This window comes from Mobula birostris, chromosome 3 (genome assembly GCF_030028105.1).
Source record: "Mobula birostris isolate sMobBir1 chromosome 3, sMobBir1.hap1, whole genome shotgun sequence".
Lineage (NCBI taxonomy): Eukaryota > Metazoa > Chordata > Chondrichthyes > Myliobatiformes > Myliobatidae > Mobula > Mobula birostris.
Genome location: NC_092372.1, coordinates 23,944,472 through 24,016,560, shown reverse-complemented (window position 1 = coordinate 24,016,560; position 72,089 = coordinate 23,944,472).

The following is a 72,089-nucleotide window of genomic DNA, read 5'->3' as shown; positions in this document are numbered from 1 at the left end:
AAAGTCAAACTCTAAGTAAATTTATAATCAAAGTACATACATGTTAACATATATTACTTTGAGATTCATTTTCTTTCAGGCACATAAGGGGAAATAAAGAAATACAATAGAATTACTGAAAAAAAACTGTACATAAACAAAGACCGACAACCAACCAATGTGCAAATGAAAACTGATAGTGCAAATAAAAAAATATACTGAGAACATGAGTTGTAGGATCCTTGAAAATAAGTCTATAGGTTGTGGAATTAGTTCAGAGTTAAGGTAAGTGAAGTTATCCATGCCAGTTAAGGAACCTGATGGTTGTTGGATAATAAATGTTCCTAAGACTAACGGTGTGGAACTTACGGCTACTGTACCTCATGTACATCCTGCCTGATGGTAGTAGCAAGAAGAGAGCATGTCCTGGATAAAGGGGGCTCCCTCACAATCCAGTATAAGCTTCCTTCTCATTACGGCAATTGAGGATATACAGGAGTAACTTTATGTCGTCACATTGCCACAAAACAATAAATTTCTGCATCGTACTGTACTGTGCAAAAGTCTTAGGCACACATATATCTATGGTGCCTCAGACGATTTCACAGTACTGCAGTAATTTTATGGATTGCACTGTACTGCTGCAGCAAATTTCATGACATGCAATATGTGATTGATGATAAACCTGATTCTGACTTGGGTCTCTATCGTGGGCTGACAGTGGGAAAGAGGCATGGAGAGGGGAATCATGGTTGGGAAAAGGAGAAGGGAGAAGGGAAGAAGGGGGAAGCACCAGAGAGACATTCTGTACTGATCAATAAACCAATTATTTGGAATCAAATGACGTTGCCTGGTATCTCGGGGTGGATGTGGCTAGACTCGCGTCAGCCCCCACCCCTTGCACTCCTTCTCTGCCACTTGTCCCACAGCCCTCCCACAGCACTCCACTCTTGCCACTTCCAACTTCCTTTGCTCCCACCGTATCTATAAGCTCGGTCTCTGCTCCATGTTGTCGAATACAGTTTTGTGCAAAAGGCTGAGGCAGCCTAGCTGCTTGTACATGTGTATCAAATTCTTTTGCACGGTACTGTATAAATCAGTGATAATAAACCTGATTCTGATTTTGATGACTATTCTTTGTTCTCTATTAAATGCATCTCCAATTCTGATGGTACTGAGTTTGCTGACCACTAAGCTAAATTCAAATAAAGATCTTAAACCCTATATATAGATCTGATATTATGCTGGAGGTTATGCTGTAGCTACCTGCTGCTCAAAGACTGGACACTTCCCGGTTTATCCTCCATGGTGAGTTTATTCCCATTTACGATAAGAAGCTAAACAGAAAATATTGTTTGGTAGTTTATCTTACTCAAAACTGAGCCTTTGATCTTTAGAAGTACCAGCTGTTATGCTGGAAATTGAGCTTGGCAAGAATGGAAGGCCCCCTGACCCTGGACAGTGAATGCCCATCACACAATAATATTTAATAATCTTGTACCATCCATACGATAACTGTCTGCTTAATTAGCATCCCTCCATTACTCCCTACTCCACTGACAGGGTCTGCTTGTTTGAGGTGAACAGTATCTCTGCTGCTAATATACTGAGCATGACAAAAAGTACAGTGACTCAGATTCCAACTTTAAACTGAGGCAGACGTGTCCTGCTACAAAGAAGATAGCTGTCATTTTATTTTGAAAAAAACATATTTCTCAGGAGGCCACAAGCTCAAATGTTCATTTGACAATCTTCTGGTCAATTGAGCTTAAAGCATCATGGACAACTATTCACTGTGTTAGTAATGTTCTTCTGTTAGAGTCATGTGAGGACTTCCTTTTAGAGTTAGAGATACAGTACTGTGAAAAATTCTCAGGCACATATACATAGCTGGATTTGCACAGTGCTGTATTTGTTAACATGGAGTGGAGAGGGAGTTTGTAAATCTGGTAGAAGCAAAGGATGTTGGGAATGCCAAGGGTGGAGCACTGTGGGGGGCATGTGTAACAGGTGGCATAGGAGTGCTAGGGGTAGGGGCTGCTGTGGGTGCAGACATACCCAGCCCTGAGACACCGGGTAAAGTCATTTGATTCCAAACTATTAGGTTTATTGATCATTACAGAATGTCTCTCTAGTCCTTCCTGCTCCCATCACTCATAAGATTACTACAGTAATGTAAAAAAGTCTTCAGCACCCTTGCTATATATGTATATATATGTCCAAGACTTTTGCACAGTACGGTAGGGAATGAGAATCAGAATCAGTTTTATTATCAACATTCAAGATTGTTTAATGTCATTTGCAGTACACAAGTGTAAAGGAGAACAAAGTAATTGTTATCCTGGATCCAATGCAGTACAAAGAAAAACAAAATTAGATAAAGAACACAATAATAAAAAACACAATAAATAAAATACCATATATACCTAGATTGATTGTATGTACATAAATAAGAAGAAGAAGAAGAAGAACAAGAACAAGAAGCTGGAGGAGGAGGAGGAGGAGAAGAAGAAGAGGAAGAAGTAGTTTATCGATCCTGATTGGGAAATTATCTTGTTGCAGCAGCATTTAAAAACACATGTAGCAATAATAATAATATTAAATAATAATAATGTACAGAATAATAATATACACAATAATAATTTACCAATGCATAATAATGTGCAAAATAATAAAACAGAGACTATTGAACTATGATGTGTGTTCTGTTGCACAGAGATGAACTGTTGTCTCTGCTTATTGCGTTTGGTAGGAAAGATTTTCTGTAACTATCTTGTAAAAGCAAACCTGAATGAGCCTATTCAAATGGTGCTCTGCTGTTTATTCAGTAGATCATGGAGAGTATGTGCCTGATTGCCCATAATGGATAACAGCTTGTTTAGTGACCTCCTCTTCACTACTAACTCTAAGGAGTTCGGATTGTAGCCAAGGATAGATTCAGCCTTTTTGATGAGTTTATTTGTCTTTTAGCATCACCAGCACCGATGCTGCTCCCCCATTATAAAGCAGCAAAGAAGACTGCACTTGCTACAACAGACTGGTAAAAGACCTCCAACATCCTGCTGCACACATTAAAGGATCTCAGCTTCCTTAGAAAAGAGTCTGCTCGGCCCCTTCTTGTAAACAGCCTTGGTGTTGGTTTTCCAGTAATCTGTTGTTGAGGTGGCCAGCCAAGTATTTGTACTCCTCCACCACCGCAACTTCTTCTCCCAGAATGTATACAGGACTCGTCACAGTCCTCTTCCTCCTAAAATCAATCACCATCTCCCTGGTTTTGTCCACCTTCAGGAGCAGGTGATTCACTCCACAAACTTGTCCACCATTCCTTTGTACTCTGACTCCTGCCTATCTCAGATTCACCCAACCACCACAGAGTCATCAGAGAAGTTAACACTTCTCACATCACATGCCGGTGATAGTAAACCTGATTCTCATAACTTCTGCAAGCGAGTTGCACTGAAAATCTAAGGTCTACAGTGTGAAAAGAGATGGAGACAGAACAGTCCCTGAAGGCGCTCCAGTGCCACTCTCCAGCATCACAGACAGAGAACTACCCAGCTGTACAAACTGGGGTCTATCTGTCAGGGAGTCAGTAATCCAGGAGATAATAGATTTGTCTACACCCATCTTTTAGTCATAGTCATACTTTATTGACCCCGGGGGAAATTGGTTAAATTTGCAGCTTCTCACTCAGAAGAAGTGGCTCGATTGTATTGAAGTCAAAAAATGTGATTCTCACAATGTGACCAGCATTGTCCAGGTGGGAGAGAGCTCTCTGCACAGGTAGACGATGGCATCACCCACTCCCATGTGAAGTTGGTAGGCAAACTGTAGGGGGTCCAAAGAAGATCTCATCTGCAGTCCAACGTTAGACAGGACCAGCCTTCCAGCACCTTCATCACATGAGATGTAACGGCAACTGGTCTGTAGTCATTAAGTTCAAATGGAGTCACCTTCTTGGGTATAGAAAGCAAGCAGGAAACCTTCCATAGCATCAGTATCCTTTCCTGACTCAGACTCAGATTGTAAAGATGCTGCAAAATACCAGACAGCTGGCTCACATAGTCCTTCAGTACCTTGGGGCTGATACTATCTAGGCTGGTAACCTTGCCGTGAAGTAGTCTTTGTTTCTTAACCTGACCTGTAGTCACAGTCAAACGAGGGAGGGTGGTCATCCTCATGGAGGCAGGATACTTCAAAGCTGGGGGTTTGGAACTCACCAGAGGGGAGAGAGGGGTGGAGGGAGAAGGCTTCAGGGTCAGTAAGGGTGTGTGGTCTGGGCATGTGGAAGAGGGGACAGCAGGAGTTCCCATGCTGAACCTGTTGAAAAACAAGTTTAATTTGTTAGCCCTATCCAGGCAGCCCTTCCTTTCCTTAACCTTGAAGCCAGTGATCTGCTTCATGCCCGACCACACGTCCCTTTTGCTATTGTGATAGAGCTCGTACTCCAGTTTCCATTTGTAGGAATCTTTGAACTCCCTCAGCTTTACCCCCAATTTACTCTGTACTCATCTCAGTACTTGTCTGTCTCCAGACCCGAAGGCCTTCATCTCCTTATTCAAACATTCTTTCATGTTGCTGATGATCTAGAGCTTTTTAGGCAAGCTGTGTACAGTTCTGGCTGGCAAGATGGTGTTCTCACAGAATTTGATATCGTCTGTGATTCAGCTAGTCATTTTGTTAATATCCCCCCTGTGTGGCTCACATAACACGTCCCAGTCTGTCCTCTCAAAGTACCCCTGCAGTGCCTCATTAAAATCCTGAGACCACCTCCTTACAATCCTTGCTGACACAGGCTGCTGTTGGACAAGAGGCATGTACCTGGGTGCTAGCAGGACCAGGTTGTGACCAGTTCAGCCAAGGATTGTCACTAGTAACACTAGGCACAGGAATGTCAGCACATAAGGTGACTCTGACAGGAAATATTGAAGTAGTGGTGGTGAGGGGGGCATGGAAAGGTGAGTTAGTGAGTGGAGGTGTTGATCCGCCCTACTACTTAGGGAAAGTAACTGTTTTTGAGTCTGGTAGACACTAATGTATGCCATAAATTTTGTTGTTTTGTGACAACAGTACAGTGCAATACATAAAAGTATTGTAATTTACAATAAATAAAGCAAAAGAGGAATAGTGTGATAGTGTTGATGGGTTCATGATAGCAGATGGGAAGAAGCTTTTCCTAAAACATTGAATATGGGTCTTCTCCCTGTTTATAGTAATGAAAATAATTTTTAAAATGACAAGGTTCATGAGGGTCCTTAATGATGGATACCACCTTCTTGATCCACCACCTTTTGAAACCATAGAAACCATAGAAACTACAGCACAGAAACAGGCCTTTTGGCCCTTCTTGGCTGTGCCAAACCATTTTCTGCCTAGTCCCACTGACCTGCACACGGACCATATCCCTCCATACACCTCCCATCCATGTATCTGTCCAATTTATTCTTAAATGTTAAAAAAGAACCCACATTTATCACCTCATCTGGCAGCTCATTCCACACTCCCACCACTCTCTGTGTGAAGAAGCCCCCACTAATGTTCCCTTTAAACTTTCCCCCCCCTCACCCTTAACCCATGTCCTCTGGTTTTTTCCTCCCCTTGCCTCAGTGGAAAAAGCCTGCTTGCATTCACTCCATCTATACCCATCATAATTTTATATACCTCTATCAAATCTCCCCTCATTCTTCTACGCTCCAGGGAATAAAGTCCTAACCTATTCAACCTTTCTCTGTAACTGAGTTTCTCAAGTCCTGGCAACATCTTTGTAAACCTTCTCTGCACTCTTTCAACCTTATTTATATCTTTCCTGTAATTTGGTGACCAAAACTGAACACAATACTCCAGATTCGGCCTCACCAATGCCTTATACAACCTCATCATAATATTCCAGCTCTTATACTCAATACCTTGGTTAATAAAGGCCAATGTACCAAAAGCTCTCTTTACGACCCTATCTACTTGTGACGGCACTTTTAGGGAATTTTGTATCTGTATTCCCAGATCCCTCTGTTCTACTGCACTCCTCAGTGCCTTACCATTAACCCTGTATGTTCTACCTTGGTTTGTCCTTCCAACGTGCAATACCTCACACTTGTCTGTATTAAACTCCATCTGCCATTTTTCAGCCCACTTTTCCAGCTGGTCCAAGTCCCTCTGCAGGCTCTGAAAACCTTCCTCACTGTCTACTACACCTCCAATCTTTGTATCATCAGCAAACTTGCTGATCCAATTTACCACATTATCATCCAGATCATTGATATAGATGACAAATAACAATGGACCCAGCACTGATCCCTGTGGCACACCACTAGTCACAGGCCTCCACTCAGAGAAGCAATTCTCTACCACCACTCTTTGGCTTCTTCCATTGAGCCAATGTCTAATCCAATTTACCACCTCTCCATCTATACCTAGCGACTGAATTTTTCTAACTAACCTCCCATGTGGGACCTTGTCAAAGGCCTTACTGAAATCCATGTAGACAATATCCACTGCCTTCCCTTCATCCACTTTCCTGGTAACCTCCTCGAAAAACTCCAATAGGTTGGTCGAACATGACCTACCACGCACAAAGCCATGTTGACTCTCCCTAATAAGCCCCTGTCTATCCAAATGCTTGTAGATTCTGTCTCTTAGTACTCCCTCCAATAACTTACCTACTACCGACGTTAAACTCACCGGCCTATAATTTCCCGGATTACTTTTCGATCCTTTTTTAAACAACGGAACAACATGAGCCACTCTCCAATCCTCCGGCACCTCACCCGTAGACAGCGACATTTTAAATATTTCTGCCAGGGCCCCCGCAATTTCAACACTAGTCTCCTTCAAGGTCCGAGGGAACACTCTGTCAGGTCTCAGGGGTTTATCCACTTTAATTTTCCTCAAGACAGCAAGATTTAGAACAAAAAGTATACGTTTAAACTTCCAGATATTAGCCTCTGCTGTTTAGGGTATCACAGTGAAGTTGGTATCATAGAGTCACGGAATCATACAATAGTAGCAGGTTCTTTAACTCACCCAGTCCATCTGGTATCTATCTGTACTAATCCCGACTACCAGCACTCGGTCTTCTGTATGTTGTTAATTCAAGTGTTGATTCAGATACTTCTTAAATTTTGTGAGCGTACTGGTCTCCACTGCTTTCTTGGACAATGCCTTCCAGATTACAACAACCGTCTGGTTGATAAAAACTCATATTTCCTTTAACTCTGTCACTCTCAACCTGCACACCTAAGCATCCCTAAGCAGTTATTCTAACCCACCTCTCCAAACCCCTCAACGCCAATATTTTATCATTTCCTGTCGGTCACCTTATGTACAGAAACTCTTGTGCAACGTGTAACTTTATGGACATACAATCAATCTATGTATTTAAGCTATTTTATGTATTTATATTTATTCCTTCTTTATTATTGTTTTTTTTATCTTATTGTTTTTTTTGTGCTGCAACAGAGCTGGATAACAATTATTTAATTCTCCTCTGCACTTGTGCACTGCAAATTAAACTAAATTATCTTGAATCTTGAATTTGGGTATTCATGGTTCATCATGAAGGGATTTATTTTTGCAGTGCTTAGGTTCTGTTGACAATTTCTACCTAGAAACTGGCAAAGAATTTTATGATCTAGAACCAAACTTCACAGATTTTCACATTGTAACAGGCTCAGACTTCAAAAATAATATGGAAAACTGAAATATGCTTTTTGATTTTGTGTTTTCTGTTCTGTGTTTTTATTCATATTTTTGTTGCAGTTTGCAGAATCTTTTTTCGCATAGAGGAGTGGGTAGTTTGATATTTTCCTTTGAATGAGTTGGTTCCATGGTTTTTCTGTGTTTCGTGCCTGTCTGTGGGGAAGATAAATTTCATACTTTGATAATAAATGTACTTTGAATATTTGAGAATTATTTGAGACAAATCCTATTAGCTTATTTAGAATCCATTTCACTTTTTATCACTTTCATACTTTGCAATAAATTAGATTTTTTAAAATTGCACTCCCTTTTATAAAATTTGTGTATATTTTTTCTTGTGAATGCTACTTATATGATGCTACATGCTTGTGGTGCTTCTATAAGCTTTGCAATGCACTTTTGCAAACATGGATTTGTGCATATGACAATAAACTCAACTTTGATATTGTCATTAAACTACTAAAGTAAATGTTGATGAATATTCAAGTATGCAAAGAGACAAATGAAAATCCAAAATTTTTAAACTATGACAAAGTTATACAATTTATTGATTTATTTATTGAAATACAGCATAGAATAGCCCTTTCTGGCACTTAGAGCTGTGTCACCCAGCAACCTCTGATTTAACCCTAGAATAATCACGAGAAAATTGACAACGACCCTGACGAGAGGTCTTGGCCCGAAACGTCGACTGTACCTCTTCCTAGAGATGCTGCCTGGCCTGCTGCGTTCACCAGCAACTTTGATGTGTATTGCGTGAATTTCCAGCATCTGCAGAATTCCTCGTGTTAACGACCAATTAACTTACCAACCGGTACGCCCTTGGATTGTGGGTGGAAACTGAGGCACCTAGAGGAAACCTACATGATCACAGGTAGAGCATACACACTCCTTACAGACACTGGTTGAAATTGAAGGCTAGCTGCTGGTACTGTAAAGTGTTGTGCTAACAACTTCGCTACCGTGTTGCCCCATTAATGTTAAATAGGTTGTTGTTTATTGTTAAATTGTTTGACAATTGTTAAATATAAATTGTTAGAAGAAGTATTGATACTTGGAAAACTTAAAATTCATAAAGCATTTAAAAATTCGCAATTTACAAGTCCTCAGCAATTTTTATCATTGGAAAAGACTCATGAAATATTTCTTGTGCTATCTGAGCTGAAGGCTTCACAATTAAGTAGTGAGGAAAGTTCACCATTATTCTTCATAAGCACTTCAGTGTCACAGTATGGTCGAGAAAAGCAAGCAGGCAAGAAAGGAGTGATGATTCGTTCACTGCATGACTCTTGTGTTTGTGTGCATATAGTTATCATGTAAAATAACAACCATTGCACTGACAAATCTTGTAAATGCTGGCACAATGTGTTAGTCTGATCTGTTAAATTAAATTTCAAAAATTCGAAGTCACCAACTGGAGACGGTGGTGGAGGTGGACACAATAGGGTCTTTTAAGAGACTCCTGGATAAGTACATGGAACTTAGAAAAATCGAGGGCTATGGGTAACCCTAGGTAATTTCTAAAGTAAGTACATGTTCGGCACCCGTAGCCCTCTATTTGTCTAAGCTCCATGTACCTATTCAGGAGTCTCTTAAAAGACCCTATCGTATCCACCTCCATCACAGTCGCCGGCAGCCCATTCCACTCACTCACCTCTCTCCGTGTAAAAATCTTACCCCTGACATCCCCTCTGTACCTGCTTTCAGGCACCTTAAAACTGTGTCCTCTTGTTTTAGCCATTTCAGATCTGGGAAAAAGCCTCAGACTATCCACACGATCAATGCCTCTCATCATCTTATACACCTCTAATCAGGTCACCTCTCATCCTCCGTCACACCAAGGAGAAAAGGCCAAGTTCACTCAACTTATTCTCGTAAGGCATGCTCCCTAATCCAGGCAACATCCTTGTAAACCTCTTCTGCACCCTTTCTATAGTTTCCATATCTTTCCTGTAATGAGGTGACCAGAAATGAGTACAGTACTCCAAATACAGTCTGACCAGGGTCCTATACAGCTGTAACATTACCTCTTGGCTCTTGAATGCAATCCCACGGTTGATGAAGGCCTTCTTAACTACACAATCAACTTGTACAGTAGCTCTGAGTGTCCTATGGACTCAGACCCCAAGATCCCACTGATCCTCCACACTGCCAAGAGTCTTACCATTAATACTATATTCTGCCATCATGTTTGACATACCAAAATGAACCACCTCACACTTATCTGGGCTGAACTCCATCTGCCACTTCTCAATCCAGTTTTGCATCCTATCGATGTCTCACTGTAACCTCTGACAGCCCTCCACAATATCCACAACACCCCCAACCTTTGTGTAATCAGCAAATTTACTAATCCATCCCTCTACTTCCTCATCCAGGTCATTTATAAAAATCACGAAGAGAAGGGATCCCAGAACAGATCCTTGAGGCACACCACTGGTCACCAACCTCCATGAAAAATATGACCTGTCTACAATCACCCTTTGCCTTCTGTGGGCAAGCCAGTTCTGGATCCACAAAGCATGTCCCCTTGGATCCCATGCCTCCTTACTTTCGCAATAAGCCTTGCATGGGATATCTTATCAACTGCCTTGCTGAAATTCATATAACCTACATCTACTGCTCTATCTTCATCAATGTGTTTAGTCACATCCTCAAAAAATTCAATCAGGCTTGTAAGGCACAACCTGCCTTTGACAAAGCTATGCTGACTATTCCTTATCATATTATGCCTCTCCAAATATTCATAAATCCTGCCTCTCAGGATCTTCTCCATCAACTTACCAATAACTGAAGCAAGACTCACTGGTCTATAATTTACTGGGCTATCACTACTCCCTTTCTTGAATAAGGGAACAACATCTGCAACCCTCCTGTCCTCTGGAATCTCTCCTATCCCCATTGATGATGCAAAGATCATTGCCAGAGGCTCATCCTCACCTGGGGTATATCTCATCTGGTCCTGGTGAACTATCCAACTTGATGCCTTCCAAAAGCCCCAGCACCTCCTCTTTCTTAATGTCTATATGCTCAAGCTTTTCAGTCCACTGTAAGTCATCCCTACAATCACCAAGATCCTTTTCTAGAGTGAATACTGAAGCAAAGTATTCATTAAGTACCTCTTAAAAAACCTTTATAAAGCTAATCTTCAAAAATCTTTATCTTTAAAATAAAATGCAAAAACCCTTGGTTATGAAGGTTTGTGTTATTATAAAAATATATGACCAAATCTTTTGCAGATGTACTGTAGTTATGACTGCATAATAATCACTCCAGTGCTAAGTAATATCATTTACTAAATACAATCATAAACAGGACAGAAACTTAAAAAGTACAAATGCCTTTGAAAACAATGTACAGCCCTACAGTTATTACAGTTACTTGCTTTGTTGTTGGTCTTTTTAAAGAAAATTCACAACAGGAATTAACCACTCAACTTTAAGAACATTTTCTACCATTCAATTAGATCGTGCTTGGCCTTTAATTTTGGTATTCTCTATAATCTTTGACAACTTTCTTGATTAATAAATCTTACCATTAGAAAGTCAGGCAGAGATTTATTTCAGCACATTCAATCCAAGTTACAAAAGTTACATTTGGGTCCTCTTTAACAACACGCTGCAGGAACTCAGCAGGTCGGGCAGCATCCATGGAAACGATGACGAAGGGTTCCGGCCCGAAACGTCGACTGATCGTTTCCACAGATGCTGCCCGACCTGCTGAGTTCCTCCAGCGTGTTGTGAGTGTTGCTTTGATCCCAGCATCTGCAGATTATTTTGTGTTTGGGTCCTCCTTAATCCAGCTGTACTCTTTGGTGGTCTACCAGCTTATTGCTTTACATTTGATATTTATTTAAGTAAATATACCTTGTCAATATGATTTTAAGTCCCAGACAAATAATTATATTCAGCTTCTTTCACGTTGACAGCAACTCATAGATACTTCTAAGATTTTGCAGCAAAGCTGAGAGTGGCTGATCTGCAGGGACCTTGGAAAGCTGTGAATCAATTCACGTTTCTTCCCTAACCTGAGGTTTGGTCTGAACAACAACGGCATCAGGATCAGGATCAGGATCAGGCTTAATATCACCAGCGTGAGTGAGAAAATTTGTTAACTTTGTGGCTGCTGTACAATGCAATGCATGATAATATAGTAAAAAGTTATGAATTATAGAAAGTGTATATAAAAGCAATTAATTGTTAAATTAAAGAAGTGGTGTAAAAACAGAAATAAATAAGTAGTGAGGTAGTGTTCATGGGTTCAATGTCCATTCAGAAATCAGATGGCAGAGGGAAAGAACCTGCTCCAGAATCACTGAGTATCTGCCTTCAGGCTTCTGTACCTCCTTCCTGATGGTAACAATAAGAAGAGGGCATATCCTGTGTTTGGGGGGGGGTCCCTTAAATAATAGACACCACCTTTTTGAGACACTGCTCCTTGAAGGTGTTTTGGATACGACAGAGGCTAGTGCCCAAGATGGAGCTGACTAATTGTAGAACTCTCTGCAGCAGCTTACTTTGATCACGTGCAGTAGAACTACCCTCCCCCGCACCATTACCAGAGGGTGATGCAGCCACATAGTCATGGGTATAAAGAAAGTAGAGCAGTGGGCTAAGCACGCATCCCTGAGGTGCTCCAGTGTTGATTATCAGCGAGGAGGAGATGCTACTTCCAATCCACACAGACTGTGTTCTTCTGGTTGGAAAGTCAAGGATCCAGTTGCAGAGGGAGGTACAGAGCCCCAGGTTCTGTAGCTTTTCAATCAGGACTGTAGGAATACTGCTGTATTCAATAAACAGCATCCTGACATAGATACACTATTTGTGTTGTCCAGGTGATCCAAAGCCTTGTGGAGAGCCAATGAAATTGCATCTTCCATAGACCTATTGTGGTGATAGACAAATTGCAGTGGGTCAATGTCATCGCCGAAGCTTAAGTTGCTTCTACCCATGACCTACCTTTCAAAACACTTTATCACCGTAGATGTAAGTGCTACTGGACAGTAGTCATTGAAGCCTGATTTATACTTCGGCGTCAACGCGACGCCGTAAATACCTCGTCGCCGCAAACCCTACACAAAGTCAACACGGATCCCTACACCAGAGCCTGCATTGCTGCGACGCAACCTCTCCCAAAATGTAACCACACGTCGCAGCAACGCCGAACGCAACAGCTGTGATTGGTCCGCTTGGTAGCATCGCATGTCATCCTACGCTGCAATAGCTTCCCATTGGGCGACTGAAGGGCAGGAAAGGAACTCTGGCTGCAATGCTTTCCATAAAGCTTTACAGACCTCCGAAATTATGGAGGACACATTTCGCTTTTACGAAAAAAGACACTTGCTTCTCGTTTACCCCGAGAAAGACTACCATGACCATGAAGCGTGCGCAGGCAGATGTGTGCGTATGTGTGACACACGCAAATTGCAGAGCGATGCAGACACACCAACACACAAGTATAAATGCTCACAACGCCTGTCGGTCACTTGCGTAGATTACGGCGTCAAGTTAACGCAGAAGTATAAACCAGCCTTAAGGCAGCACACACTGCTCTTCGTGGGCACTGGTATAATTTTTGCTCTTTTGAAGCAGATGGGAACTTCTACCCATAGCAATGAGAGATTGAAAATGTCTCTGTATACCCCTGCCAGTTGGTTGGTACAAGTTTACAGAGCCTTACCAGGTACTCAATCGGAACATGCCGCCTTGCGAGGGAGAGTTCACCCTCCTGAAAAACAACATGACATCAGCCTCCAAGACAGAGATCCATGTCACCGTGTGCTACAGGGGTGCTCATAGCTGTGGTTTTATTCTCCTGTTCAAAGTGAGCATAAAAGGCATTGAGCTCATCTGAGAGTGAAGAGCCACTGCCTTTCTTGATGTCGGGTTTGGCTTTGTAGGAAGTAATGACCTGCAAACCCTACCAGAGTTTACACGAATCCTTTGACGCCTCCAACCTTGCTTGGAATTTTTCCTTAGCTTTTGAAATAGTCCTCCGCAAGTCATACCTAGTTTTCTTGGGTTGTCAGTTTTGAATACCACTGATCGAGCCCTCAGCAGATACAAATATTCTGGTTCATCCATGGCATTTGAATTGGGTCTGTACAGTAAGTTCTCATAGGCACACGTTCATCCACACAAGTTTTAATGAAGTCAGTGACAGCTGTAGTGCAGTCATTCAGACTCAAAGATGAATCTTTGAATCCAGTCCAGTCCACCAATTCAAAGCAGCCCTGTAAGCTCTCCTGTGCCATACCTTCTTGATCCTCACCACTACTGCTGCAGTCTTCAGTCTTTGCCTATACTCAGGGAGTAGACGTACAGCCAGGTGATCAGATTTTCCAAAGTGTTGGCATGGGATAGCACGGTAAGCACTCTTAATGGTGATGTAACTGTGGCTCTGTGTGCTGGTTCCTCTGGTACTACAAGAGGTTTGTTGGTAATAATTATTTAGAGACTTTTTCAAGCTGGCCTGGTTAAACTCCCTCAAAATGATGGGGAAGACATCAGGATTTGCTGTTCCATGCATGTTAATCACATCACACATTCTTCAGCTAACTAGATCATTTCATGCTTTTCTGTCAGGATTCTGAGAGTAGATATTAGCAAACCTCATCATTTCTGGCCTTATCACGGTCAAGAGGTTATTCATGGAATAGCCAAATATCCTTAGGCCTAGGAAACTACCCTGAGGAATTCAAGTTATGATGCCCCCTGTGTCTGAGATAATAGACCATCTTTAATGGCAAGCATCTTCCTTTCAGTGAGGTAGATGGATGATAGAAAAATGCAAGAAAGGGTCATATTGATCTTTGAGTAGGTTAAAAGATCAGCACAACATTGTAGGCCAAGATGTCTGTAATTGTTGTACTGCTCTATGTTCTATGTTGAACGTATGTCTCCAATCACTGGGCTATTTTCCCTTTTGTTTCATTGACTTCTATAGACCATCAGAACATCCTGATGCTGCATTCAAATGTTGCTCTGATGTTAATGCCTATTACACCTACCTCACTACTAGGAAGGTTCTGGAACGAAAAGCTCTAGCAAATCCTAACTAGGCATCCTGAATAAGAGAATGATAAGCAATTGCTACCTGACAGCTTTGCTAGTGAGAGCTTCCATCACTTTGCTGCTAATTCACTAGGCCGGCAAGGTAGGGGAGCAGTTCATGTAATGCTATTACAAATCAGCTGTACGATCAGCGTTCAGTTCTCACCACTGCCTGTAAAGAGTGTGAATTTCATCTGGCTGCCCCATTTACCACCCACGTTCCTTGTTCCTTGCTCATAGTCTGTTCGTCCCATTCCCATCAGGGAGAAGACCACATAACAGCTATGCCAGGACCATCAGATTCAAAACAGTTACTTTCCCATGCAGTGAGACTGATCAACAACCCCACCCATTAACAAAACTCTCCACAACCCCAAAATTATCACTTTATCATTTCTTGTCAGAGTCATCTTGTATACAGACACTACTGTACCTCATGTCTATTTATGTACATACAATCAATCTATTCATAGAAGCTATCTTAAGTATTTAGATTTATTTTGTGTGTATTTCTGTTATCATATTCTTTATCTTATTGCATTTTTATATGCTGCATCAGATCTGGAGTAACAGTTATTTCATTTTCTTTTACATTTATGTACTGGAAATGACGTTAAACAATCTTGAATCTTCAAGCTTGAAAAGTCATACAGTTAAGGTTTGTGAGTTGTGGGCATATTATGCTGTCACCTGAAGTATGGCAACACCTGCAGGCTACCCTGCACAACCCTTGCAGATTTGACTTGATGCAAATGATGCATTTCAATGTACATATGACAAATAAAGCTAACCTTTAAAAAATGATTGTTTGTGCATTATCCAACCAGATTTTATTTCTCCTGAGATTTGTGAACAGGATGTACCTGACAATTTTCAGAATCAGATTGACATTTATTTATCGAAACATTGAAACATGGAGTGAGATGCGCTGTTTGCATGTATAACCATCTCACCCAATGACATTCTGGCATTTAGATAGCATGCCCACAATGTTCAGCGGAACCACACACCAGCATCGATGACCTAATACAAAACAAGACAACAACAGCAAAACAAGCTCCTTTTCCGTACACTCCACTTACTCTCACACATAGGCGGGCCTCCAATCTCAGGGCAGGCCAGCTTTCCAGTCCTTGGTCCCAGATTCGTAGACTGACAGACATCGGACCTCCAACTTCAGACTTTGCTGCAGGACTTGCCATTGAGTGGTTCGTCTTTTAGGCCTAGACTGTCCATGGGTTTGACCTTCCAGACTTATGCAGACCCCTGATTCTGTTGGCCAGGGACCTCATGACTCCTTCAGGCCTCTGCCCCTGAACTCGCCAACTGGGACCCTTGACTTCAGGCTACTACTTCTGAACTAGTTGTGCTCTAGGCTTCAACCTTGGACTTTAGCCTCCATCTGGATATTGGCCCCAGGACTCGCCAATCATAGGTTTGATCTTTGGGCTTTTACTTCCAAAGTCACAAAGATTTCTGACCCTGGTGACCTGGGGAGGGTCACCTGCTCTTGTGACTCCTGCCTGTACCTGGGATTTGCTGCAATGTTCCCCATTGTCAAATAAATGCTGCTGCTCTAACATAGTCTGGCTCGGGGAGAAGATGGTTTTGGAAGACAGGTCTTCAGTGTTGCCTTGTCCTGTTTATCTTTGTTATATACTTTGTTCTAAGATATTTTCTATTAGGTGGAGTGAGTTAAAATGTCTGGAGACTAAATTGTAGGCATCTCAGGAAGTGGCAGAGCCTTAAAATCTATCTGGGATCTTTAGCTGGGCATGTCTGTCATTGCTTCAGTCTCATCTCTTGGATATGATGCTAAACTGAGGTTCTGTGTATTCGGAATGAAGTCCAGATGAAGGTTCTTGACCTGTAATGCTGACTGTTTTTTTCCTCTTCACAGGTGCTGCTTGACCTGCTGAATTCCTCCAGCATTTTATGTGTGTTTCTCTCCATTTCAAGCATCGGCAGAATCTCTTGTGCTTATTATGTGTATCCTCATAGGGAAGTACAAAAGGCACTATTGACCTCTTTTCTGGAAAATCTGAGCAGGATCTCCCCTGTGCCTACTACAGTACTTATCCTGTGGCCAATATCATTAAAACAGAATAGCTGGCCTTTTTCACACTGCTGATTATAGGACCATGCTGCTCGTAAGCCTTCTGCATTTTTGACATTACATTTTATATTACTTGGTCGTGAACCACCTGGGAGATCCTGAATTCATGAATGCTGATGCACATACAAGTCTTTGACTCCCTCTCTCACTATCATCTCCACAGTCCAGTGAGAAACATGACAGGGTGGCTGCTGAACCAGAAGAAAAGCCTCCCGCAGATTTGGCCGATAACATCTCTGAATAATCCTTCCACAGTCTCACAACCAAGATACATTATAAATCAGAAAACAACCCAGATCCTGATAGAAGACACCAGGGTATTGCCTAGAATTGAAAACAATACCTACTTCCTTCACAGGCATGCTGGAAATACAGTATTCAGTAGGTTAGGTAGCATATTTGGAGAGAAAGAAGTTAGAGTTTGAGGTCAGTAACCCTTCAATAGACGCCTTTGAGAGATAATCAGGCCAAGCATTCAGACACATTCCTTCAAGTCTAAAATTTTATTGGAATGATTCCAAGTCTCCAATTTTCGATACCTGAAATTCATTCTAATATCTAATGAACTGCAGCTGAGTATTCTAGTGAAGTTGTATGAGAACAAAGAACATAGAACAGTACAGCACAGGAACAGGCACTTTGTTGGTGTTGGGTTGAACCAGCTCAAAAGTAAATCAAAACCCCAAAAAACTAACCACTCCCACCTACTCAATGTCCGTATCTCTCTATTATCCTCATATTCAATAGCTTCAATAATAGCAGAGAAATGTATAAAATATATATCTTGAAATTCTTGTTCTTCACAGACATCCACGAACAGAGGGGTGGCCCAAAGAATGAGTGCAGATAGAATACAAGAACCACAAAGCTCCCTGGACCCCATTGCCATGCACAAGCAGCAGCAAAGCAAGGACTCTCCCATTCCGTGACTTACTTCAAAGGTTCATTTTACTATCAAAGTGCATATGCAGAATACAACTGTGAGACATGTCTTCTCCAGTCAGAGAAGACAGAAAACCATATAATTAGTTGAAAGAAAGACATCAAATCCACCACACTCCCAACAAAAAGAAAAATAAACAAAGACTCGTGAACCCCAAACACATCCAACTACACCCTCACACAAAACCCAAAACACACCCAAACCCACCCTCGCACAACACCCCAAACACACCGAACACAACCCTCACACCAAACCCAAAACACACCCAACCACACCCTCAGACAAAACCCAAAACACACCCAAACCCACCCTTGCACAACACCCCAAACACACTGAACACAACCCTCACACAAAACCCAAAACATACCCAACCACACCCTCATACAAGAACCTAATCACACCCAACACCAAACTTGCACAAAACCCCAAACACACCTAACCCCACCCTCGCACCAAACTCCAAACACACCCAACCCTAACCCCGCACAATATCCCAAACACACCCAAACCTACCCTCCCAAAATCCCCCAATATACCCAACACCACCCTCGCACAAAACCTAAACACACATAACCCCAACCTCGCATTAAACTCCAACACTCCACAAAGCTCAAAACACACCCAACCCCACCTTGGCATAAAACTCCAAACACAACTAAACCCACCCTCACACAGAACCCAAAACACAACCAAATCAACCTTCGCACATAACCACAATCACATCCAACCCCAGCCTCGCACAAACCCGAAACACACCAAACCCCACCCTCACACAAAACCCTAAACACACTCATCCCAACCCTTGCACAAAACCCCAATCACACCCAGCCCCTCTCTCACAAAAAACTCCAAACTGGCCAAACTCGACCCTTGAACAAACCCCCAAACACACCCAACCCACCCTCACATAAAACTCCAAACACACCCAACCACAGCCTCGCAAAAAACCTGAAACACGGCCAACCCCACCCTTGCACAAGACCCCAATCACACCCAAACTCACCCTCGCACAAAACCCCAAACACACATAACCCCAACTCTCACTCAAAACCCCAAACACACCCAAATCAACCGCAGAAAACCACAATCACACCCAACCCACCCTCGCACAAAACCCCACACACACTCAAACCCACCCTGCCAAAAATCGCCAATCACACCCAACCCACCCTTGCACAAAACCCCACACACATCCAACACCATCCTCACACAAAACCCCAAACACACCCAACCCGAACCTCGTACAAAACCAGAAACACAACCAACCCCACAGTTGCACAAAACCCCAAACACACCAAACACAAACCTGGCATAAAACCCCAAAACATACCAAACACCACTCTCGCACAAAACCCCAAACACACCCAACCCCACCCTCGCACCAAACCCCAAACACACCCAACCCCACCCTCACATAAAACTCCAAACACACCCAACCACAGCCTCGCAAAAAACCTGAAACACGGCCAACCCCACCCTTGCACAAGACCCCAATCACACCCAAACTCACCCTCGCACAAAACCCCAAACACACATAACCCCAACTCTCACTCAAAACCCCAAACACACCCAAATCAACCGCAGAAAACCACAATCACACCCAACCCACCCTTGCACAAAACCCCACACACACCCAACACCATCCTCACACAAAACCCCAAACACACCCAACCCGAACCTCGTACAAAACCAGAAACACAACCAACCCCACAGTTGCACAAAACCCCAAACACACCAAACACAAACCTGGCATAAAACCCCAAAACATACCAAACACCACTCTCGCACCAAACCCCAAACACACCCAACCCCACCCTCGCACAAAATCCCAAACACACCAAAACACACCTTCGCACAAAACTGTAAACACGCCAAATCCCACGCTCGCATAAAACCCCAAACACGTCCAACCCCACCTTCACACAAAACCCCAATCACACCCAAATCCACCCTCGCACAAAACCCCAATCACACCCAACCCCACCCTCGGACAAAACCCCAAATAGACCTAACTCTCCCCTCGCAGAAAACTCCAAACACACCCGACCTCACCCTTGCACAAAACCACAAAAACACCCAAACCCCAAACTCACACAAAACCAGAAACACACTCAACCCCACCTTCACTCAAAGCTCCAAGGACACCTAACATCACCCTCGCACAAAACCCCAAACACACCAAACACAACCCTCGCATAAAACCCCAAAACAAACCCAACCCCATTCTCGCACAAAACCCCAAACTGGCCGAACACCACCCTCGCACAATACCCCAAGCACACCCAACCCCACTCTTGCACAAAACCCCAAAGACAGCCAACCCCACCCTCTCATAAAACTCCCAACACACCCAGCAACACCCTCGCAAAAAACCCCAAACACACCCAAATCCACCCTCGCACAGAACCACAATCACACCCAACCACACACTCGCACAAAATTCCAAACATACCCAACCCCACCCTTGCACAAAACCCCAAACACACCCAACCCCACCTTCACCCAAAACTCCAACGACACCCAACCCCACCCTCCCACAAATCCCCAACCACACCCAACCCAACCCTCGCATTAAACTCCAAACACATCCAACCCCACTCTCGCAGAAACACAACCAAACCCACCCTCACAAAACCCAAAATACACCCAAATCAACCTTCGCACAAAAACACAATCAGACCAAACAACACTCTCGCACAAAACCTCAAACACCCCTAACTCCACACTTACATGAAACTCCAAAAACACACAACACAACTCTCGCATGAAACTACAAACACAACCAAAACCACCCTCGCAAATAACCCAAAACACACCCAAATCAACCCTCGCACAAAACCACAATCACACTCATCCCCACCCTAGCACAGAATCCCAAACACACACAACCCCACTCTCACATAAACCCCAAACACACCCAAATCCACCCTCGCACAAAAGCACAATTACACCCAACCACACCCTCACATTCAACCTCAAACACACCTAACCCCACCCTTGCACAAAATCCCAAACACACCCAACCCCACCCTCACATAAGACCCCAAACACACCTCATTCCACCCACGCACAAAACCACAATAACACCCAACCCCAGCCTCGCAGATAACCCAAAGTACACCCAACCCCACCCTTGCACAAAACTCCAGACACACCAAACCCCACCCTCGCACAAACCCGAAACACACACGACACCACCCTTGCACCAAACCCCAAACACACCCAATCCCACCTTCAACCAAAACTCCAACGACACTCAAACCAGCCCTCGCACGAAACCCCAATCACACACAACTCAAGCCTCATGCAAAACCCGAAGCACACCCAACACCACCCTCGCACAAAACCCCAAACACACCCAAGCCCTCCCTCGCATAAAACCTGACACAATGCACAACCCCACCCTCGCACAAGACCCCAATCAAACCCAACCCCACCATCGCAAAAATCCCAAGCACACCAGACCCTAACCTCGCACCAAACTCCAAACACACCCAACCGCACACTCGCAGAAAACTCCAAAAATACCCAACACAACTCTCGCATAAAACTCCAAACACAACCAAACTCACCCTTACAAAATCCAAAACACACCCAAATCAACGATCGCACAAAAACACAAAACAACACCCTCGCACAAAACCCCAGACACACCTAACTCCACACTTACATGAAACACCAAAAACACCCAACACAACTCTCGCATAAACCCCAAACACACCCAACCCCACCCTAGCACAAAATCCCGAACAGACCCAACCCACCTTCGCACAAAAACCCAATCACACCCAACCCCACCCCACACAGTACCCCAAACACACACAAATCCACCCTCGCACAAAACCCCAATCACACCCAACCCCAGCCTCACACAGGTCCCAAACAGATCCAAATCCAACCTCACACAAAACCCCAATCACACCCAATTCACCCTTGCATAAAACTCCAAACACACCCAACCACACCCTGGCACCAAACTCCAAAAGCACCTAACCCCACCCTCACACAATACCCCAAACACACCCAAACAAAGCTTGCACAACTCCCCAATCACACCAATCCTGACCCTCGCACAATACTGCAAACACACCCAGCCCCAGCCTCGCACAAATCCTGAAACATGCCCAACCCCAATCTCGCACAAATCTGCAATCACACCCAACACCACCCTTGCACAAATCCCCAACCACACCAATCCCCATCCTCGCACAAAAGCCCAAATACAACAAACACCACCCTCGCACAAAATCCCAGACAAACCCAACCCCACCATTCACACAAAACCCCAAACACAACCAACCCCACTCTTGCACAAATCCCCAACCACACCAATCCCCACCCTCGCACAAATCCCCAACCACACCAATCCCTACCTACACACAAACCCCAACATACCAAACACCACCCTTGCACAAAACCCCAAAGACATCCAACCCCACCATTCGTGCAAAACCCCAAACACACCAAACACCACCCTCACACAAAACCCCAAACACACCCAACCCCACCCTCGCATAAAACTCCAAACACACCCGACCCCACTCTTGCACAAACCCCCAAACACACCCAAACCCACGCTCGCACAGAACCCAAAACACACCCTAACCCACCGTTGCACAAAACCCCAAACACACCCAACCCAACCCTCATACAAAACCCCAAACATACCCAAATCCACCGTCGCACAAAACCCCAACCCCACCCTTGCACAAAACCCCAAACACACCCAGCACTACCCTCACATAAAACTCCAAACAGACCCGACCCCACCCTTGCACAAAAGCCCAAACTCACCCAACCCCATCCTCGCACAAAACCCCAAGCACTCCCAACCGCAGCCTCGCACAAAACCCCAAACATACCGAACCTCACCCTCGCACAAAACCCCAATCATTCCCAACCCCACCCTCGCAGAAAACTACAATCACACCCAACCCCACCCTTGCACAAAGCCCCAAACACACCCAATCCCACCCTCGCACAAAACCCCAAACACACCCAAACCCACCCTCGCAGAAAACCCCAAACATACCCAACCTCACCCGTGATTCAGGATATTTGCAAAGGCAGGTGTATAAAAAGGGCCGTAGGATCATTGGGGACCCGGGTCACCGCAACCACAATCTATTCCAGCTGGTACCATCTGGTAAATGGTACCACAGCATAAAAGCCAGGACCAACAGGCTCCGGGACAGCTTCTTCCACCAGGCCATCAGACTGATTAACTCACACTGATTTGAGTGGATTCTATGTTACATTGACTGTTCTATTTATTATAAATTTCTATGATTGCTCATTGCACATTTAGACGGAGACGTAACATAAAGATTTTTACTCCTCATGTATGTGAAGGATGCAAGAAATAAAGTCAATTCAAATTTGAAAGCATTGCAGCTGTTGAACCACTGACAAGACATTTTGCTATCACTAGTACTCCTGAAAATACAATTACTTTATTATAATGAGTACATTCAATATGCTATGCGCGTAGAGGATGCACATCAACGTGATCGCAAACCAATATACATTTATTGCAATGCATAGAACAGTGTGTGTGTGATGCTTTTATAGGCTTTCTAAGACCTGCTCTACCATGCAGCATGCACTTTGCCTGAGCATGCCTGGACAAAATAGAGAGCTTTTTAGCTTACATTGTGGACAACATTTTAATTAACTTGAATTATGAATTCAAGCAACAGATTTAGCCAATTTCAAAAAATGGTGCATGATAGCGAAGTTTCAGGGTGACTTCCACGATTAGCAACCCAAAATCCATAAGAAACACCTAAAAAATATTCAGGAAGTAAAATCTTTGTTGTCCAGTGTTATTTTTCTTATTATTGTTATAGATGAGTTGAAACTCATTGTGTTTCCTTCCTGATTTATTCATTCCACATTTCAGCATTTGTGACTCCCATAAGAATTTGAAGTTCATAGAAGTTCAAAATTCATAATAAACTTATTATAAATGTATATACTGCATATGTCACCATAAACTACCCTATTTTTTTCTTGCAAGCATTCACAGTCTAGTAGAGAAATACAATAGAATCAATGAAAATCTACACACAAACAGACTGAAAAACAACTAATTTGCAAAAGAAGGCAAACTGTACAAATACAGAAAAACAAATAATAAAACTAATAAATTAATAAGTAAGTAAATAATACAGAGAACTTGAGTTGTAGATCCTTGAAAGTTGAGGAATCAGTTCGGGGTTCAGGTGAGTGAAGTTATTCCCTCTGGTTCATGAGCAATTTTCCCTCTAATTTGTAATGACCAGTGTGCACAAAAGTCTTGTGCTGTGCAAATTTTTGTGTGCACTGAAGAATTTCTTCAATAAAAACGGCATAAATAAGCCAGTTCTAAAAACTGCAGACAAATCATTACAAACTCTGTGTTGTCAGCACTGTCTGCATCAGAAACCAGAAAAGAAAATGTGATTGTGTATGAACGTGAAGTATGCCTAACATGCCAAGAAGGTAGAGGGTGAAAACCTTTTGTGTGCAGTTTAAATTCCTTTGTGCCGCAATAGCAAAATATCTGTGCCAGCATACCTTGGAGAGACCATTGTTCAGGAGCCTGATGGTTGTAGGGTAAAACCGTTCCTAAACCTGGTCGTGTCTGACCTTATACTCCAGAGCACCTGCCCAATGGCAGCAGTAAGAAAGGAGCAAGGCCTGGATAGTGACTGTCCTTGATGATTATTTGCTTGTAATGGACTTTAAAAAATGGAGACTTAGTTTATAGCAACGTAATTTTGCTGTTTCTTTTTAAGAACATATTTGCATGTATTTTTCAATTGCATTCTGCTCTATACTAGGGCAATCCAAACCTTGGCATTCAAAACCAAAGTTCTTGTTTTCAGCAGTTCAATCAAACGCATCAATAATTTATTAAAATTGTAATTCCCCCCGACCTGTCAAACAAGTAACCTGTGAGGTTAATTTAATTTCTGGAGAGATTACAGGCATCTCTTGTATAAGGGATATTGTATAAAATGTATTGTATTGAGAGCCCCTTGTATAAAAGCTATTGGAGCATGTGTATGATGAGACTTCAGACATTCTGAAGACTTTTCAGCTGTTTCACTAACTTGAATGATCTAACCCATCCATTTTCTACAGACATCCAATTGTTCCTCATCTCCAAATATTCAATCAAGCCATTTATTCCTTCTTCCTGATCTCTGCTACTGCTTTTGACCTTCAGGAGCCTATTTTCTATCTTTTTTACTGCAGATTAGATTCTAAGGATTGCAACATTCATACTCAACAAAGGACTAATAATTTCATACTTCAGTGACCTGATTTCCATCAAAACTCTCTGAGAATGGTCAGGCTTTGATCTTTGATGAGTGAGTCTTCAGCAATGAAATAAAACCTTGGCGATAGGGTGGGCTCCTCTGTGTCCCTTGATTCCTATTTCTTTCTCACGGAAATTGAGAAATAAAGCTAAGCAAAGCAAAACGACGATACTTTCTTTCAAAATTAGTAGTATTTGTTTTAATGTTGATGAAAGCTTTTAGAGAATCTGAAGGACACTTATCAGGCAGTGACCCATCTCTTGATATTGTGCTGTCATATTGCAATATTCATAGTTATGTTGACTTATTTTTCTCTATGTTGTCAAGGATTTTCAGTCATCAGTCCATGAGTTTTTAAATGTAAAGGCATGGGGATAGGGATTAGTTTTTAGCTTTCATTTTTAGTTTTAATGCGAAATAAGGATTATGCTATTGAACACTTACGCATTCCTGATAGTCACTTCCTCTGTGGACATTATTTTATTAAAAATAATATATATAATGCACTGCTGGTTTTGATTGGCACACGTCACACAAGGACATTGTGAACATGTTGACACAAGAATACTATTTTGTTGCAAACATTGCGGGTTTATTTAATTGAAACCCTGGAAAGAGTCTGCTTTTCGGAAGAGAATCTCAACTCTCAGCATTATCCTCATGGCTTTCTACACTGCCACAGAAATTAATTGAATTCAGGACAGATCTTAAATCAGTTGTGCAAATTTGAATATTTCATCCCTAGAATTCATCCAACAAGGAGGAATATCAGGGGATGATAGATCTTATCTCCTGTCTTTTTTGCTGACAAGCAGATCTTCCATCGAACACGTATGAAGAGTCTTGGCCTGAAATATTGACTGTTCGTTCCCATCTATAGATGCTGCCAGATCTGCTGAGCTCCTCCAGCACGTTGTATGCATTGCCCTAGTATTCCAGCATTTGCAGGACCTCTTGTCTCTATTGCATGCTTATGCTTGTTTTGTTATATTTTAGTTATTCAGAATCAGAATCAGGTTTATTATCGCCGGTATGTGATATGAAATTTGTTAACTTAGCAGCAGCAGTTCAATGCAATACATAATATAGAAGAGAAAAAAATAATAAATAAAATCAAAATAATGATAATAATAATAAACATATAAGTACAGCAATTACAGTATATGTATATTGAATAGATTTTTTAAAACGTGCAAAAAACAGAAATACTGTGTATTAAAAAATGGTGAGGTAGTGTCCAAGGGTTCAAAGTCCATTTAGGAATCGGATGGCAGAGGGGAAGAAGCTGTTCCTGAATCACTGAGTGTGTGCCTTCAGGCTTCCGTACCTCCTACCTGATGGTAACAGTGAGAAAAGGGCATCCCTGGGTGCTGGAGGTCCTTAATAATGGACTCTGCCTTTCTGAGACACCATTCCCTGAAGATGTCCTAGGTACTTTGTACGCTAGTACCCAAGATGGAGCTGACTAGATGTATAAACCTCTACAGCTTCTTCCGGTCCTGTGCAGTAGCCACCTCCCACACCCATACCAGACAGTGATGCAGCCTGTCAGAATGCTCTACACAGTACATCTATAGAAGTTTTTGAGTGTATTTGTTGACATGCCAAATCACTTCAAACTCCTAATGAAATATAGCTGCTGTCTTGCCTTCTTTATAACTACATTGATATGTTGGGACCAGGTTAGATCCTCAGAGATCTTGATAACCAGGAACATGAAACTGCTCACTCTGTCCACTTCTGATCCCTCTATGAGGATCGGTATGTGTTCCTTCATCTTACCCTTCCAGAAGTCCACAATCAGCTCTTTCGTCTTACTGACATTGAGTGCCAGGTTGTTGCTGTGACACCACTCCACTAGTTGGCATATCTCACTCCTGTATAGCTTCTCATCACCACCTGAGATTCTGCCAACACTGGTTGTATCATCAGCAAATTTATAGATGGTATTTGAGCTATGCCTAGCCGCACAGTCACGTGTATATACAGAGCAGAGCAGTTGACTAAGCACACACGCCAGAGGTGCACCAGAGCTGATTGTCAGCAAGGAGGATATGTTATCACCAATCCACATAGATTGTGGTCTTACAGTTTTGGAAGTTGAGGATCCAGTTCCAGAGGGAGGTACAGAGGCCCAGGTTCTACAACTTCTCAATCAGAATTGAGGTGTTATGGTATTAAATGCTGAGCTATAGTCGATGTATAGCATCCTGACGTAGATGTTTATGTTATCCAAGTGGTCTAAAGCCATATGGAGAGCCATTGAGATTGTGTCTGCCGTTGACCTATTGTGGCGATAGACAAATTGCAGTGGGTCCAGATCCTTGCTGAGGCAGGAGTTCAGTCTAGTCGTGACCAGCTTCCCAAAGCATTTCATTACTGTCGATGTGAGTGCTACCGGGCAATAGTCATTAAGGCGGCTCACACTATTCTTCTTAGGCACTGGTATAATTGTTGCCTTTTTGAAGCAAGTGGGAACTTCTGTCCATAGCAGTGAGAGGTTGAAAATGTCCTTGAATACTCCTGCTAGTTGGTTGGCACAGGTTTTCAGAGGCTTACCAGGTACTCCATCAGGACCTTCCGCCTTGTGAGAGCTCACTCTCTTTAAAGACAGTCTAACATCGGCCTCTGAGACATAGATCACAGAGTCATCAGGTGCAGCACGGATCTTCACAGTTGTAGTTGTGTTCTCCCTTTCAAAGCAGGCATAGAAGACGTTGAGTTCATCTGGTAGTGAAGCATCGCTGCCATTCATGCTATTGGGTTTCGCTTTGTAGGAAGCAATGTCTTTCAAACCCTGCCAGAGTTGCCATGCATCCAATGTCACCTCCAATCTCATGCAAAATTGTTTCTTCACCCTTGAAATTGCCCTCTGCAAATCATATCTGGTTTTCTGGTACAAGCCTGGGTTACCAGACTTCAATGCCACATATCTAGATTTCAGCAGATGATGTACCTCCTCTAGTTCACTGTAGCTTTTGGTTTGGGAATGTACAGTAATTCTTTGTAGGCACACACTTATCCACACAGGTTTAAACGAAGCTGATAACAACTGCAGCATACTTATCCATGTTCAAAGATGAATCCCTGAAGACAGTCCAGTCCACTGATTTAAAGCAGTCCTGTGGGCACTCCTGGGCTTCCCTTGTCCATACCTTCTTGGTCCTCATTACCAGTGCTGCAGTCTTCAGTCTCTGCCTATACTCAGGGAGTAGAAGTACAGCCAGGTGATCAGACTTCCTGATATGAGGGCGTGAAATAGCATGGTAGGTATTCTTGATGGTGGTGTAGCAATGGTCCAGTGTGTTGTTTCCTCTGGTATTGCAAGTGATTTGTTGATGGCAATTGCTTAGTGATTTTTTTCAGACTGGCCTGGTTAAAATCACTCAAAACGATAGTGAAGGTGTTAGTGTGTGCTGTTTTGTGCAAGTTGATCCCATTGCTCAGATCATCTAAAGTCTGATTGACATTGGCCTGAGGTGGAATGTATGCTGCTAGATAAAAGACCCTGGAAAACTCCCATGGTAGGTAAAAAGGACAGCACTTAACTAGTAAGTATTGCAGGTCCGGTGAGCAGAATTGGGACAGTACTGATATATTTGTGCACCAAGGAGAGTTGATAATGAGGCACAGTTCTCCACCTTTGCTTTTGAGAGACTCTGGATCTATTCTAATGATGTATAGTAATCCCGTCGATCTGAATTGCTGCATCTGGTATGGGAGGGGCTAACCAGGATTCCGTGAAACAAAGGACACACATGGTCCTAATGTCCCTCTGATTCAGCACCCTAGCTCTGAGATCATCGATCTTATTCACCAGAGAATGACTGCTGACAAGATAGTCGGTATAGGGAGTTTAAAACACTATTTCCTTAAATGCACTTGTAACCCCGCTCTGCACCCGCGCTTCCTCCAACGTATCCTACGTGGGCACTTCCAACCACAATTCGGTTATTCCAGCCAAGTTCCAACTTCTCTTCACTGCTGTCAATATTCCAGCTCACATTAATTCAGTCACTCCCACTTGCATTGAGATACTGTACGTTGTTTTATGTTTTGGCATCGTCCTCTTAGTTCTGTGAGTTATTTTTGACCATTCAAGAGTGAGAACAGGGAGCATGAAAATCTGGTTGAGTGGTGCCACAACAAACTCTCACTCAATAGCAGCAAAATCAGACTCCCAACAGACAGCGGTGGGAATTGGGCCCCCATCGCTGGTGCTGTAAAGCATTTTTGTAACCGCTGTGCTTCTGCATAAATAGGATAACTGGAACTACAAATAAAGAATGTTCTAGATAAAACCAGTAGTTCATCCCAGAATATACCATCACTGTTTTGTAGAGCGTTAGTACAACTGATCTGGATGAATTTCTGGACAAGTGTGCTTTTGATACTTTTACAAGTATGTGGCATCATTTCTGATCATGCAGAGTCATAGAGTTAGACAGCACAGCCTATCAGTCCAACTGGCCTATGCAAACCATAGAAAACCATAGAAGAACTACAGCACAGAAACAGGCCTTTTTGGCCCTTCTTGGCTGTGCTGAACCATTTTCTGCCTAGTCCCACTGACCTGCACATGGACCATATCCCTCCATACACCTCCCATCCACGTATCTGTCCAATTTATTCTTAAATGTTAAAAAAGAACCTGCATTTACCACCTCGTCTCGCAGCTCATTCCACACTCCCACCACTTTCTGTGTGAAGAAGCCCCCCCAATGTTCCCTTTAAACTTTTCCCCCTTCACCCTTAACACATGTCCTCTGTTTTTTTTCTCCCCTTGCCTCAGTGGAAAAAGCCTGCTTGCATTCTCTCTATCTATACCCATCATAATTTTATATACCTCTATCAAATCTCCCCTCATTCTTCTATGCTCCAGCGAATAAAGTCCTAACCTATTCAACCTTTCTCTGTAATTGAGTTTCTCAAGTCCCAGCAACATCCTTGTAAACCTTCTCTGCACTCTTTCAACCTTATCAATATCCTTCCTGTAACTTGGTGACCAAAACTGAACACAATACTCCAAATTCCGCCTCACCAATGTCTTATACAACCTCACCATAACATTCCAGCTCTTATATTCTATACTTTGATTAATAAAGGCCAATGTACCAAAAGCTCTCTTTACGACCCTGTCTGCCTGTGACACCGCATTTAGGGACTTTTGTATCTGTATTCCCAGATCCTTCTGTTCTACTGCATTCCTCACTGCCTTACCATTTACCCTATATGTTCTTCCTTGATTTGTCTGCGTCATCTCTGCTAGTCCCAGCTGCTGCAATCAAGCCATAACCCTCTTGGCACCCTACGCATCTTACCTCCATATACCTCTTCAAATGGATCTTGAACATTACCATTGTACCCACCTTGACCACTTCCTCTGGCACCTCATTTAAGATATTCACTGCCCTCTTGTAAATAAGTTCCCTCTCAGGTTTTCTTTAAAGCTCTCCCCTCTTCTCTTGTATCTGTGCTCTCTAGTTTTGGACTCCCCAACCCTGGGGAAAAGACTATGATGGTCTAACCTTCTCCATTCCCTGCATGATTTTATAAACTTCTCTGATGTCACTCAGCCCTCATTTTCCTGCACTTCAGGCAATAAAGATCCAGTATGGCAAACCTTTCCCGATAACTCTGCCCCTGTAGTCCAGATAGCATCCTCTTAAATCTCTTCTGCACCATCACCAGCTTGACAATGCTCTTCCTAGACAGAGTAACTGAACTGTACATAGTACTCCAAGTACTGATGACTTTTACCTATAACTACAACATAATATCCTATGACTAAACTCAGTGCCCTGACTGTTGGAGGCCAGCAAGCAAAATGTCCTCTTCGTCACCTTGTCTACTATCGCGGCCACTTTCAGTAAACTGTGCACTCATTAGTGTATTGTCTTTCACTGTATAAATTCTACCCCAGTTTGACTGCTTAAAATGCATCACCTCGCACTTATCAGATTTCTTTGTAATTCATTGCAACCTGCTTTACCGTCAACAAGATCTCCTAATTTATTAGCAGCAAACTTCAAATTGTGCCTTGTAGATTTATATCCAAATTATTTACATACATAATATATAACTGAAGTCCCAATACTGACCACTGTGGCACTCCATTATTTGCAGGCCTCCAACTGAAAAATCGAACTTCAACCATCATCCTATCATCAAGTTAATTCTGAATTCACCTCACTAACCAAACCTTCCCAATCAGCTGCAATGGGAGACCTTGTCCAATTCTTTAAATCCAAATCTGCAGGATAAAGCTTAAATATAAAAAAAAACAAGTATGGCCTTGTTTCAATTATTGCAAAGATAGTTTATAAATAGAAAAAATCCAAACCTGTATGAGAGAAATATGTTTGAAAATTCTGAAATATTAATGCCATTAATGGGATTAAAAATGGAAGTATATTATTATTAAATTAGTTTAGGATTGCAATATAAAATTTATTTGCAGGTTTCATACTTAAGGTCTTGAATTACATTGAAAGTGAAATTTGAGTAGAGATGCATATTGCTTGCTTAGCAAATTACAAATCCCTGTGTTTTAATGTATATTTAATACATTTAATTATGGGTTTTAATGTCAACTGGTGAACTTCTGAGCTAAAATTAATGATAACTAATAAATTGATTTGTTCTTTCCTGAAGGCAGGAATAGAAGGTACATTTTAAATATGTTTACAGCAGTCAGCACGTCAAACTGTTCAAAATTAAATGTGCGTCGCTATTATAGCTAATTTATGAACAAAAGTTCAAACAAACCATTTGTGAGACACTGCCTATTTTTTGTTCAAACACCAGTGAAGTTTGAATGATCATATATGTTGAAAGGACTCGATAGAGTGGATGTGGAGAGGATGTTTCCAATAGTGGGGGTATCCAGAACTAGAGGGCACAGCCTCAAAACTGAGGGGCGGCCCTTTAGAACAGAGGTAAGGAGGAATATTTTTAAGTAATTCTGTGGAATGCTTTGCCACAGACTGTGGTGGAGGCCAGGTCCGTGCATGTGTTTAATGTGGAAGTTGATCATTTCCTGATCAGTCAGGGCATCAAAGGATATGACGAGGTGTATGGGGTTGAGTGGGATCCGGGATCAGCCATGTTGGAAAGGCAGAGCAGACTCGATGGGCTTTATTTCTTATTGTAGTTTATAGTTATTTTTAATGTATTGCACTGTACTTCTGCCATAAAATAATAAATAATACAACATATTTCATTGATAATAAACTTGATTCTGATTCAGCTACATAATGCTACCACTGCCAAAGGGATTAGGAGGCTGAGACTAGGAATACTGAGACAGTCCTGAAATCTTTTCCACCATTTATAAGATGCATGATGAAAGTCACTCCACATATTCTTTAATTTCACACCTCCCCCTCTCAGTTGCAGCAGGTGTTAAGAACAACAGCTTCTGTCTGTAGTCTGTTCATGCCCATGGACCATGTGGGGTTGAGGAAAGCTCCTGGAAATCATAAGGTTGGTTGTGAATGGGAGGAAGATGATAGCAGGCTTACATACAATCCTTTCCTTCATATTCCCTTTACCTATCATCTGACAATATTCACTGACATGTAATATTTAAACCTGCTCCTCTTTTACGTCTCAACTAATGATGACCTGTTGCACAGTGTTGTGCAAAAGTCTTAGGCACCTCTACAGTTAGATTAGAGTACGAGAAAACTCAGTCCTCTTATATTGTCATTTAGAAATGCATACATGCATTAAGAAATGACACAATGTTCCTCCAGAGTGACATCACAGAAAACAGGACAAACCAAAGACTAACACTGACAGAACCACATAATTATAACATATAGTTACAGCAGTGCAAAACAATACCGTAATTTGATAAAGAACAGACCATGGGCACGGTAAAAAAAAGTCTCAAGTCTCGATCGACTCCTGAGTCCCTGATAGCAGGCGGCACAAGGGAAAAACTCCCTGCCATAAACCTCCAAGGCACCAACAACTGCCGATGCCTTGGAAGCAGCCGACCAAAGCCGACACCGAGTCCATCCATCTGAAAACTTCGAGCCTCCGACCAGCCCCTCCGATACAGCCTCCCGAGCACCATCCTCTGCCGAGCGCCTTTGACCTAGTCCCGGCCGCCAAAACAAGCAAAACCAAGGATTTGGGACCTTCTGCTCCGGAGATTCTGGTTACCACACAGTAACAGCAGCAGCGAAGTGGGCATTTCAGAAGTTTCTCCAGATGTTCCTCCATACTCTCACGTCTGTCTCCATCAGATCAGAATTGTGCACGGTCCCCTACTTGACAGACTACAGATATCATTCACCGGAGAGGCCGCGCACGCTGCGTTACAAGAAAAAGTTTGTGAACCCTTTGCAGTTATCTGTTTTTTTGCATTAATTACACATAAAACATGGTCCAATCTTCATCTAGGTCACAATAATAAACAAACACAATCTTCCTAAACTAATAATACACAAACAATTTTATTCCCTATGTCCTTATTGAACACATTGTTTAATCATTCACCGTCCAGGCTGGAAAGAAGTCTGTAAACCCTTTTAGCAGCAATAACCTCCACCAAGTGTTTCCTGTAGCTGTTGATCAGACTTACACAATGGTGAGGAGGAATTTTAGACCATTCCTCCATACAGAAATGTTTCAGTTCATCAATATTTCTGGAATATCTTGCATGACGGTCCTCTTCAGATCATGCCACAGCATCTCAGTTGGGTTAAGGTCTGGAGTCTGACTTAGCCATTTGAAAACACAAATGTTATTCTTTTTAAACCATTCTGTTGTTGATCTACTCTTGTATTTCAGGTCATTGCCTTGATGCATCATCCAACTTCTACTAATCTGAAGGAGATAGACGGCTACCCTGACATTCTCCTGGAAAATGTCTTGATTCAATTTTGAATTCATTGTCCCCTCATCAAGGCAGCCCAGACCATGATGCTCCTTCCACCAGGCCTCACAGTTGGGATGAGGTTCTGGTGTTGGTGTGCAGTGCCCTTTTTCCTCCAAACACAGTAATGATGAGAATCCTGGATGGGGATGGTTTGGATCCAGATGCTGGAGTATCCACAGCAAGAATCGAGACATGGTATCAAACTGGATTGAGAACTGAGCACAAGACAAAAGCTAGACAGTATCACTCAGAGGGCTTACCATTGAGCACTGAAGCTCTGTTCAGGTGCTCTATAAATACTCAATTCTTGGCACCCAAAACATGATTGCCAATTAGTGGGACAGTGCTGAATCTTTAAAGGGGTCGTGTCAGCTATTCATATTCCAGAGAGTTAGAGCATCTAAACCCCAGAAGCTGGAATGGTTGGGTGCCTGTCATAACAGAACCCTTTCCCTTATGGCAGACTCCTGATAGCCCTGGCTGCTCTGAGGGATGAGGATTATAGTCATGAATGACAGCTGGATCCAAGATCGCAGCAAGAATTAGACAAACTGGAAGAATGGGCAAAAAAATGGCAAATGGAATACAGTGTTGGGAAATGTATGATAATGCATTTTGGTAAAAGGAACAATAGTGTGGACTATTATCAAAATGGGAAGAAGATTCAAACATCAGAGGTGTGGAGATACTTAGGATTCCTCATGCAAGACTCCCAGAAGGATAATTTACAGATTGTCCGTGGTAAAGAAGGCAAATGCATTGTTGGCATTTATTTCAAGGGGAATAAAATATAAAAGTAAGGAAAGAATGCTGAGGCATTACAAGACACTAATCAAGCCATTCTTGGAGTATTGCCAACAGTTTTGGGTCCCATATCTCAGAAAAGATGTTGCTGTTGGAGAGGGTCCAGAAGTTGTTCACAAGGATGATTCCAGAAATGAAGGGGTTAACATATGAGGAGTGCTTGGCACCTTTGGGCCTGTACTCACTGGAATTTAGAAGAATATGAGGGGGATCTCATTGAAATCTACCAAATGCTGAAATGACTTGATAGGGTGGAAGTGGAGAGGATGTTTCCAGAGGTGGGTGTATCCAGAACTAGACAGCACAGCCTCAAAATTGACAAGTGGCCTTTTAGAAAAGAGGTACAGAGGAATTTTTGGCCAGTAGGCAAGTTGCTGGAGAAGATCCTGAGAGGCAGGATTTGTGAGCATTTGAAGAGACATAAACTGATTAGGGATAGTCAATATGGCTTTGTCAAAGGCAGGTCACGCCTTACAAACCTCTCTGAATTCTCTGAGGATCTAAAAAACACATTGATGAAGGTAGAGCAGTGGATATAATGTACATGGATTTCATTAAGGCATTTGATCAGGTTATCCATGCAAGGCTCATTCAGAAAGTATGGAGGCATGAGATCCAAGGAGATCTTGCTCTGTGGATCCAGAATTAGCTTGACCACAGAAGGTAAAGAATGGTTGTAGATGATTTGTATTCTGTTTTGAGGTTGGTGACCAGTGGTGTTCGACGTGGATATGTTCTGGGACCCCTGCTCTTTGTGATTTTTATCATTGTCCTGGATGAAGAAGTTGAAGGGTAGGTTAAGACAATGTCATTATGCATGTAATAGATGAGTTGAAGGTATGGAAAGTTTAATTACTTTGTTGGTGTGGTTTGCATTGATTCTATTATGGCTATTATTCCATAGATTTATTGAGAATGCCTGCAAGAAAATTTACCTCTGGGTTGTATATTTTAATATATATGTACTTCGATAATAAATTTTCTTTGAACATTTAACTTTGAATTACTTCTGGTTGGTGTTCAGAGAAATGTACCTCAGGATTGTATATTTTAACACTTTGATAATAAATTTTCTTTGAACATTTAACTTTTAACTTTGAACATTTAATTACTTCTGGTTGGTGTTCAGAGATTATTTATATCTTAATACTTGTACGTTTATACATGATCTATCATTTTATTCCAGGAGGTTGAACGGTGCAATTTGTGGAAACCAATATGAAATATGCTTCCATATCTCAGTGAGTAAACACTTTGTGTCACTGATAGAGTCCCTCATCAGAGATTCAAGCACATGAATCCAGGATTTCCATGTTTGTGCAGAGGGTGCCCACTCCTTTGGAAGTGTGGTGTTTTAGAAGAGATAGAGTCATAGATTCATAGAAAAGTACAGCACAGAAACAGGCCCTTCAGCCCATCTAATCCACGCTGAACCATTTATGCTGCCTACTCCCATTGAGCTGCACTGGGACCATAGTCTTCCATAACCAACCATCCATGTACCTGTACAGATTGGATGGGTTGCACCTGAACTCGAGGGGGAGCAATATCCTTGCAGGTAGGTTTTCTAGCACGGTTCGGGAGGGTTTAAACTAATTTGCGAGGGGTATGGGACCCAGAGCGATAGATGAAGTGCGTGGAGTAAAGCCAGATCTAACATACAGAGAGGCTTTGAGGAAAGAGAAGCAGAATAAATGGTGTAAAGACAGTAAGGTAGAAGGGCTGAAATGTGTGTACCTCAATGCAAGAAACATCAGGAACAAAGGTGATGAACTGAGAGCTTGGATACATACATGGAATTATGATGTAGTGGCCATTACAGAGACTTGGCTGGCACCGGGACAGGAATGGATTCTCAATATTCCTGGATTTCAGTGCTTTAAAAGGGATAGAGGGGGCAGAAAAAGGGGAGGAGGGGTGGCATTACTGGTCAGGGATACTATTACAGCTACAGAAAGGGTGGGTAATGTAGCAGGATCCTCTTTGGAGTCAATATAGGTGGAAGTCAGGAATGGGAAGGGAGCAGTTACTCTACTGGGGGTATTCTATAGGCCCCCAGGTAGCAGCAGAGATACAGAGGAGCAGATTGGGAGGCAGATTTTGGAAAGGTGCAAAAATAACAGGGTTGTTATCATGGGTGACTTTAACTTCCCTAATATTGATTGGCACCTGATTAGTTCCAAGGGTTTAGATGGGGTAGAATTTGTTAAGTGTGTCCAGGATGGATTCATGTCACAGTATGTGGACAGGCCGACCAGGGGGAATGCCATACTAGATCTAGAACTAGGTAATGAACCGGGTCAGGTCACAGATCTCTCAGTGGGTGAGCATCTGGGAGACAGTGACCACCGCTCCCTGGCCTTTAGCATTATCATGGAAAAGGATAGAATCAAAGAGGACAGGAAAATTTTTAATTGGGGAAAGGCAAATTATGAGGCTATAAGGCTAGAACTTGTGGGTGTGAATTGGGATGGTGTTTTTGAAGGGAAATGTACTATGGACATGTGGTCGATGTTTAGAGATCTCTTGCAGGATGTAAGGGATAAATTTGTCCCGGTGAGGAAGATAAAGAATGGTAGGGTGAAGGAACCATGGGTGACAAGTGAGGTGGAAAATCTAGTCAGGTGGAAGAAGGCAGAATACATGAGGTTTAGGAAGCAAGGATCAGATGGGTCTATTGAGGAATATAGGGAATCAAGAAAGGAGCTTAAGAAGGGGCTGACAAGAGCAAGAAGGGGGCATGAGAAGGCCTTGGCGAGTAGGGTAAAGGAAAACCCCAAGGCATCCTTCAATTATGAGAAGAAAAAAAGGATGATAGGAGTGAAGGTAGGACCAATTAGAGATAAAGGTGGGAAGATGTGCCTGGAGGCTGTGGAAGTGAGCGAGGTCCTCAATGAATACTTCTCTTCGGTATTCACCAATGAAAGGGAACTTGATGATGGTGAGGACAATATGAGTGAGGCTGATGTTCTGGAGCATGTTGATATTAGGAGAGAGGAGGTGTGGGAGTTGTTAAAATACATTAGGACGGATAAGTCCCCGGGGCCTGACGGAATATTCCCCAGGCTGCTCCACGAGGCGAGAGAAGAGATTGCTGAGCCTCTGGCTAGGTTCTTTATGTCCTCGTTGTCCACGGGAATGGTACCAGAGGATAGGAGGGAGGCGAATGTTGTTCCTTTGTTCAAAAAAGGTAGTAGGGATAGTCCGGGTAATTATAGACCAGTGAGCCTTACATCTGTGGTGGGAAAGCTGTGGGAAAAGATTCTTAGAGATAGGATATATAGGCATATAGAGAATCATGGTCTGATCAGGGACAGTCAGCATGGCTTTGTGAAGGGCAGATCATGTCTAACAAGCCTGATGGAGTTCTTTGAGGAGGTGACCAGGCATATAGATGAGGGTAGTGCAGTGGATGTGATCTATATGGATTTTAGTAAGGCATTTGACAAGGTTCCACACGGTAGGCTTATTCAGAAAGTTAGAAGGCATGGGATCCAAGGAAGTTTGGCCAAGGTGGATTCAGAATTGGCTTGCCTGCAGAAGGCAGAGGGTTGTGGTGGAGGGAGTACATTCAGATTGGAGGATTGTGACTAGTGGTGTCCCACAAGGATCTGTTCTGGGACCGCTACTTTTCGTGATTTTTATTAACAACCTGGATGTGGGGGTAGAAGGGTGGGTTGGCAAGTTTGCAGACGACACAAACGTTGGTGGTGTTGTAGATAGTGTAGAGGATTGTTGAAAATTGCAGAGAGACATTGATAGGATGCAGAAGTGGGCTGAGAAGTGGCAGATGGAGTTCAACCCGGAGAAGTGTGAGGTGGTAGACTTTGGAACGACAAACTCCAAGGCAGAGTACAAAGTAAATGACACGATACTTGGTAGTGTGGAGGAACAAAGGGATCTCGGGGTACATGTCCACAGATCCCTGAGAGTTGCCTCGCAGGTGGATAGGGTAGTTAAGAAAGCTTATGGGGTGTTAGCTTTCATAAGTCGAGGGATAGAGTTTAAGAGTCGTGATGTAATGATGCAGCTCTATAAAACTCTGGTTAGGCCACACTTGGAGTACTGTGTCCAGTTCTGGTCACCTCACTATTGGAAGGATGTGGAAGCATTGGAAAGGGTACAGAGGAGATTTACCAGGATGCTGCCTAGTTTAGAAAGTATGCATTATGATCAGAGATTAAGGGAACTAGGGCTTTACTCTTTGGAGAGAAGGTGGATGACAGGAGACATGATAGAGGTGTACAAGATAATAAGAGGAATAGATAGAGTGGATAGCCAGCGCCTCTTCCCAGGGCACCACTTCTCAATACAAGAGGACATGGCTTTAAGGTAAGGGGTGGGAAGTTCAAGGGGGATATTAGAGGAAGGTTTTTTACTCAGAGAGTGGTTGGTGCGTGGAATGCACTGCCTGAGTCAGTGGTAGAGGCAGATACACTAGTGAAGTTTAAGAGACTACTAGACAGGTATATGGAGGAATCTAAGGTGGGGGCTTATATGTGAGGCAGGGTTTGAGGGTCGGCACAACATTGTGGGCCAAAGGGCCTGTACTGTGCTGTACTATTCTATGTTCTATGTTCTATGTTCTATAACCATATAACCATATAACAATTTCAGCATGGAAACAGGCCACCTCGGCCCTTCTAGTACGTGCCGAACTCTTACCCTATTCTAGTCCCACCAACCTGCACTCAGCCCATAACCCTCCATTCCATTCCTGTCCATATATCTATCCAATTTAACTTTAAACGACAACATAGAACCTGCCTCAACCACTTCTGCTGGAAGCTCATTCCACACAGCTACCACTCTCTGAGGAAAGAAGATCCCCCTCATGTTACCCCTAAACTTTTGTCCTCTAATTCTCAACCCTCTTGTCATGTCCTCTTGTTTGAATCTTCCCCAATCTCAATGGAAAAAGTCTAACCATGTCAACTCTATCAATTCTCCTCATAATTTTAAACACCTCTATCAAGTCCCCCCTTGACCTTCTACGCTCCAAAGAATAAAGACCTAACTTGTTCAACCTTTCTCTGTAACTTAGCAGATGAAACCCAGGCAACATTTTAGTAAACCTCCTCTGCACTCTCTCAATTTTATTGACATCTTTCCTATAATTCGGTGACCAGAACTGTACATAATACTCCAGATTTGGCCTTACCAATGCCTTATACAAATTGAACATTACATCCCAACTCCTGCACTCAATGCTCTGATCAATAAAGGCCAGCAAACCAAAAGCTTTCTTCACCACCCTATTCACATGAGATTCCACCTTCAGGGATCTATGCACCATTATTCCTAGATCCCTCTGTTCTAAAGCATTCTTTAATGCCGTACCATTTACCATGTATGTCCTATTTTGATTAGTTCTACCAAAATGTAGCACTTCACATTTTTCAGCATTAAACTCCATCTGCCATCTTTCAGCCCATTCTTCTAACTGTCCTAAATCTCTCTGCAAGTTTTGAAAACCTACCTCATCATCCAGAACGCCACCTATCTTAGTATCATCTGCATACTTGCTAATCCAATTTACCACCCCATCATCCAGATCATTAACATATATGACAAACAACATTGGACCCAGTACAGATCCCTGAGGCACACCGCTAGGCACTGTCCTCCAATCTGACACACAGTTATCCACAACTACTCTCTGGCATCTCCCATCTAGCCACTGCTGAATCCATTTTACTACTTCCATATTAATCCCTGACGATTCAACCTTCCTAACTAACCTTCCATGTAGAACCTTGTCAAAGGTCTTACTGAAGTCCATATAGACAACATCCACCTAATCAGTCTTCTTTTAAACATTGAGCTCGCGTACACTACTTATGCTGGAAGCTCATGACCCTCTGAGTGAAGAAGTTTTCCCTCATGTTCGCCTTAAACTTTTCACCTTTCACCGTTAACCCATGATCTTTAGTTGTAATCCCACCTAAACTCAGTTCAAAAAGCCAGCTGGCAGTCACCTTATCTATACCCCTCATAATTTAGTATGCTTCTATCAAATTTCCTCTCAGTCTTCCACGTTCCAGGGAATAAAGCTCTAACCTGTTCAATCTTTCCTGATAATTCAGGTCTTCCTGATCCAACAATATCCTTGTAAATTTTCTCTGTACTCTTTCAACCTTATTTACATCTTTCCTGTACGTAGGTGACCAAAACTGCACATAATACTGCAAATTAGGCCTCACCAAAGTCTTATACAACCCCATTATTACATCCTATTTCCTGAACTCAGTATTTTGATTTCTGAAGGCCAATGTACCAAAAGCTTTCTTAACAACCCTCTGTAGCAGTGACACCATTTTCAACAAATGATGGACCTATATTTGCAGATCATTTTGTTCTACCACTCTCAGACCTTAACTGAGCTCTGGAGAGAGAGCAGATGAGGCCTTAGATTGACTGCAGGCTGTTCATTCAATATATCAATATCAACAACCAAAGTAGATGATTTGATCATTTGTGTTGCTGCTGTTCATATGGAGGTTGGCTGACACATTTCCTGCAACAGTGACTCCAGTCCCAATATACATCATTGACCACGAAGTGCTGAAACACGATGAAGCATAATATATAAATATACTTGTCTATTCCTCATAGATTTTCTCTAATGAAAATATTAATTTGGACAAGCCCATTGAGGCTGCTGTATCATTTGCAGAATACTCTAGTTAGTTCAATCGTGTGTTCTTTCCTCTAAATTCCTCCAGTTCTTTTCCTACAAAGTACTTCTCCAAGTCCCTTCTGATCAAATCATTCAATCTGCATCCAGCAGCCTATTAGTGACACATTCTAAATCATAGTTGCCTGCTTATTATATCTGTGACCTTGGCTACCTACCATTTAACCAGTGGAAACAGATTCTCTTCTTCTATCTTAACCTATCTCACTGTGGCAAGAGTGATACCTCTCTCTCCCTCGTTAGTGAGAGGGGCAACTTGTGAGATGTTGAATTCTTGGGATGAACAGTCTTTTTCTGATGGACTCTAGAGCACAGTCTCTTTGGGGGCGTTGCTATTGCTTTCATGGCGGATGGTGGGAGGGGGGCTGATACTTTCTGCCAGAGCAAGTGGGGGTGGGGATGGGGAGGTTTAATGCTTTGTTGCTGCTTGTGCGTGAGGGGGAGGGAAGCTTCGGGGTTCGAATGGTTTTCTGTCATTCATTCTTCGAGGTTTTTCTTCTGTTTCATGGATGTCTGTGAAGATTAGGAATTTCAGGTTGCATACTGTATACATTATCTGATATTAGATGGAACCACAGAATCGCTGAACCATTAAACATTTCATTATTTGAAGTACCTCTAAGAAAACATCTCTTATAATAAAAGAGAATAATTCAATTTACCCCTATACTGTACTGTAATCAGTGTTCTGTGGAACACATTTCTTTTGTACTTCATTAAAATCTTTGCTGTCTTCCAAAGTATGGAACCCAGAAACAGATACAATATTCCAACGGGGGCAAACTAACAATCTATATACGATAAAAGACAGAAAATACTAAGCGTCAAACAGATCTGTGAAATGTGAAACAGAATGACCTTTTCAAGGCAAAGACCAACACCAACTCCATCACTTCTCTGTAGATGCTACCTGAGCTGTTGTGTTCTTCCAGCACTTTAGTTCAGAATCAGAATCAAAATCAGGTATATTATCCATGACACATGTTGTGAAATTTCTTGTTTTATTGCAGTTGTATAATAAATAGAAAAAAAAATTACTGTAAGAATGCTGAAATAAAGAAATAGCGCAAAAGGCAGTGTGGAATAGGCCCTTCCAGCCCTTTGAGCCGCGCTACCTAGCAAATCCAATTTAACCCTTGCCTAATCATGGGATAACTTACAATGAGCAATTAACCTACTAACCGGTACATCTTTGGATTGTGGGAGGAAACTGGAACACTCAAAGAAAACCTGCACATTGCATGAGGAGGGTATACTAACTCCTTACTGATGCCGTTGGAATTGAACTCCGAACTCTGACACCCCTCGCTGTAACAGCGTCACGCTGACCGCTACGCTATCATGGCCCTCAATAATGAGGTACTGCTCATGCATTTATGGACCATTCAGAAGTCTAGTGGAAAAGGGCAGAAGCTAATCCTAAAGTGCTGAGTTCAGTTGTTCAGACCACTGTACCTTCACTCCGACTGTAGTCATGGAAAAAGGTTTGCCCTAATACTGCGTGTCTTTAATGATCGATGCTGCTTTTCCTGAGGCATCAGCTCTTGAACATGTCCAGTTTTTTATCAATAAGTTGTATATGCTTTGCATAACTTCTTGATTATTTATGGTCTTGAATGCCACATACTTTATCAACCACCTTTATCCTGTACTGCTGCCTTCAGAGATTTAAGTACAAATTTTCCAGTTCTTTTTTTGACTTGTTGAACATTACTGTCTGTTTGCATCCTTCTAGCAGAAATGTTTCACCTTGCAGTCTTCTGGCTTGAATTTCATCAACCGTGTGTCCAGTAATTCCATTGTTTCATGCCCTCTTCAAAATTATCACTTATATTCTGTATTATATTCCAGATCCACAAAGCAAGGTCTCCGTGGATCCCATGCCTCCTTACGGCAATAATAACAGGGTTGTCGTGATGGGAGATTTTAAGTTTCCCAATATTGATTGACATCTCCCTAGAGCAGGGGGTTTAGATGGGGTGGGGTTTGTTAAGTGTGTTCAGGAAGGTTTTCTGACACAATATATAGATAAGCCTACAAGAGGAGAGGCTGTACTTGATCTGGTATTGGGAAATGAACCTGGTCAGGGGTCAGGTGTCAGGTCTCCAGACATCCCACCCTGCAAAAATTGATTTCAGGGAGGTAGCACCATCAATTTGCGGGAGACTTCCAGGAGAGTTGGGATGTCTGTAATAGAGTAGCTCCTTATCAGCCAATTAGCTAGTTTAAATAACGTTAGCTATACTAATGAACGAATGACACCTGTTAAACTCACCTCAACATGTCTTTTACAGTCTTAACCCACCATGGGCAATAGAAAAGTCACCGTTGCAAACAGTGCAGGGAGCAACACTGTCATTATTTTTGACCCCTATTAGGCAGGGGTACACTTTAGGGTAGTCTGGGGTGAAGTACTTTTTATATTTTCTTTTTTTTTTGGAACACTCTGCCATGGCGCGCTCTCGCTCTCTCTATCTTTCGCGCTCTCGCTTGCTTTCTCTCTCGCTTGCTTTCTCTCGCTCGCTTGCTCTCAAAAAAATTGATTTCCGTGATATTGTATATAATTTGTGGGCATCAGGGAGCCACTATGAGTATGCGGGAGACTCCTGGAACTTTCGGGAGAGGTGGGATGTCTGGGTCTCTCAGTGGGAAAGCATTTTGGAGATAGATAATTATCTCCTTTACCATAGCATTGGAGAGGGATAGGAACAGCCAAGTTAGGAAAGTGTTTAATTGGAGTAAGGGGAAATATGAAGCTATCAGGCAGGAACTTGGAAGCATAAATTGGGAACAGATGTTCTCAGGTAAATGTACGGTAGAAATGTGGCAAATATTCAGGGGATATTTGCCTGGTGTTCTGCATAGGTACGTTCCAATGAGACACGGAAAGAATAGTAGGGTACAGGAACAATGGTGTACAAAGACTGTTGTAAATCTGGTCAAAAAGAAAAGAAAAGCATATGAATGGTTCAAAAAACTAGGTAAAGATAGAGATCTAGAAAGTTATAAGGCTAACAGCAAGGAGATTAAGAATGAAATTAGGAGAGCCAGAAGGGGCCATATGAAGGCCTTGGCGAGCAGGATTAAGGAAAACCCTAAGGCATTCTTCAAGTATGTGAAGAGCAAGAGGATAAGATGTGAGAGAATAGGACCAATCAAGTGTGACAGTGGGAAAATGTGTATGGAATTGGAGGAGATAGCAAAGGTACTTAATGAATATCTTGTTTCAGTATTCACTACGGAAAAGGACCATGGTAATTGTAGGGATGATTTACAGCAGACTGAAAAGATTGAGCATATAAACGTTAAGAAAGAGAATGTGCTAGAGCTTTTGAAAAGCATCAAGTTGGATAAGTCACCATGACCCGATGAGATAAAACCAAGGTTACTGTGGGAGGTGAGGGAGGAGATTGCTGAGCCTCTGGCAATGATCGTTGCATCATCAATGGGAACAGGAGCGGTTCCGGAGGATTGGAGGGTTGCAGATGTTGTTCCCTTATTCAAGACAGGGAGTTGAGATAGCCCAGTAAATGATAGACCAGTTAGTCTGAATTCAGTGGTTGGTAAGTTGATGGAGAAGATCGTGAGAGACAGGATTTATGAACTTTGGAGAAGCATAATATGATTAGAAATAGTCCAGCATGGCTTTGTCAAAGGCAGGTCATGCCTTACGAGCTTGATTGACTTTTCTGAGGATGAGACTAAACACATTGATGAAGGTACAGCCAGAGATGTAGTGTATATGGATTTCAGCAAGGCATTTGATAAGGTACCCCATGCAAGGCTTATTGAGAAAATAAGGAGGCATGGGATCCAAGGGCACCTTGTTAATTGGCTTGCTCACAGAAGGCAAAGAGTAGTTGTAGACGAGTCATATTCTGCATGGAGATCGGTGACCAGTGCTATGCTTCAGAGAACTGTTCTGGGACCGATTCTCTTCGTGATTTTTATAAATGACCTTGATGAGGAAGTAGAGGGATGGGTTAGTTGTTGATGACAGAGAGGTTGGGGATGTTGTGGATAGTGTGAAGGGATGTCAGAGTTTATAGAGGGACATCGATGAGATACAAAATTGGGCTGAAAAGTGGTAGATGGAGTTCAACCCAGATAAGTGTGAGGTGGTTCATTTTGTTAGGTCAAATACGATAGCAGAACGTAGTATTCATGGTAAGATTCTTGGCAGTGCGGAGAATCAGAGGCATCTTGTGGTCCGAGTCCATAGGACACTCAAAGCTACTGTGCAGTAGGACTCTGTGATTAAGAAGGTAGACAGTGTATTGGCCTTCATCAATCATGGAATTGAATTTAGGAGCCGAGAGGTAATGTTACACCTATGTAGGACCCTGGTCAGACCGAACTTGGAGTACTGTGCTCAGTTCGGGTCACCTCACTACAGAGAGGATGTGGAAACTATGGAAAGGGTGCAGAGGAGATTTACTAGGATGTTGCCTGGATTGGGGAGCATGCCTTAAGAGAATAGGTTGAGTGAGCTCAGCCTTTTCTCCTTGGAGTAACTGAAGATGAGAGGTGGCCTGATAGAGGTGTATAAGATGATGAGAGTCATTGATCGTGTGGATAGTCAGAGGCTTTTTGCCAGGGCTGAAATGGCTAACACGAGAGGGCACAGTTTTAAGGTGCTTGGAGGTAGGTACAGAGGAGATGTCAGGGGTAAGTTTTTTATGCAGAGAGTGGTGAGTGTGTGGAATGGGCTACCGGCGATGGTGGTGGATGCAGATACGATAGGGTATTTTAAAAGACTCCTGGATAGATACATGGAGCTCTGAAAAATAGAGGGCTATGGGTAACCCTAGATAATTTCTAAAGTAAGCATATGTTCAGCACAGCTTTGTGGGCCGAAGGGCCTGTATTGTGCTGTAGGTTTTCTATGTTTCTATGTTTCTATATTCAACTTTTTATTCCAATTATTCCAACTTTTGCACCATGTGAAAAGTTCAAAATTATATAAACCTCAAATTTAAAATAATTAATGTACAGTATATTTAAAATAACAATAGTCCTCATACACAACATTAGAAAACATTATAATATACCCCTTTTCCATCTCTCTTTTCTATCTCTTGGCCAATTCAGGATCCAAGACATTACTACATATTTTTTCCAATGGACTCTGATATTGCTAACAATGCTTATGTCAAGACATTTCTGACCACAAGACCATAAGTTATTGTTTCAGAATGAGGTTATTCGGTCCATCAAGTCCACTCAAGATCTCTGAGGATCTAACCTTGTCCCAACATATGGATGTAATTATAAAGAAGGCAAGACAGCAGCTATACTTTATTAGGAGTTTGAAAAGATTTGGCATGTCAACAAATACACTTAAGAACTTCTGTAGATCTACCGTGGAGAGCATTCTGACAGGCTGCATCACTGTCTGGTATGGAGTGGCTACTGCACAGGACTGAAAGAAGCTGCAGAAGGTTGTAAATCTAGTCAGCTTCATCTTGGGCACTAGCCTACAAAGTACCCAGTTCATCTTCAGGGAGTAGTGTCTCAGAAAGGCAGCGTTCATTATAAAGGACCTCCACCACCCAGGGCATGCTCCCTTCTTACTTTTGCCATCAGGTAGGAGGTACAGAAGCCTGAAGGCACACACTCAATTATTCAGGAACAGCTTCTTCCCCTGTTGACTAATCCAATGTGTACATTACCTATATTCCTAACACTTTCTTTGTCTGTTTTATTTTTTTTAGATAATCCAGTAATTTACTTGTTTAATACCCATTTTGTAAAGTTACATCTCTCAATAAACAATACTATGAAATATCAAATTTTCCCTTAACTATACTTTGTTTTAATCCCAAATTGCCTTGAAACTTCTGACAAAACTTTTACTATTTAGATATTTATGGAAGATGGTTGGATTTCCTTTCACCTTGACCACCCAGTTTATTTTACACCATCTCTTTCACCTTTTTTATTAAATTTTCATTTCTCTCTACTCTTTATATTAAGCCTAATTCTACTTTGTAATATAATTATCATTTTCTGTATGCTCCACTTTTTAGAATCGCCTTACTCAATAAATCATTCTTCTTTTGCATCACTTTTCTAACTTATTTCTGTTTCAGGGTTTACACTAGGGGATTATGGGAGTTGGGAGCAAGGATTATGATGTCTGTTCAAACTCGTCAGTTTACTCTTGCTCATTCGGTGTACCATATGCACACTGAGTACCACGTGCGAACCACAAATGAAAATTTGCCTTTTGAAATAACAAGTTCATTAAGCTGCATTGCATTTAAAGGCAGTTTCCATTCATAATTCATGAAACTGTAACATGTTACAGAAAATTGAAATCTTCAGTGGAAACAGCAGATCCATATTTGCTATAATGTGATTATGTCTTCACTTAAAACCTTTCTGACTGTATTGTCAGTTCTGTTCATGAGGCTTTTAGTCTATTGTATTTGGAATTAGAAATGTCTTCAGTGGTTAGCTATACAATCATACTACTGTTAGAGTGTGGAAGGCAGCCATTCAACCAATCAAGACTATGCAGCATTTTTCCAACAGCAATTTATTTAAATCCTTTCAGAAAACCTTTTTTTTAATCCAGCATTGTCCAAGTATCCATTATCACTGGATTATTGCTTTCAGCAGCTTCCATACCATCGGACTGACCTATAATTCCTGAACGTATCTTCAAATCCTTGTTTTTGAACAAAGACATAACAGCTACAGTTCTTCAGTTCTCTTACAGGCTGATCTCCCATAGAACATTCCTCCTTCTTTCCAGAAGAAGATGGAGCTAGCGAACAACACTACCGAAGACGACATCCTCAAGACGGGTCACAAAGCAATTCCTTTCACCTCTTTTATAATATCTCCTTGTTTCAGATATGGTTCTACTACTGTTAGAGCCTGTCATCTACATCCTGGCGAATGGGTGGTCTGGCGCTTCACTGTCTCCGAGAGAGTTCCATGAGGCTGCAACCAAAGCATGCAGCATGGAGGCCAGGAAGCCTGAAGACGGGGCACAGGCCCATGACCAACTTCCAAACTCAAGGAGTTTCCATGAGTTCCCGAATGAGCCCCAGCTATGCTTGCCTTTTCTGTGGCTATGTACAACAGTCCCTTTTTCAAGCCTTCCCTTGAACTTCTCCCTAGTGCTTTCTATGCTACATTGATAACTGCATTGGTGCTGCTTCATTCGCCCATCAATTAGAACAACTTTGCCTCCAACTTCCACTCAGCCCTTAAATTCACTTGGTCTATTTCTGACACCTGTCTTCCCTTTCTCGATCTCTCTATCTCCATTATTGGAAACAAATAGTCAACCAATATCTTTTAGAAACCCACTAATTTCTACAGTTATATTAATTATACCACTTGTTTTATTTATTATTTAATTATTGAGATACAGCGTGGAATGAGACTTCTAGCCCTTTAAGCCACACTGTCCAGCAACCCCTTGATTTAATCCTGGCCTAATCACCAGGACAATTTAGAATGACCAATTAACTGACCAACCATTATGTGTTTGGACTGTGGGAGGAAACTGGAGCACACAGAAGAAACCCAAGTTGTCTCTGGGAGAACGTACTCCTTACAGGCAGTGGTGGGAATTAAACCTGGCTCACTGGTACTATAGAGCGTTGAGCCAATCCCTACACTACTGTGCCTCCCTTTTCCCACCCTTTCTCCTGTAAAAAGGACTTTCCATTTTAACAGTTTCTTCGTCTCTGCTGAATCTGTTCCCACAATATGGCTTTCTTTTCCAGGATATCGGAGGTGTCCTCCTTCTTCAAAGAATAGGGTTTCCCTTCCTCCACTATTGATGCTGTCCTCATCCGCATCTCCTCAATTTCCCAGACATCCACACTCACCCCATCTTACCACTGCCTTAACATGGATAGAGTTCCTCTTATCCTCACCTATCACTTCATAAACCTCAACATCCAATACATAATTATCCACACCTTCCAGCATCTTCAGTGGGATCTACCACCTCCACTCAGAGCCCTAAACAGTCTTTCCAGGTGAGGCAAAACTTCACCTGAAAATCTATGTATCTCCATTCAGGAGGAACTTTTTTGGTAAGAGGGCGATGTAAGTGTGGAATGACCTACCAGCTGAAGTGATAAATGGGTACTTAATTGTAACATTTCATAGAAGTTTTGATAGGTTCACGGATGGGAGGAGTTTGGAGAGATATGCTCCGGGTGGAGGTAGATGAGACTAGGCAGACGATTGGGTTGGCATAATCTAGATGGACTAATGGGTTTGTTCATGTGCTGTTGACTCTATGAGTGGTGTTTTGAAGTTCATGACATTTGCTGTTACTTGAAGGAGTGTTTGAAGTTATTCTGTGGGGTAATCTCTGCATTGTTTTTCTGGTGAAGAAGTTTAAGTACTGCATCTAAGAGCAGAGTCTGGGAGAATTTGTAATAAATTGGATTTTTGTAAGTCAAGGCTTCCCTAATTCAGGGACCCCTCCAGGCAAATAATCCACTTTCTGTAGCTAAGAGGATTTTAAAATTATTCCTTTAGTTTCTCATAAGATGCATTCCTGTTATCAGCTTTCCTTCATCCGTTCTCCACCTCAGCTGACATTACCTACCCCTGAATTTTTCCACCCTGTTCAACTGGCTTTAAACTCCATTGATGTTTCCAATGCTTATTATTATATTGCTTATGATCCACGCTTTTTATTCTGCTCACTTGCATTCTGCTATTTCTTGCTCTTGGAGCTTTATTCCATCACATAGGAAAGAATAAAAATAATTTAAGCTTTCTGAGGCCACCATTTGTAATATAATGATCCTTGCAGTTCTGTTACATTAAAAAAAACTGCTCCTCTTTCATTCACAGACGCAGTATTTCCGGTCTGTTACCTATAATAACACAGTAAACTACTTAGAAAAATTACAGCATCAGAGAATAACTCTGAGGCACAGAGCTGCAAATACTGTATATTTAATTGATAAGGTTGATACTAACATCGAGATCAATCTTCTCCTAGGCTATTTCACACTGAAAAAAAATATTCTCTATAATACCTAATTTCCACATAGATTGGTTATGTAAATGAATTAACTTCACAGTGTTCATTGCCCTTAAGTATACTTTTATCTAGCGCCTCATAAAGTGACATTTATAAACCACTTAGAATAAATTTGCAACCTGATGGTAAACTTTAAAATGGTGACAGCTAACACTGGATCGCTCATTAAAAGTCAGCTGTCAGGGGTAAATGTGCAGTACTGCCTTGCAGAGATAAGGAAGGTTTCAGGTTGGCTGCCTAGTTAGGGTTCATTTAGATGATCTTGGCTGAGCTGGTTGCTGGGGTGTTGCTACTGGTCACAAAGATTGAACATTATCCAGCAAATTACAGCAAAATGGATATGTATGCTGTCAAGTACACCAGAGCTCAATATATTTGGCCCCTTCTTATGAGGCACATGCATCTTCATTGGTAACACACACACAAAATGCTGGAGTAACTCAACAGTTCATGCAGCTTCTTTGGAGAGGGTTAAACAGCTTCTTTGGAGATGTTTCAGGCTGAAACTCTTCATCAGGATTTGAAACATCCGCAGAACCGCTTGTGTTGATGCATCTTCGTTGGGAAATTGTTACTCACAGAAGGCAACAAGAGATAGATGGATCTATAATATGGCAAGCTTCACCACAGGGACAGGTTTGAACATACTCTGCTTAATCCTGAAGTTAAAGTCTACAGATTCCAAACCTTCTGAAGTGGCTTTGAAGAAGGATGATGCCCTTTTTCCATCAATGAACTGTTCCCCCAATCTATGGATTCGCTTTCAATGATTCTTCATCTCATGTTCTTGATATTCATTTTTTTTTATTTTAATTATTTCTTTCCTTTTGCATTTGCACAGCTTGCTGTATTTTGTACACTACCTGAACACCTAAGTTGGTGCAGTCCTTCATAGATTCTATTATACTTGTGTTTATTGAGTATGCCTACAAGAAAATGAATAGGGTTGTCTATTGCTTACTTTGACAAATAAATTTAGTTTGAACTTTAAACTTTGAACTGGGTGGGCTTGTCGGGCCAAAAAAGCCTGTTACCATGCTGCATTTCTGAATCTAGATCTAAAATTGCTCATAGTACTCCCAATATTATCTGATCAGCACCTTGTAAGTACTCAGCATTGCATCCTTGCTTTTATATTCTAATTCACTTGAAATGAATGCTAACATTATATCTGCCTTCCTTACTACAAACTTAACCTGCAAGCTAACCTTTGCACAAGGACTCTGAAGTCCCTTTGCAGCTCTGATTTCTGAATTCTCTCCCATTTAGAAAATAGTCTATGCCTTTACTTCTTCATCCAAAGTACATGACCGTGTATTTCCCTTTGCAGTATTCCATCCGATAATTCTTTGCCTCTAACCTGCTCAAGCCCTTCTGCAGACTCCCAGCTTTTCCACATTACCTGGCCCTCCACCTATCGTAGAACATAGAACATAGAATAGTACAGCACATTACCGGCCCTTCGGCCCACAATGTTGTGCCGACCCTCAAACCCTGCCTCTCGTATTACCCCCCCACCTTAAATTCCTCCATATACCTGTCTAGTAGTCTCTTAAACTTCACGAGTGTATCTGCCTCCACCACTGACTCAGGCAGTGCATTCCACGCACCAACCACTCTCTGAGTAAAAAACCTTCCTCTAATATCCCCCTTGAACTTCCCACCCCTTACCTTAAAGCCATGTCCTCTTGTATTGAGCAGTGGTGCCCTGGGGAAGAGGCGCTGGCTATCCACTCTATCTATTCCTCTTATTATCTTGTACACCTCTATCATGTCTCCTCTCATGCTCCTTCTCTCCAAAGATTTGTACCATCATTGTACCATCCTCAAACTTGCATCCACAAAGCCATCATTTCTGTCATCCAGATTATTAACATACAGCGTGAAAAGTAGCAGGCCCAACACCAACCCCATGTAACACCAGTGGTCACTATCAGCCACCCAGAAAAGATCGTCTTTATTCCCATCCTTTTTTTTCTGCCAATCAGCCAATTCATGCTAGAACTTTTCCTGTAATACTTGTCAAAAGCCTTCTGAAGGTCCAAGCAAACCACATCCACTGATGATCTTCTTGTCAATCCTGCCTGTTATTTCATCACAGATTTGGCAGGCGGGGATGCTGAGTGGCTTCAGTTGTAGCATGGACTAGGTCACGATGCCATGGGGTCTCCTGCTGCAGCAGCCCAGGAGAGGAGACACCCAAGGCAGTGTGGCATGGCGTCCATACTTGGTTGGGAACTGGCCCCTCCCATCAGTGCAACCCTCCGGTGTTTACAGGTGGAAGGTAAGCTACGGACTATGGCAGGCTTGTTCTTGCTGACAACCTTCATGTTCATCAGTCTACAGGACATGACACTCAGGGACTTGAGCTACATTATATTTTTTAGTGTGACTCTATGTTTACTGTTATATTAAATGTGCTTTGGGGTGTATTGGGTGTCAAGGAGGGGTAGCACCTCTGGTGGGGTAACATATCGCGTCCTTTTCAAGGCGGTTAGTCCACCTTTGGTCCCCACCTGGCACTCAGCTCTCACCTGCGACTCCCCGTAGCTGTTTGCATGTGACAGCAGCCACATCCCGGGCAACGGCTTCAACAAGCCGGTTAAACCAGGTGAGGGTAGCCGACGGGTCTCAAACCCTCGGTGAGATAGGGAGTTGTCTATCCCAGCATGTGAAGACAGACTCCGGCGGATTGAGCAGACGAGACCAATGGAAGGTCCAACGGTCAAGAAGGCGGTCTCTGCAAGCGTCATGGAACGTGTAGAGCAGGACAAGACACAGAATACACCCTGGTCATCCACTGCGCCTAGTCCCATCTCCAGCCGTCTCGACTCTGTCTTGCCACTGGATCCAGAAGGGAATTGGGAAGAGAGAGTGAGGCAGACGCTGCGCAACTCTCCCTCACTTAAATCCAAATCACACGCTAGTCTCGACACCATCATAATGGTGTCGAGGTCCTCACCGACGACGATGGACGAACACACGTGCTATATGTGCCTTGTGTTGTGTTTGACTGTTGGTACTGTGTTTGCCAACTTGGCCTCAGAGTAACGCTGTTTGTTTCACTGTATTCATGGATGCTCATATATAGTTGAATGACTGTTAAACTTGAACTTTAAATTAAGGAAACCAGACTGACTTCAGCCTATTTTGTCATGTATATCCAAGTGCTCCAAAACCTCATCCTTTAGGTTGGATTCTAAAATCTTACCAAGTACTGAAGTCATGCTAATGCTAACTGGCCTATAATTTCCTGTCTTTTGCCTCCCTCCTTGTTTAAAGATTGGAGTGACATTTGTGATTTTCATCCTCTGGAACTATTCCTGACGCTAGTAATTTTTGAAAGGTCACCACTAATGCCTCCATATTGTCTTCAGCTACGTCTTTCAGAGCCCTGGAGTGTAGTCCATCTGATCCAGATGTCTTGTTCACCTTCAGATATTTCAGCTTCTGAGGAACCTTCTCCATAATGGCAACTACACTCACTTTTGCCTCCTGACTCTTTTGAAATTCTGACATGTTTCTGGTGTCTTCTACCGTGAAGGCTGGTGCAAAATACCTACTTCCTTAATGTGCCATTTCTTTGCTCTGCAGTATTACTTCTTCAGCACCATTTTCCAGTGGTTTGGTGCTTACTCTTGGCTCTTGATTAGTCTTTATTTATCTGGAAAATTAAAACCTTTGGTGTTGTCTTTTATTTGATTGGCTAAGTTACCTTTATATTTCAGCTTTTTACCCTTTACTGCTTTTTCACTTCCTTCTGCTGGTCTTAAAAAGCTTCCTATTCCTCTAGTTTCCCATTATTATCTGCAATATTTTGTGCCCTTTCTTTCGCTTTTATACAGTCTTTGACTTTCCTTATCAGTCACAGTTGCCTCATCCTCTCTTCTAAGTGCTTCTTCTTTGCAATGAAATGATCCTGCATAAGGAGATTGTCTTCAAACTATTCCTTGGAATTCAGAAAAATGAGAGGTCACCTTATTCAAAAATAACATTATCTTAAACATATTAAGCAGACATTTATGATTCTAAGAATATTGACAAAGTTAGATGTTGGGATGTTTTCACTTGTGTTTTAGTCATGAAAAAGTGATATGATGACAGAATGAGAAGCCACTCATTTAAAACATAGGTGCATAGAAATTTCTTCTCCCAGAAGGTAGTGAATTTCCGGAATTCTCTGCCACCAATTATGGTAGAGATCAAGTCATAAGATGGATTTAAAGTTCAAAGTTCAAAGCACATTGATTATCAAAGTACACATATTTCACCATATGCAACCCTGAGATTTGTTTTCCTGCAGGCATACTCACTAAATCAGAAACATAATAGAAATAATGAAAGACCACACCCAACAGGACAGACAAACAACCAATGTGCAAAAGACAACAAACCGTGTAAATACAAAAAAAACCCACAAATAATAATAATAATAATAAACAATTAAGCAATAAATATCAAAAACATGAGATGAAGAGTTCTTCAAAGCGAGTCCATATGTTGTTTCATTTCAGTTATGAGACGAATGAAATTGAAGAAAGTTTCCCAGCTAGTTCAAGAGCCTGATGGTTGAGGGGTAATAACTGTTCCTGAACCTGGTGGTGTGGGTCCTGAGGCTCCTGTAGCTTCTTCTTGATGTCAGCAGTGAAAAGAGAGCATGTCCTGGGTGGTGAGGGTCCTTGATAATGGATGCTACTTCCTGCAACAGCACTCCATATAAACATCCTCAATGGTGGGGAGGGTTTATCCTTGATGAACTGGGCTGTATCCATACATTTTGTAGGTTTTATCATCGAAGGGCGTTGGTGTTTTCATAGGCATGACTGTGATGCAACCAATGAATATACTCTCCTCCTCACATCTGTGATGTTTGTCATAGATGTCATGCCTAATCTTTGCAAACTTCTAAAGAAATAGAGGCACTGCTGTGCGTTCTTTATAATTGTACTTATGTGCTGGGTTCAGGATAGATCCTCTGAAATGAGGAACTTTAAGTTACTGACTCTTTCCACACCTGATCCATCAATGAGGATAGACTTATGGACCTCCGGTTTCCTTCTCCTGAAGACAATAATCAGCTTCTTGGTCTTGTTGATGTTGAATGAAAAGTTACTGTTGTGGCACCCCTCAGCCAGATTTTCGATCTTCATACTATTTGCTGCTTTATCACCACCTTTGATTCAGCCAATGTCAGCAAACTTAAGTATGGCATTAGATCTGTGCTTACCCTCACAGTCATAAGTATAAATCGGGGGCTTAGCATGCAGCCTTGTGGTGTACCTATGCTGATGGAGATTGTGGAGGAGATGTTGTTGCTAATCCAAACTGACTGGGGTCTGTATGTGAGGAATTAGAGGATACAATTGCACAAGGAGGTATTGATGCCAAAGTCTTGAAGCTTATTGATTAGCATTGAGTGGATGAAAGTATTGAAGGGCAAGCTGCAGTTGATAAAGAGCATCCTGATGTATGCATCTTTCCTGTCCAGATGCTCCAGGGTTGAATGAAGGTGCAATGAAATAGCATCCACTGAGAACCTGTTGTACCAGTAGAGCAACTGGAGCAGATCCAAGTCACTTCTCAGTCAGGAGTTGATATACTTCATCACCAACCTCTCAAAGCACTTCATCACAGAGGATTTAAGTACCACTGGACAATAGCCAGGTTGGGCAGGTCAGGTTTAAGGTTACTGTTGCTATAGGGCTACTATTTTTTTTTGCTCTGTGGTCTCTCTGTGTCTGTTATCTTGCGAGAAGTGAAATGTAGAAGGGACAAATTGACACAGTCTTAGTGTAAACCTTGTTCTCACATTTGTATCCTCATTAAATATATCTTTGGCATCTGGAATATTTGAAGACCTCTACTTATCTGATCTTGTGTGTGATTTTCATCCAGTTTATGTTACAATATTGATATGAAATCAGATTATTCAACAAAGTGATTTCTGGCAGAGATATATAAACCATTTAGAATAGTACTAAGGATGATTAGATGGAACACCAGCTGTGAAAACAATCAAATGGTGTGTTTTTCTAAATCACATTAATTTGTAGAGATCGAAGATTAGACTAGTTTTCAATTATCATTGTAGATCATTGCATTTGTGAAAAGATAATGCAGAGGATGATGCATTTCTAAATGAATAATCTTCATGGATCCAGCAGAATAAAAAACAATGCTAAGGAGCAGGTTTCAATTTTTTTTTTCTCTCTCTCCAAACTTTGAATGGTCATGGAGTAATATATATTATAATATATATAAAAATGTATATATTTTATGATATATATAAAAATCTTTTCTAACCTAACCAGGCAGGTAGGGCGAGAGATGATTGGCTGGGGCATAAGATGTACTGATAGTTATAAAGGGTGGCAGGGTACCACAGGAGGCGCAAGGCACTCTTTCCCTCCGTTAGCTTGAAAGTCACCCCTGGGCAAGCTGTAACACCTGCTTATTTCGCCGATCATGGTCACGCAAAGCCAGTGGGTGCATATCACAAGTCTTGGTTATGTGACCTTTGATACCAGGCAGACATTATCTGAAGAGTATTGATAATGGCTGGGGTCATGTAAAGACCCTACCCAGAAGGCAATGGCAAACCATTTCTGTAGAAAAATTTGCCAAGAACGATCATGGTGGTATGTGGTCGCTGCCATCATGGGGGGGCGTGGGTGCAGGGGGCTGCTGATTTGAGTGGCTGCCTTGGAGGAATCGTTGGTTCGAGCCACTGCTGTCAGAGAGGCTTCTGGGTCCCGATGCTCGCAGAAATATTATTGAAGTTCTGAGATTTATGGATTGGACTGTAGCTCAATCTAATGGTAACTCATATTGGCCTCTTTCAGTTCTATGTTCTTCATGTTCTTGCAGATTGGCGGGCTGGGAGTTTGGGAGATCTGTTAGTTTTTGTGTGAGGGAGGGGTTGGGGTGTTCGCGGTTTGTGAGTTTTTGTTTCTTTTTCTTTTTGTTTTTGGGGGTATTGACATCTTTCTCTCAACTACTCATATGGTTTCTTGTATTCTATGGATATGTGGAGAAGAAGAATTTCAGAGTTATACTCTGCATACATACTTTGATAATAAAATGAACCTATGAACCTTTAACATATACAGACTTAAATTACTTTGAACTTTGATGTCGTAGTGAGATATTGCGTATATATAAAAATCTTTTCTAAGCAATTTGTCAAAGGAGCACGAGTAGCCTTATAGTCCTGTTTCTTCTTAATTTAGTTATTTTTCTTTTGAGAAACAAATTGATGTGAAAGCAATTTCACTGTAACATTAGAAGAGTGACTTTCTTTTCCCAATTAACCTTGTTAAAAGCCAATATTAAGTTTCTTTTGTTCTGCTGAATGTGTGAAATGCACAGTTGTAAGTACAGGATGTGTGATTTTCACTTCTGTCGCTCTAACACCTTGTCGAAAATTTGGAACAAAAGAAACCTTTTGAGAAACTACTTAAGGTGGCATTTCCTTGAATCAATTATGTACTTGATATGAAGCCCAATGTTTCAATATTTGAAATTAACTTTAATAATATTCCTTCAATATAAGTAATATTTGAATTATCTCAGAAAAGTGCTGCTCCATCATTTTGGAACCAATTACTTGTGCTGAGCTGGCTGACAGTAAACCAGGCAGGTGAATGAGCTTTGCATAACTGTTCTCAATTGATGTGCCTTTGGACAATAAAACGATGTTACAATACAAAAAGTGCTGGAGGAGGTCAATGGGGCAAGCAGCAACTATAGAAGTGATTGCAGTTGCTGGAATCTGGAGCAATATGTCTCCAGCATCTTTTATGTTGGTCTAGTTTCCAGCATCTGCAGTTTCTTACAGTTTCTCTCCATCTTACAATACTGTTAGGTATGAATTAATTACAAATAAAAATATCAATATGACCAAAGGAAAGAACATTTTAGTTTTACATTGTGCATGTTTCTAAACAATGTAATAATTTGTATTTAGAGGTGTTCAAGACTGATATGGACTGGGGTGCTTCAGCAAAGTATGGCTCTCTGACCTGCATTGGCTAGTGGTGTGGCACTGAACTGAACTAAACTGAATACTATTGGTTTGATGTTTGATATTCTATGTGTTGTGCACTCAGTTTTTGCCATTTGCTCAATTTGTTCTTTTCGTTGGCTGAAAGTTTGATGTTTTCTTGAATGGGTTCAATGGTGAATCTCTATTTTGCTGTTGCCTGTGTCAGGACAAATGTCAGAGTTGTATTCTGAATGCACACTTTGATAACAAATGGATTTTGAATCTTTGAAACTTTGGTCTTTGATAAGGATGTAAATTGCATGGACAGACAAATACTTTTTTCCCCAGAGCTAATACAAGGAAGCATTGTTTTGTGGTGATTGGAGGAAAGTATAGGGGGGGATGTCAGAGGTAAGGTTCTTACAGAGAGTGGTGGTTGTGTGGAACACCCTCCATGGGTGGTAGTAGAGGCAGATATGTAAGGGACTTTTAAGAGACTTTTAAATAGGCACATGGATAATTGGAAAATGGAGGTCTATGTGGGAAGAAAGGGTTAGATTGATCTCAGAATAGGTTAAAAGGTTGGCATAACATTGTCGGCTGAAAGGCCAGTACTCTGCTGTAATATTCCTTGTTCTGTGTTCTCCGTAATACTGGTCATATGGCTATTATGTTGACGAGCATTTTGTGCACAGCAAAAATTCAGAAATAATGAACTGTAAAGCTAGAATTAGTTGAAGTAGGATTGTTAACAAGGACATTGGAAAACCCTTACCATTCATCAAACCGCTCCAAGAATTATGTACCATTTGACTAGTACTGGAAGGGCACTTTCTGAAATGAGTTCCTTGAGAAGCAATGTGCAATCTTATCCTGGATTCTTAAATTAATTTTGGAGGTTGGTTTCAAAACTCGATTTTCAGACTTAGTTACAAGAGTGCTGGCATCATTCAGTCAAATGTAGTCTGACCTGAGGTTAGCAGCAAAGAGTGGATTCCAGCCAAGCAGAATGATACTATCACACCAGCAGCCTGACAATAGACCGACGTGTACACAAATTCTCTCCCTTTATAGAGAGCAAGAAGAAGAGTGCCTGGATTCTAAACAAATAAATGATGGGTTATATCACTTGTCGATACACTTCTATTATAAATTGGATTTGCATTCTGATATCAAGTTTATGTTATGAGTTATATCTGCTTCAAAGTGTCTCCCTCCCTTTCAGAAATCAGATTAAAATTGACTTCAGATTTACCTTTCAATTTAACTGTTGACTGAAAGTGGAAACTGCTTCAACGCCATACTAAATGGTACAAATTCACCCATAGGTTTTCCTTTGATCACACAACTACCTAAATGACAGCAGAATCATATCACTTAAATGAGATCCATAAATTAAAATGGCCTTTGCTGCACTCTGAGGAGTTTGTACAAATGTATAAATAAGTAATTTAGGACCAAAAGTAGGCCACCAAAACTCATCATGACTACTCAGTCAACATTTTATATCATGGCTGATTCCTGCAGTAAATGTTCACCCTACTGTACATCCCTTCCTCTACCTTACAGATGTGGAGCGATTCTACTCGTGATTCTGAATCACGCACTCAAACATGCAGAATCATCTATATAGAGTCAATAAGACCATAAGACCATAACACATAAGAGCAGAATTAGGCCATTCAGCTCATCAAGTCTGCTCCACCATTCCATCACGACTGATCCCAGATCCCACTCAACCCCATGCACATGCCTTCTTGCCATATCCTTTGATGTCTGACCAATCAGGAATCTATCAACTTCTGCCTAAATATACCCATCAACTTGGCCTCCATCACAGTCTATGGCAGAACATTCCACAGTTATACTACTCTCTGGTTAAAAAAATTCCTCCTTACCTCCATTCTAAGAGGTTGTCCCTCAGTTTTGAGTCTGTGCCTTCTAGCTCTGGATACCTCCACCAAAGTAAACATCCTCTCCACATCCACCTTATCTAGTCTTTTCAACATTCAATGAGATCCCTTCGCATTCTTCTAAATTCCAGTGAGCACAAGCCCAAAGCTGCCAAATGCTCTTCATATGCCCTTCATTCCTGGAATCAGCCTCTCGACTCTCTCCAATGACAACACATTCTTTCTGAGATATGAAGCCCAAAACTCCAACATTATTTATAAGACAGTAGTGTCTTATAAAGCCTCGGCATTACCTCTTTGCTTTGTAGTCTATTCCGCTTGAAATAAATGCCAACATTGCATTTGCCTTCTTTACCATAGACTTAACCTCTAAATTAACCTTCTGGGAGTCTTGCACAAGGATTTCTAAGTCCCTCTGCACCTCTGATATTTGAACCTTCTCCCCATTTAGATAACAGTCTGCACTATTGTTCCTTTCACCAAAATGCATTATCGTACATTTCCCAACACTGTATTCCATCTGACACTTTTTTGCCCATCCTTCCAATTTTTCAAGGTCCTGCTGAAATCACATTGCTTCCTCAGCACTACCTACCTCTCCACTTATCTTTGCATCATCCGCAAACTTTGCCACAAAGCCATCAATTCCATTATCCAAATCATTGACAAACAATGTGAAAAGTAGCTGTCCCAATATTCACACCTGAGGAACACCACTAGTCACTGGCAGCCAACCAGAAAAGGTCCCCTGTTTGGGACTCATACTGTCATAGAAAAGTACAGCAGAAAAACAGAACCTTTGGCCCATCTAGTTCATGCTGAACTACTTAAACTGCCTAGTTGCATCGACCTGCACCCGGACTATAGCTCTCCATACCCCTTATATCTCAGAGCTCGACAATCAGTCAGTGCCTTGCTTCGTGTCCTGACGAAGGGGTCCAGCCCGAAACGTCGACTCATCGTTTCCATGGATGCTGCCCGACCTGCTGAGTTCCTCCAGCGTGTTGTGAGTGTTGCTTTGACCCCAGCGTCTGCAGATTATTTTGTGTTTTCCTTTTTATTATTCAGTCTTAAATAAACCTCGGCATTTATTTTAAATGAAGACCTAGGTCCCTTTAACATTTCCTAATCAATCATCACTTAAATAACAGCACTTACCATTTACAAACACTGAAGATTGAAAGCACATAACATTAGATTCAAGGACAGCTTCCTCCCTGCTGACATGACTATAGAATGGTTCTCTGTTACGATAATAGACTCTTGACCTTACAATATTCAACCTTGAAGCAGGTAGCCATGGTAGAACTAACAGTTCCTTTTGAAGACCAGTTTGAGAATGTGTTTCAGCATAAGGAAGCCAAATACCAGGAACTGGTAGAGCAGTACCAGAGACAGGGGTGGAGGGTATGATGCAAGCATGTAGAGGGGCTGCAACAAAAAGAGCCATCAGGACCACCTCAGTTGCTGCCGATCAAGCCTCCAGATGGCTATGGGTCAAAAGGTTTGAGCCGTGGACCAGTGATGGTGGGACACCAGCCAGAGCCTGAGCAGCACTGGCTGGGTCACCTGGGAAAGAGTGTCTGATATTGAACAGCCTGAATCACCAGATGTCCCCAGGTGGCATCACTGATGATGTGTCCCAGTGCTTTCTAAAATGTATCTCCGCACCACGTTATGATTTTGCATCTGATTTTCTCCCTGTACTGAACTTTCTCTGCATCTGTTAAACTTTATTCTGCATGCTGTATTGTTTTACGTTGTTCTACCGTGTGCACTGTGTAATGACACTTGGAAGGAGAGTATACCAGATGAGCATTTCACAGTAACTCAGTACTTCTGACAATAGTATGTAAATATATCAAGTTACCAATTCAAACTAAAGTCAAGCACAGGTTCTTACTTGTACGACTTATTAATGTCTGTCTGATATCAACGATGCTCATGCCTTTGAAGGATGCTTTTCTTAACTTTTAGCCTGAGATGATTATAGAACTGGACAGTGTTCAGTAAATAATTAATCATCCTCCCCAAACTCCATGGTTGCTTCTCGCAATAGTAAGCATGCCTTTGGTAAATATCTACACTATATCTTTGAAATGAAAGCACTAAGTAAATAAATCCCAGTGAATAGCAAAGGGAAATAAATCTGCCTCTAATCACCGCAGCAGCTCAGTTTGCATCTGACTTACTGTATATCATAAAAATAAATCAACGTATCTAAGTTACATCTTGAATGAATGGTCTTGGTGCGAAACATCGACTATTTATTCATCTCCATTGATGCTACCTGATGCTGAGTTCCTCCAGAATTTAGTGTGTGCTGCTCTGCGTTGCATCCTAACTCCACAAAATAGCTAGGTTAGGGCTGAGCCAGAAGTTAAAAATCTTAAACAGGAATTTAACCTTCCTCAAACACATCCACTTCTAACTTTGTTGAAGTTTGAACAATAGGCAATGGATGACACATTGGTTGTTTGAAAATTGTAATTTGCACTTGGAATGAGGTGAGCAATTGGAGCCCCTTTTTTGAGAAAGGATGTTCTGGCAATGGAGAAGGTCCAGAAAAGATTCATGAGAATGATCCAGTGAATGAAAGGGTTAATGTATGAGGAGCATATGATGGCTCTGCGCCTGTGTTTGCTGGAGTTTAGAAGAATGATTGAAATCTATGGAACATTGAAAGACGTAGATGGGATGGACATGGAGAGGATGTTCCCTGTGGTGGAGGAAACTAGGATCAGAGGGCACAGACTTAGAAAAGAAGGATGTCCCTTTAGAACAATCTGGAGGCCAAGTCATTGTGGATATTTAAAGCAGAGGTTGATAGGTTTTTGATTTGTCATGTGTCAACGATTACAGGCAGAAGGCTGGGGAATGGGGTCGAGACATGATAGAATGGCAGAGCAGACTTGATGGGCCAAATGGCCTAATTCTGCTCCTATGTCTTATAGTCTTATGATATTTTGGTAATACAAATAAGAAGAAAGGACACAGAACATGACAGCACAGTAGGCCCTTCAGCCCACAATGTTGTACTGATCTTATAACCTATGTCTAAAAACAATCCAACCCTTCCCTCCTACATGCAACTCTAATTGCTAATATAAGGGTTATAATTTTTCTACTGACCATGTTCTAAGGATTACTTAAATGTCCCTAATGTATTGGCCTCTACCACCACTCTTGGCAGTGCATTCCATGCCTTCTCTGTGTAAAAAAAATTACCTCTGACATCCCACTATACATCCCCCAATCACCTTAAAATTATAACCCTTATATTAGCAATTTCCGCCTTGGGAAAAATACTCTGGATATCCACTTGATCTATACCTCTTTTCATCTTGTACACCTCCAGCAAGTCTCATCCTCCTTTGCTCCAAAGAGAAAAGCCCTAACTCACTCAACCTGTCCCCATAAAACATACTCTCTAATCATGGTAAAACTCCTCTGCTAAAGCTTCTCCTTCCTTCCGATAATAACAGCAAACAGTATTGAACAATCATAACTCGTCTGCTTCTGATCAGTTGATGTGGTCCAGACTGAAGAAGGAAGCCAGATGTCACTATTGGGACATGATAGTGTCAGTGGTCTTCAAACTGTATTTTCACTAAAACAGGTTAAGTTCTATTTTATGTTTGCCTTGATTAAAATCTCTAGGATGACAGTTTTCTTCATCACTGCATTGCCATTATTATTGTCTGCGAAAGATGATTTCACACTTAGTACTTGTTACTGTGTGCCTTCATTATAAGCGCAGTTCAAAGTTCCACTTTTCTCACCATGACGAATAAGATAAATACAGCTGTTTGACAAGCTCCCAGACGATTTATCTCAGAGGCTTGTTCCAGAGTTGTGCAATCCTTCACTTGTCTACCAGCACTGTAATTTTCAATCCGTAATTTTTTTGGTGTGGCAAATTTCCACAGAATGGAGAGCATCCTGACTGGTTGCATCCCCGTCTGCTATTGAGGCTCCAACACAAAGAATCATAAGAAGTGGTATCCTCAGCCAACTCCATCACAGGCACAACCCTCCTCACCATTGAGGACATCTTCAAAAGGTGGTGTCTCAGGAAGTTTGCATCCGTCATTAAGAGCCCTCACCATCCAGGACATGCCTGTTCCTCATTATTACCATTAGAAAGGATTAGATTATGAGGACGCTCGGTCTTCGTTTATTGTCATGTAGAAATGCATGCATTAAAAATGATACAATGTTCCTCCGGTATGATATCACAGAAACACAACACAAACCAAGACTAAAACTGACAAAAAACACATAATTATAACATATAGTTACAACAGTGCAAAGCAATATCGTAATTTGATAAGAGCAGACCATGGGCACGGTAAAAAAAAGTCTCAAAGTCCCGATAGCCCCAACATCTCACGCAGACGGTAGAAGCTGCCATGTGCTTTCAGCTCCACAAACTTGCCGACGCAGCATCCTGGAAGCACCCAACCGCAGTCCGACTCTGAGTCCGTCTGAAACCTTCGAGCCTCTGACCAGCCCTCCAACACTGAACACCGAGCACCATCTCTGCCGAGCGTTTCGACCCCGGCCCCGGCTGCCAAGCAACAGGCAAAGCCAAGAATTCGGGGCCTTCCCCTCCGGAGATTTTGGATCACACAGTAGCAGCGGCAGCGAAGCAGGCATTTCAGAAGTTTCGACAGATGTTCCTCGGTGCTCTCACGTCTGCCTCCATCAAATCAGAATTGTGCACGGCCTTCTACTTGACAGATTACCGATATTCATCACCGGAGAGGCCGTGCGCGCTGCATCGTGCCACCATCTTCTCCTACTCAGGTACAGGGCCCTGAAGACACACATTTAGTGTTTTAGGAACTGCTTCTTCATATCCGCTATCAGGTTTCTGGACAGTCCATGAACCTGTGAATGCTTCCTTACTATTCCCCTTTTGCTCTTTTTACTTACATTATTTTTATTGTAACTTGTATTACATTTCTATGTATCATACTGAACAGCTACGACAAAACAACTAATTTCATGACATATGTCATTGATAAAAAAACCCGATTCTGATTCTGATCTTTGTCGTATTATTCCATTATTAATAATAAATTACAGTACTGCGCAAAAGTCTTAGGCACAGTGCCATGGGAGTTTTGTGGGACAGGTGGCAGAGAAGGAATGCCAGGGGCGGGTGGGCGGAGAGGTGGCGATCTCCATCACCCAAGTCATGCTGTCTTCTTGCTGCTGCCATCAGGAAGAAGATACAGGAGCCTCAGCACCCTCACCACCAGGTTCAGGAACAGTTGTTACACGTCAACCATATGACTCTTCAACCTGAGGGAACAACTTCACTCAACTTCTATTTTCTGTTCCCACAACTTATAGACTCACTTTCAAGGACTCTTCATCTCAAGTTCTCGATATTTATTGCTTGCTTGCTTGTTTGTTTGTTTGTTTGTCTGTTTATTTATTTATTTATTTATTTATTTATTTATCTATCTATTTATCTATTTATCTATCTATCTATCTATCTATCTATCTATCTATCTTTGGTACTTTCACAGTCTGTTCTCTTTTACCCGAAAAATAATTACAGGATAAAACCAATGGTAGAGGAAAAACAGCAGAGATTTGAGAAGTTCTGTTCACCAAGAAGGTGACAGGGAACTGAAGTGACGCTTGAAAGGATGAAACACAGAAATTTTCATTGTATTTAAATGAACTTGGTGTCTAGTTCCAAAAAAGACACACAACCCCAAGTTAATCTCATTTCCCAGTCATATTAAATCCACTTGATGCTAAAATGCCTCTTAAGCTATGGACTAATAGCTGGAAAGTGAAATCAAGTTGTGTGTGTGTCTTTTAAGTAACCGTGGGCATGATTGATTAAGTGACAATCCTCTATCCTATAAGTTACTAGGACACTACAATTTAGTATCTTGAATTCTAAACAATTTTTATTTAGTTATGTTTAAACAAATTATTTCAGGGACAGATTTTGTTCCATTGGAATCATTTGAAAGCAAGTTCAGGTAATGATATTACAACTGGTTGCATCAGCTCAAGTTTTGGACTTTTGCACAAGAATTCTGCTCCAATTCAATCAACACACCATGTGGTGAGGGAAATGAGGAGATAATTTATTAGGTAGCTGCTAATTGGACTCATGATAACAATTTGAGGTAAGCTTGTCTTTTTGTATGCTGATTTAATTAGGGTAAAGAAAGATTAGCAAACACGAAAAAATCTGCAGATGCTGGAAATTCAAGCAACATGCACAAAATGTTGGTGGAACGCAGCAGGACAGGCAGCATCCATAGGAAGAAATACAGCCAACGTTTCCAGCTGAGATCCTTCATCAGGACTAACTGAAAGAAGAGATAGAAAGTTTTTTTTTGGGGGGGAGAGATCTAAAATGATAGGAGAAGACAGGAGGGTAAAGGATGAAGCTAAGAGCTGGAAGATTGATTGGCAAAAGGGGTACAGAGCTGGAGAAGGGGGAGGATCATGGGATGGGAGGCCTAGGGAGAAAGAAAGGGGGAAGGGAACCCAGAGGAAGATGGAGAGCAGGCAAGGAGTGATTGTGAGAGGGACAGAGAGAGAAAAAAGATAGGGAAAAAAAGAAAAAGGGGGAAATATTAAATAAATAAATAAGGGATGGGGTAAGAAGGGGAGGAGGGGCATTAACAGAAGTAAGAGAAGTCAGTGTTCATGCCATCAAGTTGGAGGCTACCCAGACAGAATATAAGGTGTTGTTCCTCCAACCTGAGTGTGGCTTTATCCTGACAGCAGAGGAAGCCATGGATTGACATATCAGAATGGGAATGGGACGTGGAATTAAAATATGTGGCCACTGGGAGATCCTGCTTTCTCTGGTGTCCGGTATACTGCGTCCGGTGCTCCCGGTGTGGCCTTCTATACATTGGTGAGACCCGACGCAGACTGGGAGAACGTTTCGCTGAACACCTACGCCAGAGAAAGCAGGATCTCTCAGTGGCTACACATTTTAATTCCACGTCCCATTCCCATTCTGATATGTCAACCCATGGCCTCCTTTACTGTCAAGACAAAGCCACACTCAGGTTGGAGGAACAACACCTTATATTCCATCTGGGTAGCCTCCAACCTGATGGCATGAACTTTGATTTCTCATACTTCCGTTAATGCCCCTCCTCCCCTTCTCATCCTATCCCTTATTTATTTATTTATTTATTGGTTGATTGATTTATATATTGTTCTCTCTCCCCCCCCCTTTTTTTTCCTCTCTCTTTTTTCTCTCTCTGTCCCTCTCACAATCACTCCTTGCCTCCTCTCCATCTTCCTCTGGGCTCTCCTCCCTCTTTCTTTCTTCCTAGGCCTCCCGTCCCATAATCCTCCCCCCTCTCCAGCCTTGTATCCCTTTTGCCAATCAACTGTCCAGCTCTTAGATCCATCCCTCCCCTCCCTGTCTCCTCCTATTATTTCGGATCTCCCCCTCCCCCTCTCACTTTCTAATCTCTTACTATCTCTTCTTTCAGTTAGTCCTGATGAAGGGTCTCGGCCCAAAATGTCGACTGTACTTCTTCCTAAAGAAAGATTAGCTTTAGTTGTTACATCAAAGCAGACAGTGAAATGCATTGCTTGCATTGGGATATTAAAGTGTCGCCACGCTTCCAACGTCAACATAGTATGCCCACAACTTACTAAACCTACTCCTAGGTCCTTGGAATGTGGGAGGACACTGGAGCACCTAGAGGAAACACATGTGCTGACATGGAGAATGTACAAACTCCTTACAGCAGTAGTGGGAATTGAAGCCTAAGTTCACAGTGCCATGCTGTAAAGCATTGCACTAACTGCAGTGCTACTGTGCTGGTCTACTGTGTGGAGGCATGTGTGAACATCGAACATAGAACAATCCAGCAGAGTAATAGACCCTTCAGCCCACAATGCCTGTGCTAACCCTGATACCAATCAAATTTATCCCATCTGTCTGCACAAGATCTATATCCTTCCATTCCCTGCCTGTTCATCATCTAATTAAATGCATCTTAAAAGCTGCTTTTGTATCTGATTCTACTACTTCTGGCAGTGCACCTGCCACTCTCTGTGCAAAATAAAACTTTCCCTTATAATTCTCCTATAAACAGCCTCCCTCTCACCCTGAAAATATACCCTGTGGTACTTGACATTTCCAGGCAGAGAAAAAAGACTACCTAACATATACACTCAGTGACACAAGAAAGGTACTGGAAATCCAAAGCAACACACACAAAACGCTGGAGGGACTCAGCAGGTCAGGCAGCATTCATGGAAGTGAATGAACAGTCGACATTCGGGCCGAGATCTTCCTTCATGTATACACTCAGTGGCCACTTGATTAGGCCACGTGGAATATATATATATAGTATTTTCTGGTTTTGTCTCAAATTTACAGCATTACCTATATTTTTAACTTTCAGAAGCTATAATCAGACAACTACTCAAACATGGAAATATACAACCAAAGACAAATTCTGTCTTTATGCACTTTTGCTTTGTCACCTCTGAGTAGCTTTGTTGAAAAAAACTGCTTCAGGGAAGACTAACAGAGAGAAATGTGAATTTTGTTTCAAACACAGGAAAAGGTTTGTTCTAAATCTTAATATTAAACCACTTTCAGAGAGATAAGGGAGCTTGCAGCCTTTTAGAATATATGTTTCTAAAAACTTGTTGGTTTTCCAATAACAGTGTCTTTTTTGCATTTATGCTGCCCCACTGAACAAAGTCTTAGACATTATATGATATAACATCCTGTCTCATGTTGTTAAACCCCATCAACATAGCCCTTTTTTCCCCAAATTTAGAATTTTCAAACCAAAAGGGTGCTAAAAAAAAAATCTGTTTGATTGGCCTCCACATAGTTTTCTTGGCTTACTTCCAATAACATCAAGAGAATTAATTCACATTTCCTAAAACTTCCACCTATCTCTACTAAACACCCCCTACACACTTCCAATCATCACTACTTTATCACTTCCTGTCACTCCTGTGTCCAGCATCACTTTATGGACATACAATCAATCTGTAAATGATCTATCATATGTATTTATATTTATTGTAATTTTAAAAATTATTATGTTCATTTTCTTATTGTGTTTCTTTTTTTGTGCTGCATGAGATCCAGAGTAACAATTGTTTTGTTCTCCTTTGTGTCGTTAAACAATCTTGAATCTGAAAGGAAAAGAAATAGTTTGGTTGCAAATAATAAACATGAGAAATTCTGCAAATGCTGGAAATCCAAAACAACACAGACAAAACGCTGAAGGAACTCCACAAGTCATGCAGCACCTATGGAGAAGAATACAGTCGACATTTCAGGCTGAGACTTTTCTGCAGGTTGGTTGCAATGTTGATTTGAAGACAGAGGCTGCCAATTAATATGTTTTTAACCTATGACTTAAGGCTCATTCTGCTGTCTGTTTTCACCCAGTCTGAACTCTAATTATTCATGCAGGTTTACAGAAATATTCAGGATGGAAAGCATAGAGACTCCATCTGACTTTCCCTGAAGCCCTTCTCAGATCAAAACTGTCTCTGTCACTTTCTTACTATTTTTCTTCTAATTATATTCCACTCTTCCATTTTGATCTATTTCATTTCTCAAGAGTTTCTCCAGTAATTTGACACCAAGATAAGCCACTGTCAGGTTGAAGGAGCAACACGTCATATTCCATTTGGGTAGCCTCCAACCTGATTGCATGAAAATCAATTTCTTCAACTTCCAGAAATTTTTCTCCCTCCCCTTTCGCTCTTCTGTAAATCCCTACTCTGGCCCACCTTTTATCTCTTCTCTTTTTCTCAATTCCCTATCGCCTCCTGGTGGCCCTCCTCCTTCCCCTTCTCCCATGGTCTACTTTCTTCTCCTATCCGATATCTTCTTCGTCAGCCCCCCACCTTTTCCACCAATCGTCTCCTAGCTTCTTACTTCATCATCCCTCCCCCACCCATGTGGCCTCACCTATGAGCTTCTTGTTGTGTACCTTCCTCTCCCCAAACCTTCTTAGTCTGGCTTCTTCCTCCTTCCTTTCCAGTGCTGATAAGAGGTTTCAGCCCGAAATGTTGACTGTTCATTCATTTCCATAGTTGCTGTCTGACCTGTTGAGTTATTCCAGCAGTTTGTGTGTGTTGCATTTGAGAACCCATATAGATAATCCAGTAATTTTCCTCTCCGACCAGTTTCAGCAAAAGTATGTCAATTTTTTAAACTAAGTAGCAATATTTTATACCAGTCTCTGTCATGTTCAATGCATGAAGATCTGCTATTTATTTTTCCTTTGCAGAGGAACTTTGGTGTTCATGGATGCTGCCTGGTTTAGAAAGTATGCATTATGATCAGAGATTAAGGGAGTTAGGGCTTTACTCTTTGGAGAGAAGAAGGATGAGAGGAGACATGATAGAGGTGTACAAGATAATAAGAGGAATAGATAGAGTGGATAGCCAGCGCCTCTTTCCCAGGGCACCACTGCTCAATACAAGAGGACATGGCTTTAAGGTAAGGGGTGGGAAGTTCAGGGGGGATATTAGAGGAAGGTTTTTTACTCAGAGAGTGGTTGGTGCATGGAACGCACTGCCTGAGTCAGTGATGGAGGCAGACACACTAGTGAAGTTTAAGAGACTACTAGACAGGTATATGGAGGAATTTAAGGTGGGGGCTTATATGGGAGGCAGGGTTTGAGGGTCGGCACAACATTGTGGGCCAAAGGGCCTGTACTGTGCTGTACTATTCTATGTCTATGTCTATGTCCATGAATCACAGATGTTTGTAGGCAGGTACAGCAAGTAATGCAGAACGTAAATAGTATATTAGCTTTCATTGCCAAGTGGTTGATTTTACAATTAGGGACATTTTTTTAGAAGTGTGTAAGTTTTTAGTGAGGCCAAGTCTGAAGGATTGTTCCCAATTTTGGTTTCCTTTCCTAAGAAGGGCATAAATGAAGGGGAGGCAGTTCAAAATAGCCCCTCAGACTAATTTTTGGGATGAGAGGATTGTCCTCTCAAAAGAAATTAAACAGCTTGGGCTTCTATTCCTTAGTGTTCAGTAGAAGTAGGGATGATCTGTGAGACATATTCTGAGGAGGTATGCAGGACAAATGTTGAGATGTCCTCACTACTGTGAAATTTGCAAATGAGGAGACGTAATTACAAGTCATTTAAAATGGAGGCACATTGAAATTTCTTTTTAAATTCTTGAAAGGTTGGGGAATTGAGCATTAAAGAAGATCCGAATATCTAATGCTGTCAGATGTTTTTGTTGTATATATCGAAAACAGTGTGGCAGGGTGGAACTACGTCTCTACCAACGGAGGTGTAAAGCTAGCCTGCAGGTTACCCTTGGGCAAGGTATTGCGCCTGCTTAGCCCCCCAATCAGGGTCATGTGAGGCGATGGGAGCATGTGGTGGATGGTTGTATGTTCAGTTGGTGCATTTCACAAGTCCTGGTTATACGACCACTGACGCCAGGCTGAGAATCTCTGAAGAGTTTTCTGGAGCCACCTGTCTTGTAAAGTCACTGCCCAGAAGAAGATAATGGCAAACCACTTCTCTAGAAAAATTTGCCAAGAGCAATCATGGTCATGAAACCATGATCGCCCATGTCATACGACATTGCATATAATAATAATGATGATGTTATTGAGTAAACCACCACAGTCCATACTACTACCAAATACAGTACATGATAAGCT